The sequence below is a fragment of the Podarcis erhardii genome (assembly GCF_964252035.2).
Source record: "Podarcis erhardii genome assembly, chromosome: 13".
Lineage (NCBI taxonomy): Eukaryota > Metazoa > Chordata > Lepidosauria > Squamata > Lacertidae > Podarcis > Podarcis erhardii.
The window spans coordinates 8,242,596-8,314,684 of NC_138502.1; the positions used below are offsets into that span (position 1 = coordinate 8,242,596).

The following is a 72,089-nucleotide window of genomic DNA, read 5'->3' on the forward strand; positions in this document are numbered from 1 at the left end:
GGAAACTGAAAAAGTCGGAGCTAAATTACAGTATTTATGAAAAGAATTGCTTGCTATTTTTGCAGCTTTTAAACAGTGGAGACACTTCCTGATTGGTGCGAAACATCAGATACAGGTGTGCACGGTTCATAAGAACCTGGAGTACTGGCGGACGGCGCATGTGTTGTGCCAAAGGCAAATATGCTGGGTGGAGTTTTTTGCCAACTTCAACTTTAGGATTCAATACGTTCTAGGAGAGCAGAACGTGAGGGCGGATGCGCTATCATGCAAACCGGAGTACTGGGTGGAAGAGGGACCTCCTGTAGCCAGGCTCATGTTCCCAGAGAACAGTGGGGGGGTCACTGGTGGAGGACAATGAACTGGTGCAACTGATCAGAAATGATGTTTTTGCTCAGCGGTAGCTGAACAAACTTAAGGAAAACGGGGGAGGTGAGGGAGGTTTCGAGGAGAAAGGGGGGCTTTTGTTCTATCGGGGGGCACTGTATGTCCCAGATGAATCCCTAAGGGCCAAGATCCTCAAGCAGCTCTATGACAACCCCACTGCGGGACATTTTGGGCAATACAAGACCATGTTGTTGGTTACAAGGGACTTTTGGTGGCCCAAGGTGAGGGAGGACGTGCAGGAATACGTGAGAGGTTGTAACACCTGTCAGAGGGCCAAAGGGAAGAGGGCTGCTCCGGCAGGGTTACTAGAACCTTTGCCCACACCAGGGAAACCATGGGAAGTGGTGTCTGTAGATTTTATAACTGACCTACCTGTGTCCAGAGGTAAAACATCAGTCATGGTAGTGGTGGATCTACTAACCAAGATGTGTCACTTTGTGGCGTGTTCCCATGCAGTGACGGCGGAGGAGACAGCCAAGCTGTTTGTAGAGCATGTGTTTCGGTTGCATGGGATTCCTTCTAAGGTAATTTCTGACTGGGGGACACAGTTCACCTCACAATTTTGGTGCAAGCTCATGGGTTTGCTGCAAGTAGAAGTGAGCTTCACGACAGCAAGGCGCCCCGAAACCAACGGGCAAGCGGAGAGAGCAAATGCCATTTTGCAACAGTATTTGTGGTGTTATGTCAGTCAGAGACAGAACGACTGGGTGGACAAATTAGCACTAGCAGAATTTGCGTACAACAACTCCGAGAATGTGTCCACAGGAATGACTCCTTTCTTTGCCAATCACGGGTGTCACCCCAGGGCCTTTCCGGGGAGGGGAGAAGAGTCATTGAATGTGTGCTGGCCGCTGAACAATTTGCGGAAGGGATGGAGGCCATTCACCAACAGCTTCAGTTGAACTTGGAGAGGGCCAAAGAGGGAAGCAGGCAGGCATTGAAGCCCAGGGGAGGTCATCCGGGTGGGGGATAGGGTGTGGTTGTCCAGACAGGGGTTGCCCTGGAGGGGTGGGTGCAAAAAGCTCAAGCCCAGGAGAGTGGGTCCCTTTGAGGTCATCCAACAGGTCACTCCCATGGCGTTTAAGTTAATGCTGCCGGACAGTATGAGGATTCATCCTGTCTTCCACAGGTCACTGCTGTCGCCCAATCAGGAAGGGAGCAACCATCAGGGTAGGGGGAAGGAAAGAATAAGGATTACACTTAGAGTTCCTCACTTGAAACTTTATAAATTACCGAAACCAGAGGCCTTTCTTCTGGGCATGATCGGCCAATTGGTGCCAAAGAAGGACAGAACTTTTTTTGTATATGCAACAACAGCAGCAAGAATACTCATCGCAAAGTACTGGAAGACGCAATATTTACCCACCCGGGAAGAATGGCAGACAAAGGTGATGGACTATATGGAGCTGGTGGAAATGACTGGCAGAATCCGAGACCAAGGTGAAGAGTCGGTGGAAGAAGACTGGAAGAAATTTAAAGTTTATTTACAGAAATATTGTAAAATTAAGGAATGTTAGAAGGTTGTAGGAATGAAGTAATGTGGTTTTAGCAGAAATGATATAAAGGATTAGGTAAAAATTGATTTTTTAATGGTGAAAGACGAGAATGTAAAATTACAGTATATTAAGATAAATTATTAGGATAAAAACAAAGCTGGAAAGGATTTGCTGAAATATCTAATTGAACTAGAATACAAAAAAGGGAGGAGTGAGGAGGTCAAGGAAATAAGCAAAGGAAAGAAAGCTATGTAAAGTTTTGATCTGTTTTTTTTTTAATTGTATTTTTTCTGTCTTTTTTATTTTTATTTTTATTTTCTTTTTTCTCTTTGTAATCTTTAAAATTCGAATAAATATTATTTTTTTAAAAAATGAAACTTTATAAATTACCTAATATACCAACACAAATAGAAATCATAAGTCTGTGGTCGTTATATAAGAGATTATTATATGTGCTTGGAATGCAATGGAAATTATTAATATACTGGAACACAGAATTAATGAAGAAGAATGAAGCTATCAAATCTAGCATGCATGGGGGCCAGTTTAATTAGATCATATCGTTTGACATTTGAATAATTGGCATTCATAAATGCATTAATTAGATTGGTATTGTTATAATGAGGTCGCTTTTGGAACAATATAGGAAAATCAATAAAAATATATATTTAAAAAATAATAATAGTAATATTTTGGCATTTCCCCTACTGCTGATGTGCCACAGAATCCAAAAACACTGCACAACTGATTCTCTCCCCTATCATTACTCAAATTACAATAATCAATCCACCTGACTGAACCTCCAAAGGCTGGAGTGGAAAAAAAGAATCAACAAGCAAGCCTGAAATAATTATAAGCTCTTCAGTGCTCCATAAACAACTAGACAGGGCTCTGTTACTTATCACTTATCAGTTTCCCTTTTTCATATCAAACCACAGCATCTTGTTTGGCATCCAAGGCATTCTGTTGTGACAATGTTCAAGCTAACAATAAGGTGGATACATGTCCCTTAAAGTACCAAATTGACAGAGTCAGCTGCCACCCAATTTGTCTTGTTCAGATCAGGTGGAAGAGAGCAATAAGACTGTCGAGAGAAGCAGGGGAGTCCATGCAGACAAGGGTATTTGCCATCAGGATGTTCCTCCTGCTGCTTCTCCTGCTCCCCAATATAGTGTCCCAAGGACAAAGTGCTAAATGCGCAACAAATAATCCTGTTCATGTTCCACACGAGTGGTATGAGCCAGGTGACCTGGTCATAGGTGCAATGGCATCTCATATTTATTACATAGTCCGCAAGGTTTCCTTCAAGAAACACCCTTCCCAGGACTTCATTGATGCCCCACTGTAAGTAACTGGTAATTAATATTATTTTAATTATCCCTTATATGCTAAATCGGACAGAAAATAACTTTGATTGATTTGAAGGGGGGATTGCTTTAGAACTGTGGAGAGGTTTTATTAGAAATCTCTGTACATATAGACTATCTGCATATTGTCAATGAACAAAAAGTTGTTGTTTTTTTGAGTCTAATTGTTTAAAGAGAAATAGAAAAGGGATGGCATAAAAAATAGGAAAGCATATAGCCAAGTAGCATGGTACTTAACTTTTTTGATGATACCCAAATTTTCAAGGTGGCAAAAACAAACATGGGTTGCTGAAGATATGAAGAAATATGCAACAGCTTTTTTAATTACACAGTATTCTTAGATTGCCCAAATAAGTAAATAAACTTTGCTGGCTTCATCCTCTCTTTATAGAGAGGTAGGTGAATCTCTCTTATCTAGATTCTGTGCACTGTTTAATTTTCCCATCAAACAAAACCTCACTTCATTTGCAGGGTGTTGACAAAGTTCTACCAGCAAATCCTGGCCTTGGTCTTTGCTGTCGATGAGATCAACAAGAATCCCAGGATGTTGCCCAATGTCTCTCTCGGGTTCCACATCTATGATAGCTATTATGATTCAAAGATGACCTACAGAAACACTCTAGACCTGCTCTTTAAATCACGCCACTTTGTTCCCAACTACAGGTGTGGCATCCAGAAAGATGTCATAGGAGTCATTGGGGGACTCAGCTCTGATACCTCCTGGTGCATGGCAAACGTCTTAGGTCTTTTCAAGATTCCACAGGTAGAATATGGATTTTGAAAAACAGAGATGTCATGCTTTCCTTGCATTAGGAATCTACTGATTCATATATCTGGAGTGGAAAAATGGACAAAGTAAAAGGGCCATAATATGCATATCCAACAATGTGTGTAAGAAGGGCAATTTGTGTTGAATAGATGTAATAGAAGATTTCTGTAAAGTTGCCAGGTTTGTAAAGGAGGCACCTAGACTGGTTCATATACATCAATCCTGAATGCACTGCCCTGGCTGCCTGTGAGCTACTGAATATATGATATTGACATTGGCTTCATAGGCAAAAATAGCTGAGAACACATTAACTAAAAATGTTCCTCCCCTTAAAAATCAAGATAGTGCTTTCCCAAAGTATGATGTTACTCAACATTGTTCACTTTCAGAGGCTAATTGAAAACACTGTTTTCTTCTTATTGTTCTGGCATTTCTCACTTCAGAGCGTTATAGAGTGGTGTCAGCATTGTGCTATTCTGCCTCCAGAATGAATTAAGTACTTAACCTGAGGTACCACTGTACAATCTAATGGAGCTCTTCAGGATTTCCCAGGAAAACTTCCTGAGAGAGTACTTAGTATACAGAGAATCAACGGCTCCCTACAAATATCACAAAGGTTACAGAGCAAAAGTACATAATAAACAATTTCTATCCCTCCACTTTCACCTTGGAATTTTGCTTAACCATCCACTTAATAAATAAACATGAGCCATGATAAATGCTCCCCTACTCTTGGTTACAGTCAAAATGTACAAGAATGAAGCTGTGATGATGCCATAATATTAATAATAAATATCAATAGATAGAGAATCAACCTCTCTCTTAAACCGTTATAAAGGTTACAGAGCAAAAGTACATGATCCACCTCCACTTTGGACTTTTGTTGAGTCTTCCATTTAGTATATTAACATAAGCGATGATAATGCTCCTCTGTACTTGGAGACAATCAGTGTGTAACAGTATAAAGCTGGAATGATGCCATAATAATAACAATAAATATCTGTAGAAACCATGAGCAAGATTATATCTGTTTTTCTATGTAATTTGGTACATTTGGGATATATATTCAGTGTGTGTGTGTGTGTGTGTGTGTGTTTATATACAAATATTTTGGAATATCATGATTTCTTGTTTCCACTTGGAAACGTTCGGCTTTTGCTTTTTCCAGATTTCATATGGTTCATTTGAACCACCCATAAATTATGGAACCAAGTTCCCTTCCTTTTACCGCGTGGTCCCCAATGAAGACCTTCAGTATCAGGGAATTATCCAGTTACTTCTGCATTTCAGATGGAAATGGGTTGGGCTCATCACTCCAGCTAATGAAGCTGGAGAACGTTTCTTGCAGAACATTGAGCCAATGCTTTTCAAGAATGGAATCTGTTCAGCATTCACAGAAAGCGTTAAAACCAGTATACATTATAATGGTAACTTACTAGAATTGGTGGACATAAAGATTTTATTACCAGCATTCACAACCAGCAAAGCTAATGCAATTCTTCTATATGGAGAAAGTAGATTTAGTATATGGTTGTCAACTGCTTTAAGCACAATGGAGTTTACTCAGCTACTATTTCCTCAAAAGAAGTCACGTGAAGGAAAAGTATGGATTACAACTACCCAAATTGATTTCATATTATATAGCCTTCAAAAATTTACTGTTAATATACAAATGCTCCATGGTGCTATATCCTTTGCAATTCACTCCAAGGAGATTCACAACTTTAAAGACTTTCTTCGGAGTGTATATCCTCATTGGACAGACACAGATGGTTTTATCCAAGATTTCTGGGAAGATGCATTCAGTTGTTCACTTTCAAATTCCACTCTCTCAAAAACTGTGTGTACTGGAGAGGAGATGCTGGAGAGCCTCCCTGCACCATTTTTTGAAATGAGCATGACTGGCCACAGCTACAGTGTTTATAATGCTGTCTATGCTTTGGCACATGCCTTAAATAGCATGCACTTGGCTGGAGCCATCCGCAACAGAAGAGATGCTAAGGGAAAACTCTCTCCTTGGTATTCAGATCCTTGGCAGGTATTGTTCTCTCTTATAAAGCATTCACTGCATTGGTACATTTTGTGAGTAGGTATTCACTTATCAGTAAAGAAATAAAAGAATAAAACTTAAATTAAAAAATAAACCTTTAGTATTTATATCAAAGATGGGAATTAGAATATTTCCTATAATGATACTAAAAAGATTTTAGATGACACAGGCTTTCAGAATCAACAGACTACCAAAAACTACATGTAACTGAAGCTGTGCCATCCACCTTCTCCATATTATAAAACCCCTCCATTTTCCATCCACATCCCTCCCCAGTTCTCTCTGTCTCTCTTACCTGTCCATTTCCCCAGTGGTGTAATGTTGGGGGCCTGGGGCCCATGGCCCTGGGAGCATTATTCTGAGGGAGCACAACCAGGACCCCAACACCAGGCACTGGCTTTTGCAGGTGTTATGTACTGAGTTGAATAGGATCCAAACTGCAGCAGTCTGATTGGTCCTAGAACAATAGGCTCCAAAAGGCAGCAGTCTGATTGGGCCTAGAACAATGCAGCAGTATGATTGGTTAGCAGGAACCACCCAATCATGCTCCAGATAGAAGTGAATCCACAACCTGATTGGCCTACAGTAGAATCCTGGAATTAGCCAATCATGTGCAGCCCATTGTGTAAATAATGTATATAAAGCAGATACTTTGAGGGGACATTCATTCATTCCTCCTCACCACTATGAGCTGAATAAAGAGCATGAAATCACTTTGCGACTCTGAGTATATTTCACTGGCGACGAGGATGGGATCCCGCTGAGCTGACTGCCACACACAGCACCGCAGCACCGCCACCTGCCGCACCGCTGCCTCGCACCGTGTATCCAGGCTTCAGCTCCGGGACACAAGGAACTCAGAATGGCAACTGACAGCAGCTTCTCGCCATTCAACCCAGCATCTGGAGACTGGGAAGCGTACGCCTCCCGTTTCACCTTCCTCCTAGAAGCCAAAGGGGTCACCGATGAAGAAGACGCCAAGAAGAGGGCAATATTCTTCAGCGTCTGCGGAGAGGAGACATTTGAAATCGCCCGGGCTCTCCTTGCGCCTGAAGACGTCGCTACTGTTCCATACAAAACAATAATGGAACAGCTGAAGGGGCACTTTTCGCCACAGCCCTCAGTGGTGGCTCGTCGAAATGCCTTCTACGCAAAGCGGCAAGCCCCTGGGGAAACCATAACTGGGTTTGTGACCTCTCTCCGCCAAGCTGCCCGGTTCTGCAACTTCTCAGAGCTGGAGAACATGCTTCGTGACCGCCTCGTCGGTGGCCTGAAGGATGAGAAGCTGCAACGACGCCTCTACGCTAAGAAGAACCTAACGTTCCAGGTCGCTCTGGAGGAGGCCCTGGCAACGGAAGCTGCTGAGAGGTCGACGCAAGAGGCACGGCTGAGCCAGCCGTCCCAACCGAGGGTCCACCACGAAGACCTCACCATCGACTCGGGATCCGACAGGGAGGAGGTGCACCGAGTACAGCAGCGCACTCAAGCAGCCCACATACCACAGCTGCCTCGACGAGAAGGAGGGAACTGCGCAAGCTGTGGAGAAAGTCACGAGAGGAGGACCTGCCGTTTCCGCAACGCAGAGTGCAGGCAGTGCAGAAAATTGGGACACATCGCCCGGGTGTGTCGGGCTCGGCCCACCCGAAGCCAGGCATCAGATGACCAATCCAAGAGCCCCAGGTCCCGGGGCCCAACGCACCAAGGCAACTCGACGGAGCTCACAGACTTCCAGGTATACCAGTTGCCCCACCCCAACGTAGAGAAAATTTATGTAGAGGTACAGATAGAGGGGGCCCCATGCCGCATGGAGCTTGACACGGGTTCAACTCTATCCATAATCTCGGCAAGGACCTTAAGGAAACTGTGTCCTACTGGGGGTCCCAAACTCAGGCCGGCCCCATTCACCCTCCGGGACTTCCAGAAACGTAAGGTTCCCACAATGGGGGTGGGGACCTTCAGGGTGCAATACCGAGGGCGGACGCGGCAACTGGACTTGCTTGTGGTCAAGGGCCCCTACATTAGCTTACTGGGGTTGGCATGGTTTGGACCACTGGGACTAGCCATCACCGGGGTGAACCACATGAGCTTACAAGTGGACGTGGACGCCATATGCAAGGAGTTTCCGGGGGTTTTCGATGGGAAATTGGGACAGTATACGGGCCCCCCCCATTGCTCTACAGCTTGACCCCGCAGTACGACCAGTCAGGCTCAAGGCCCGCCGGGTCCCATTCGCCCTGAAACCCCGTATAGACGAGGAATTGGACCGACTCGTGGAGCAAGGAGTGCTGGAGCCGGTGCCTAATGCCCCCTGGGAAACCCCAATCGTCACACCCGTCAAGCCTAATGGTTCGGTCCGCATCTGCGCAGACTACAAATGTACCATAAACAAGGCCCTCATGGCCCATGCATACCCAGTGCCAGTGGTCAGCCATGTCCTTGCCACCCTGGCTGGGTCGAAAATTTTTGGCAAGCTGGACTTGGCCCAAGCATATCAACAGCTGCCAGTAGATGAGGCCACAGCAGAGGCACAGACGATTGTGACGCACAGAGGAGCGTTCAGGGTAAAGCGGCTGCAATTCGGGGTCAGCGTGGCACCAGGCATATTCCAGAATCTAATGGACTCTCTCCTTAAAGGGATTCCTGGTGTCACCCCCTTCTTTGATGATGTGTTGATTGCCGGGCCCACACCAGAGGAGTTTGAGGACCGCCTCCGCACTGTTCTGCACCGTTTCCAGATGGCGGGTCTCAAGGTGAAGCGGGAAAAATGTCTACTAGGAGTGCCTCAAGTGGACTTTCTGGGATTTATGGTAGATGCAGAAGGGGTTCACCCGACTGGGGACAAGGTACGGGCCATTTGTGATGCCCCAGCGCCCAAGAACAAGACTGAACTTCAGGCCTTCTTGGGATTATTGAACTTTTACCATTCCTTCCTTCCCCACAAGGCGGCGGTAGCGGAGCCCCTACACAGACTCCTGGACAAGCGGGCCCCTTGGGTGTGGGGCCAGCGCCAGGAGGCCGCATTCCAGGGAGTCAAGGACTTGCTTGTCTCAAACTCGGTCTTGGCACACTTCGACGAGAGGCTGCCGGTGGTGCTAGCATGCGACGCCTCGCCCTATGGCATCGGCGCTGTCCTGGGACACCAACTCCCGGATGGAAGAGAGGTACCGGTAGCATACTTTTCCCAGACACTCAACGAAACCGAGCGGAACTACTCGCAAATCGACAAGGAGGGTCTGGCAATCGTGAAGGGAGTAAAAAAATTCCATGATTTCTTGTACGGGCGGCCCTTCACCGTGGTGACTGACCACAAGCCGTTGCTTGGCTTGTTTGCCCCCGAAAAGCAGACCCCCCAAGTGCTGTCTCCTCGCGTCCTCAGGTGGTCAATTTTCCTTGCCAGCTACCAGTATGCACTGATTCACCGCCCTGGAAAGGCGATGGGCCATGCAGACGCCCTCAGCAGGCTACCACTACCGGAAACAGGCCCCGACCCAGCACCTGCACAAGAGGTTATGAGCCTGGAGCTGCTTCCTGACCGCCCCATTCAGGCACAAGAAGTTGCACACCATTCCAAGAAAGATAGGGTCATCTCCCGGGTCCTGGACTGGGTGTGGAGGGGATGGCCCAGCCGCAGCCCCGGGCCAGAATTCGCCGGCTACACAACCCGCAAACATGAACTGTCAGCCCACAAGGGGTGCCTGTTATGGGGAAGCAGGGTCGTTGTTCCCCAGCCCCTCCGCAAAAGGGTCCTCACAGCCCTACACGAGACACACCCAGGGGTAGTAAGAATGAAGGCCCTTGCCAGGAGTTATGTGTGGTGGCCGGGGATCGACGGAGAGATAGAGGCCTGGGTCAAACACTGCCAGGCCTGCCAGGAATCCCGCCCAGATCCCCCAAGGGCCCCAGTCCAGTCCTGGGAGTCCGCCCGAGCACCATGGTCACGCCTGCATGTGGACTTCGCTGGCCCCTTTCAGGGGAAAACATTCTTCATAGTGGTGGACTCCTACACCAAATGGCTGGAAGTCGCACTGGTACCGTCCACTTCTACGTCCGCAGCCATCCGGGTACTACGCAGGCTGTTTGCAACCCACGGGCTCCCTGACACTCTCGTCTCAGACAACGGGACTGCATTTACATCAGGAGAATTTCAAACCTTCACAGTGCAGAACGCCATCCGCCACATCCGTTCGGCGCCATTCCACCCTGCCACCAATGGCCAAGCAGAACGCATGGTGCGGACCACCAAGGACACCCTTCGCCGCATGACGCAAGGGGATTGGGAGTACCGCCTTGCCACATTCCTTCTAGCACAGCACAGCACCCCCAGCTCAACGACTGGCCGGAGCCCCGCTGAACTACTAATGGGTCGGCGCCTTGCAATCAGATTGGACCGCCTTCACCCCGATAGAGCTCAGGATGAGGTAGTGGTGGGGGAAGGCAGGAACCCCCGGACCTTCGAGGCCCAGGACCCAGTGTACGCAAAGAATTTTGGGGCAGGCCCTGCATGGGTACCTGCCACAGTCACCAGGGTCACGGGCCCCGTGTCGTACGAGGTGCTAACAGATGGGGGGCAATGCTGGCGCCGCCACTGCGACCAGATACGGCGACGATTCCCGGGAGAAAACCAGGAGGAGGAGGACAGGTCAGAGGAGTCCCAAGGGAACAGTGGGGCAGTGAGGCCCATAGAGCAGCAGGGGCAAGCAGGAGAGGCAGAATCAGTAAATACAGAGAGGACCCGCGAGGCCGAAAGGACACCGGAACCAGAACCACGACTGAGCGAGCCGGTTGCGCCAGACCAAACAGCCCCATCCTTGGAACACGAGCCAGAACCTGAACCCCGGACCAGGGAACACCCCAGGCCGCAACGCACACGTAGGCCACCGGCGTACCTTGAGGACTATGAATGCGACCTTCCGGGCAGGACTGGAACTTAGAGGGGAGGGGTGTTATGTACTGAGTTGAATAGGATCCAAACTGCAGCAGTCTGATTGGTCCTAGAACAATAGGCTCCAAAAGGCAGCAGTCTGATTGGGCCTAGAACAATGCAGCAGTATGATTGGTTAGCAGGAACCACCCAATCATGCTCCAGATAGAAGTGAATCCACAACCTGATTGGCCTACAGTAGAATCCTGGAATTAGCCAATCATGTGCAGCCCATTGTGTAAATAATGTATATAAAGCAGATACTTTGAGGGGACATTCATTCATTCAACTCAGTACATAACAGCAGGGATCCTCATATCCAAGAGAAAAAAGAAGAGCAGCCCATCAGGGAGCTGCCTCTACCTGGGCACCTCCTGGAAGGCCTTCTCCCCAACTCCTCATCTTCCCCTGTATGCCCACCACCAGGGAGGTTCTGCAGCCTCACTGGTAGGTCCCTAGAAGAGGCTAGCAACTGTGTGATCACTGTCTCTAGACACTTTTCTGACTTTAAGTCTAGATTTCAGTCTGACGCATCCTTTTCCTGCTCTGTTAACCCTGTTGCCTCTTCTATTTCTGACACCTCTTTCTTCCAGTCTGCTCCCTCTTCTCCCACTGACCACTCCTTGTCATCCCACCACCAATCCCCTGGCTCTGAGCCTCCTTTCCTTGGGGTGTCCCTTGGGGGTTCTCCAGCTGCTTCTTCCTTCCACTCCTCTGCATCCAACATCCAACCATGGTCAAATCCACTCTATAAACTATGGAAAGGTCCAGTCCGAGCTTCTCATGTTGCATTCCTATCGTTTGAGGACATAAGCTCCCATCTCTTCTCTTACATGACTTCTCAATTTCCTTCCCTTTCTTGGATACAGACAAAGGCTGGTGTCAAGCAAGCAGGTCTCTGGTCTCTTCTCTCCATAATATCTTTATGCAAGTATGTTGAATGTTGAATTGGCACTGGTTCATGATTTCCTACTCCTCCTGTATGGGCAACTAAAATATGGATGCTCTTTCTTGTGAACTGAAGTGTTTAACTTCAATGCTCTTTCCACTTAGCTCCACTCATTCCTGCAGAGAATCTCATTCAACAACAGTGCTGGAGATGAAATTACATTAAATGAATATGGAGAGTTAGCAGCTGGCTTTGATATTACCAACTTGGTCACTTTCCCAAATCATTCCTATGTCAGGGTCAGAGTGGGAAGTTTGGATCCTCGCGCCCCTGCGGGCAAAGAGCTCACCATTAATGAAGACAGAATCAAATGGAACAGACGCTTCACTAAGGTACGGAAATAATGGCAAAGTCCCTGAAAACCCAGAATTTGCGGTTATCCACAAAATGGGATGTAACAAAAGCACTTCATACATTATTCATTTTGAAAGTCACTAGCACCTCAAACCACTTCAGACTAGTGATGAGTTAGAATAGAGGAGTGCTCCCAGACCTCTTGCTTCAAACGGAATGCAACTCCTCCCAGAACAGGTCAGGCATAGGAACCCAAAGCATTTCTCTCTGAGACAGGATGTGGCCTAACAGGAAAGCGCAACCCAAAAGTCATGGAATGATTTCCTAGTCCTAGTTGTTTGTAATGAACCAGCAGGTAGGAGCAGAACCACTATAATGGCTTACCTTTTAATTCCGTGTGCCACCACAAAGGAACAGCATGTGAACTACTTGAAGCAAATGCCGTTAGGTGGTGACTCCATCAAAAGGCGAAGCCAGGGGTGAAATCACACCGAATTCTAACACAGCTGTAAGGTTGGATGGTCCAGGCATCTTCTTAAGTTTGTGCCACTTGTGTAGCTACGGATCATTTCACACTATTAGTACTCCTATTTACTATTAAATCACCTAATATTGGATATTGGATAAATTCCCCAAAACAATATAATAATTGTCAGGGAACTGCCATCGGAGCCAAGGGTGGCGCTGAGGCTCCCTAATGATGATGCTGGAGAGGGAACCAGCAAAGGGAGAGAAGACGCTTCCGCTGGGGAAGGAAATAGAGGTGACACCAGGGAGAAAGGGGAGTCTGAGGGAGCTGCGGCGAGAAGGCTCCAGGACTCTTCCAGTGGAACCAGCGGGGAGAGCACAGGACCTCCTCTGGGGACGCCCACTCTGCACAGACAGCTTTCGCACAGAGAAGGGAGACGACGATTGGGTGTGAAAGAACTCTTATGTTGGAAGAAATTCAGGAAGCGCTCACTGACGGATTCTTCCAGTGATTGAGACAGTCACGGTGTACTGACTGTCCACCCTGGGGGGAAAAGTTTTGTCCAAACTACTCAGCCTGGAGCAGTTTGCGCTTTACGCACAAGCAACCCCACACCCCATTACAATAATATTAAACTCTTCCTATCTATTTGGATAGGTGCCACCGCTTTCTGTATGTAATGCCAACTGCCATCCTGGTTACGGGAAGAAAAAGAAGGAGGGGGAGACGTTTTGCTGCTATGATTGTGATCCATGTCCAGAAGGAATGATTTCAAATGAAAAAGGTTAGAGATGACATCTTAAGATAATGCAGAACCTCTGGGCTCCTTGCAATTTTGTTGACATTAAACTGCTACAGGAGAAAAGGCTTACATTAACAGATGTGTTCTTCTCATTGTTTATAGATAACATCAACATATTTTAATCTTTAAAACATCTTGAAGATTTCTTTTTTAAGTGGAAGCTAATATATTTTACCTCCAACTTCTACAAAATTGGGGTGGAATAGAAGTGGTGTTTTCTCCCCTAAGAATCAGGTTGTTTGACAATAGGGTGAAACTATTATCAAACTCGCTTTTCTGAGATCCAAAGATTTCAGCTGTAATGCATTTCTCATTTTGTTGTACTGTGTATGTGGCTCTAAGAAAAAGCAGGGAGACAATAAAGAAAAAAAAGATGTTACCCATGTAGAAAATTCCAGAATTGATACACAAGTTTTATTTTTGATACACCTAGTACAAGCGCTTATACATTGAAGCTCTTATACATTCTGATGTAGAAAACACTATGCTAAATGGACTAGTAATGTGGAATTCTTAAGAATATTTTTGGTTACTTCAAATTGTCACAAATTGTTTTTGTATTTTCAGACATGGAAACATGTATCAGTTGCCCAGCAGATCAGTATCCAAACAGCGGCCAGGATCTCTGCATTCCTAAGATTCCAAACTTCCTAGCCTTTGATGAAACCTTGGCCATTATTTCAACTTCCTCTAGCCAGGAAGTTGCCTGACACTTTCAACGAAGCCAAGTTCATCACCTTCAGCATGCTGGTCTTCTGCAGTGTTTGGCTCTCCTTCATTCCAACTACCTGAGCACCAGAGGAAAATACATGGTGGCTGTGGAGATCTTCTCCATCTTTGCTTCTGGTGCTGGGTTACTAGCTTGCATTTTTTCCCCTAAAAGCTACATAATTGTGGTGAGGCCAGACCTGAACAACAAAGAGCAGCTAACACAAAGAAAGGTATAAATGACAGTGGAATTTGTGGTTCTGTTGGGTCTTAGAATACATGGACTTCCTGGCTGGTATCACTTTCCAGGTCCCTACTCTGGATATGTGTAGAGTTTGCTTCTTAACTTGCCAAAGATGTTCCAAAGGCAATGGGTACAGATTTTTCCTCAGGTTCTACTCCCTAAACCTTTTTCACAAATGGCTAATGCTGTAAAGCCCTTAAGACTATTGCTGAAAGTACCTCAAAAGCTGCATTTGTTAAAGGGGTGAGTAACTGAAGGAAAGTACCACCTTAGAACTATAAAGCCGAAACCTCTGAAAGCGAATTGAGGTGAACTAGCGTAAAGCAGTGGAGGCTTAGGTTCAAAATTTCCATCTCCTAGGTGGGCTCCCTTCCTAGGTTTACGAGACCCATCTGCCCCTCATTTCCCTCTACAGCACCTGCTGTAGCCACCTTTTTGAGCACTGGGCCCACCTTTGCTCTCATCTGCTATATCCCGTCTTTGCATGCAGATAAATTCCCCAATTCACTGAAGATTTGAGGCCCTTTGGCTGCCCTCACCTGGTATGTCCCACAGGGTAACTTACGACCTTCAAACAAAAAACATCTTGGAGGTCCCAGGCCACAGAGAGGTTAGGCTGGCCTCAACCAGAGCCAGGGCTTTTTTGGCTGTGGCTCCAGTCTGCCACAAGAGATTAGGGCCCTGAGGGACACGACATCTTTCCGCAGGGCCTGCAAGACAGAGCTGTTCCGCCAAGCCTTTGGCCAGAGCACAGCCTCACTCCCTCCTTTCGCAATCTTCACAGAACTCTGGCCCAATGGTTGCCATCCATCTGATTTTTTAATGAAATGATTTTAGAATGTTAGCCGCCCTGATCTCACACACAAGGCAGCTGAGGAAAGAAGAAGGAGACATTTAAAACAGCCATTTCCCTTGTTTTTAAATAGTTTTAACAAAGAAAAGTAGCAGAGATATGCAACAATATCAGGAGGAAAACACTATTTCCATTATAATAATTTTTATTAATTTACAATTATCATCCAATAATAGCCTCATTAAAACAATACCAAATTATAATACTAATAATAATCACTCACATACCGAATCACATAATTTAGGTGCCCGCCCCCCACATGCTAGATGATTTCTTTTATTTCTGCATTCCAAAACCTTATTAATTTCTATTATATTCCGGTCAAAATAGTAATCCCTTATAAAACAACTGCAATATTAATAACTTCTATTTGTGTTGACACATTAAAATGATTCATAGAACTACAAATAAGGCAATCAAACTATATCCTTGTTCTTCCTGAGTGTGGCAATTATTCTGTCCGTGGTGTTTCTCCTAGTCCTTGTAAAATGTTTTGTCTATTGCGATGGAAAAGTTGGTTCCACAAGTATTTCTTTTTACGTTTTTCTCCTGCCAGCAAATGCTTAAAGAACGGCAGCCTCTGATTGGCTGTGGTTCCAGGAGGGAGAGTTTAAAAGGGGAGGCTTTGGAGGGAGATGGAGTTGGAGTGTGGTTAAGAGGGGGGTGGAGAAGGGAGTCTGGGAGTTAGGTAGGGAGATAGGATAGGAGTCAGGCTGAAATATAAAGAATGTTGAGGAGGGAGAGTTGGTTCTGGAATAAAACATCCACTCCGAGTGTACAGTGAAGGACTGAGTGTATTGACCTGCAGGAGTAAAAGGACCAAATCTTGCTGGGAGACTGAGGGTGAGACAAAAGAAGGAGGAGCTGAAAGAGATGAGTCTACTTAGGTCTCAAACTAATCTGGAGGGGAGAGACTCTTCTGACGAAAGAAGAGACTTCCAAATCCCAGTGAAGGCAGATGGGGGGGTGAGCCCTTAAGACTATTGCTGAAAGTACCTCAAAAGCTGCATTTGTTAAAGGGGTGGGTAACTGAAGGAAAGTACCACCTTAGAACTATAAAGCCGAAACCTCTGAAAGCGAATTGAAGTGAACTAGCGTATTCTTATTGAAGTAACCTAAGTTTCTCCACTTGTATTATACTACCTTGTTCTAAAAATAAATATTTATTATTTATCTAAAGAACAGCTGCTTGAGACTCCAACTTCTTGGTTATCCCCCTCACAAAGAGTTTTTGTTTTTAAGCCTTCAGGTCAAAGGTTGTTCGGTGTGGTGGGGGCAATATATTAAAGTGAGAGTGGGCACATGGGCGTGAGCAGTAACTGAGGTGCCAAGTTTGTCGCATCTCTCTTTTCCAAGTTGTTGCTGTTCTCCAGCATGCCTTGTGTGGATCCGATATCCCATTGGTGTATTGATGCTATAATCCAGTGTCCCCACTTCTTGATAAGGCAAGGATGCTATCCAGAACTGCTGCCACCATTCAGTTAATGTGATGGCAAACTATGTCTGATCGGTGTTACATAGGTGGGAGAGACATGGATACCGCAGTACTAACAAATTAGGAAGCGGGGAAAGGATGGGGCCAGCTCATCTTTATACATCCTGATGACCTTGTAGGTTCATTCCTTGCCTATGTTTTTGTGATGTTACAAATATAATTACATTGGCAGATCCGACTAGCTGCAGTAATAGATGCTTTTGGATTCACTATCTGCAGTCTGGATTCAGACCATTCCTCATAGGCTGGAAAAAATGGTGAACCCAGCTTTTTTACTGGAAGCCGAATCACAGGACAAAGCGATGCAGTGACTTTTGGAAATTGTGGGATAACCGCTTCACCCAGGGCGTGATGGGAAGCATCAACAGTTGCACAAATGAAGGATACAGCACCATATATGGATGGGAAAACATCATGAGGAGAAATTGTCACACGCAGGAAAGAATAAAGATCACACTTAGAGTTCTTCACTTGAAACTTTATAAATTACCTAATATACCAACACAAATAGAAATCACGACTGTAGCTGTTATATAAGAGATTATTATATGTGCATGGAATGCAATGGAAATTATTAACATAGTGGAACACAGAAATCATGAAGAATGAAGCCATCAAATCTAGCATGCAAGGGGAAACATTTATTTAAATCATATAATTTGACATTTTAATAATTGGCATTCATAGCTGCATTAATTAGATAAAATTGGTATTGTTAAAATGAGGTCGCTTTTGGAACAATATAGGAAAATCAATAAAAATATATATTTAGAAAATAATAGTAGTAATATTTTGGCAGTTCCCCTACTGCTGATGCATCATAGAATCCAAAAACACTGCACAAGTGATTCTCTCCCCTATCATTACTAAAATTACAATAATCAATCCACCTGAGTGAAACTTCAGTTGTCACAGTGGAAAAAAAGAATCAACAAGCAAGCCTGAAATAATTATAAGCTCCTCTGTGCTCCATAGACAACTAGGCTGGGCTCTGTTACTTATCAGTTATCAGTTTCCCTTTTTCATATCAAACCACTGCATCTTGTTTGGCATCCAAGGCATTCTGTTGTGACCGTGTTCAAACTAACAAGAAGGTGGATACATGTCCCTTAAAGTGTCAAATTGACAGAGTCAGCTGCCACCCAATTTTTCTTATTCATATCAGGTGGAAGAGAGTAATAATACTGTCGAGAGAAGCAGGGGAGTCCATACACACAAGGGAATTGGCCATCAGGATGTTGCTCCTGCTGCTTCTCCTGCTCCCCAATATAGTGTCCCAAGGACAAAGAGCTCAATGTGCAACAAATAATCCTGTTCATGTTCCACACGAGTGGTATGAGCCAGGTGACCTGGTCATTGGTGCAATGGCATCTCATATTTATTACATAGTCCGCAAGGTTTCCTTCAAGAATCACCCTTCCCAGGACTTCATTGATGCCCCATTGTAAGTAACCGTTAATTAATATTATTTTAATTATTCCTTATATGCTTAATTGGACAGAAAATAACTTTGATTGATTTGAAGGGGGAATTGCTTTAGAACTTTATTTTTTAAATGCGTGGAGAGGTTTTATTAGAAATCTCTGTGCATATAGGCTATCCGCATATTCTCAATGAACAATAAGCTTTTTTAAGTCTAATTGTTTAAAGAGAAAGAGAAAAGTGATGGCATAAAAAATAGGAAAGCATATAGCAAAGTAGTATGGTACTCAACTTTTTTGATGATACCCAAATTTTCAAGGTGGTGAAAACAAACACGGGTTGCTGAAGATATGAAGAAATATGCAACAGCTTTTAAAATTACACAGTATTCTTAGATTGCCAAATAAGTAAATAAACTTTGCTCGCTTCATCCTCTCTTTATAGGCAGGCAGGTGAATCTCTCCTATGTAGATTCTGTGCACTGTCTAATTTCCCTATCAAACAAAATCTCACTTCATTTGCAGGGTGTTGACAAAGTTCTACCAGCAAATCCTGGCCTTGGTCTTTGCTGTTGATGAGATCAATGAGAATCCCAGGATGTTGCCCAGTGTCTCTCTCGGCTTCCACATCTATGATAGCTATTATGATTCAAAGATGACCTACCGAAACACTCTGGACCTGCTCTTTAAATCACATCACTTTGTTCCCAACTACAGGTGTGGCATCCAGAAAAATGTCCTAGGAGTCATTGGGGGACTCAGCTCTGATACCTCCTGGTGCATGGCAAACATCTTAGGTCTTTTCAAGATTCCACAGGTAGAATATGGATTTTGAAAAATAGATATCATGCTTTCCTTGCAGTAGGAATCTACTAAATATGGAGTGGGAAAATAGACAAAGTAAAAGGGCCATAATATGCATATGCAACAATGTGTGTAAGAAGATCAATTTGTGTTTAATAGATGTAATAGCCGATTTCTCTAAAGCTGCGAGGTTTGTAAAGGAGGCACCTAGACGGGTTCATATACATCAATCCTGAATGAACTGCACTGGCTTCCTGTGAGCTACTGAATATATGACATTGGCATTGGATTCATAGGCAAAAATAACTGAGAACATATTAACTAAAAATTTTCCTCCCCTTAAAAGTCAAGATAGTCCTTTCCCAAAGTATGATGTTAATCAACATTGTTCACTTTCAGAGGCTAATTGAAATTTTTTTTCTTGCTTTGTTCTGGCATTTGTCATGTGTCACTTCAGAGCCTTATATAGTGGTGTCAGCATTGTGCTATTCTGCTACACTGCAGTATTTCATTTTAGTTGTTATAAATAGTGCTGGTACAGTATTTTATATATTACTGATATTTTATATGATTTAGTTTATAGTGTTCAGAGAACAATAGAATGTACAATCTAATGGAGATCTTCAGGATTTCCCAGGAAATCTTCCTGAGAAAGTTCTTAATACGTAGAGAATCAACCGCTCCCTACAATCATTACAAAGCTTACAGATCAAAAGTACATGGTCAACAATTTCTATCACTCCACTTCCACCTTGGAGTTTTGCTTAATCATCCACTTAGTCTATTAACATGAGCCATTATAAATGCTCCCCTATTCTTCTTTTTTTAAAAAAATAATATTTATTCAATTTTCCACTTTAACAATCCAATAAAATCATATTAAATATTCCAAATTATACATATTATTCAACAATCAAACAGTCCAAACATTATGCCAAATTATAAAAAAAAAAATTTGGAGGTATCTTCCCATGTTCTGAGGTCGAGGTGGTTCTGATCATCTCATACTTCTGCTGCTTTCATAGTTTTCACGATAGTTCCCATAAATCATTCCGATGTTAATCCTCATTACTTTTCACAGCCTCTGAGTTTATCAAACAAGCGAGATAAAACAAAACAATATATTCTGTGTGGAATTTACGTTATCTCTGTATGTTCACGATGTCTCTTCACAAAATGATGTTTCCGCCAAGCCAGTCCAAAAATCTTCTCACCTCGGGCAGTAGCCAAGTCAGTCCAGATAAAATCAGAGCAAGGCATCTGCCCAATGCTTTAAGACCAGCTGTCCTTCAAATGGTTAACCTGTCCAGGGAAGGTTTTGCCATATAAAACTGGGAATGCAAATATTAAGTAAGATATTAAAAGGCACCTATCCCCCTAAGGCACCGCATTTAATCTGACAAGCTGATCTACTTTCGGTCATGGCCACTCAGTTAATTGGAGCTGCATCATTCCAATTCTAATTCTAGGCAAACTTCCTAAGTGTTTTTGGCGTCTCTCCAGTCATTCTCCAAATCAAATTTGGGAAACTCTTTATCTTCTTCCAAATATATCTGCAGCCGAATACTTTGAACTTGATTTTCCACTTTTGAATAATTGTTATTTCCACACAGTTAATGACTATTAGAATCATATTATATCACCAAATACACCACCTCTCCAGTCTTGCTTGCTATAAATAATCAGGCAGTTGGTTCTTTCAGAGGAGGATTTTGCCATATAAGAAAGCAAAATGAAATATAATAATAAAGAAGGCTGAACCCCCCCTTTCAGTTCCAACATACCAAGTCAACATAGATGTTTATCCTTTTTCCGTTCAAATCCTTTTTAGCACCTCAGCAGCTGAATTAATTAGCAGAGTAGTTTCTCCCCCTTCACTCAGATCATGTCCAAAACCTAAATCCAATTTTTCATCTTAATAATTGGAAGTTTGCTTGTCAGGAAAGCAGTATTCAACGTCTGGACAAAATACAAAGACTTATTGGAAAACAAAACTCCGAGGTGGCTTTCCCCTCTGGAAGCTAAGGCCCGAAAAAGACCCAATATGGAGGCCAAATGGCCAAAATATTGGGAAATATTAGAAAAAGATGGAGACAATTGGAAATTGCAGACTTTGGAGAAAATGAAGGATAAAGTGCGAGACTGGTTACATTACGCTCAGCTTAAAGAAGTCTTTAAAAATGATAAAAAGTTAGGGTTCCAGGCGGAGAAAACCAAGTTGGAAACAGAATTGTTAGAACCAAAGACTAAGGTATTATCAAGAATGTATAACTTGCTGTTAAAATGGAACACACAAGACGAAATGGTTAAATCGGCTATGATAAAGTGGGCACAGGACATTGGGCATAACATTATGTTTGAGGACTGGGAAAGGTTATGGACCACTGGGCTGAACTTCACCGCATGTAATGCTCTGAAGGAAAATGTAATGAAAATGATATACAGATGGTACATGACCCCAGTTAAACTTGCCAAAATATACCATTTGTCTGATAATAAATGTTGGAAATGTAAAGAAAATGAAGGAACATTCTTTCACCTCTGGTGGACTTGCCCTAAAGTGAAGGCCTTCTGGGAAATGATATATAATGAGTTGAAAAAGGTATTTAAGTATACCTTCACTAAGAAACCAGAAGCCTTCCTCCTGGGTATTGTCGGCCAGAAGGTGTTAAAGAAGGACCGAACATTTTTTATGTATGCAACAACGGCAGCAAGGATACTCATCGCTAAGAACTGGAAAACTCAAGATCTACCCACACTGGAAGAGTGGCAGATGCAGCTGATGGACTATATGCAATTGGCGGAGATGACTGGCAGAATCCGAGACCTGGGAGAAGAAAGGATTGAAGAAGATTGGAAGAAATTTAAGATTTATTTACAAAAATATTGTAATTTGGTTGAATGTCAAGAAGGATGCTTGATCATAAAATAATTGACCACCACTAAATTAGACTGGAATTTGATGATAAGTGAGATTAAGGAAAACATAAACCTTTTGGAGAATTGTTAGATTATATTTAAATGAGTGGAAATAAGATTGTAAACAAGATGATAATTTGCTTGAAAAAAAATTTCAACGATGTAAGTGGGAGCAGGAGACGTGAGGAAGTCCAAAGAAGTTATGAGATTTTGTTATGATATAACTAATGTTGTTTATTATTTGTGCATTTCTTTTATAAAAAAAAACCCTTAATAAATATTTAATAATTGGAAGTTTGCTGCTAAATGGAGGCGACTTTGGAGAGTTGCCAAGAAACGTTACAGGCTTTCCATCCACCCATCCCCAGCCCCTCCTTCTGAATTTGGGACCAGGTTTTGGGCAATCTGCAGATGAGCTGCCACTCCCCAGCCTGAGGAGTGTAGGGTGGCTGATTACTCCCATCTCAGACTCTGATTCCAGAACGTACGGCAGTGATGGAATTCAGCAATCCTCCATCGCAGCTAGCCAAAAGCTCCTCTCCCAAATGCTCCCCTATTCTTGGATACAATCAATATGTACAAGAATGAAGCTGTAATGATGCCATAATAATAATAAATATCAACAGAAAACATTGAGCAAGCATATCTGTGTTTTCCAGTATAATCTGGGGTTGGTGCTGTCTCTAAACTTGGTAAACTTGGGATATAGATTCAATATATATTCAATATTTTAGTGAGTGTGCGTGCACGTGTTTATATTTGAATAAACTGGAATATCATGAGTTCTTGTTTCCACTTAGATACGTTTGGCTTTTACTTTTTCCAGATTTCATATGGTTCATTTGAACCACCCATAAATTATGGAACCAAGTTCCCTTCCTTTTACCGCATGGTCCCCAATGAAGACCTTCAGAATCAGGGAATTATCCAGTTACTTCTGCATTTCAGATGGAAATGGGTTGGGCTCATCACTTCAGCTAATGAAGCTGGAGAACGTTTCTTACAGACAATTGAGCCAATGCTTTTCAAGAATGGAATCTGTTCGGCATTTACAGAAAGACTTAAATTCAATATGAATTATAACAGTAACAAACTAGAAATGGCAGAGGACTCAAGGATTTTGCTTACAACTTTCACAACCAGCAAAGCTAATGCAATTCTTCTATATGGAGAAAGTAGATTTAGTATATGGTTGTCAGCTTTTTTATTCACAATGGAGTTAACTCAGCAACTATTTCCTCAAAAGAAGTCACGTGAAGGAAAAGTATGGATTACAACTATCCAAATCGACTTCATATTATATAGCCTTCAAAAAAAAATTAATGTTAATATACGAATGTTCCATGGTGCTATCTCCTTTGCAATTCACTTCAAGGAGATTCACAACTTTAATGACTTTCTTCAGAGTATACATCCTCATTGGACAGACACAGATGGTTTTATCCAAGATTTCTGGGAAGATGCATTCAGTTGTTCACTTTCAAATTCCACTCTCTCAACATCCAACGATCAAATGTGTACTGGAGAGGAGATGCTGGAGAGCCTCCCTGCACCATATTTTGAAATGAGCATGAATGGCCACAGCTACACTATTTATAATGCTGCCTATGCTTTGGCACATGCCTTAAATAGCATGCACTTGGCTGGAACCATCCGTAACAGAAGAGATACTAAGGGAAAACTCTCTCCTCAATATGTAGATCCTTGGCAGGTATTGTTCCCTGTTACAAAGCATTAACTGCATTGGTACATTTTGTGAGTAGGCATTTACTTTTCCATAAAGAAATAAAAGAATAAAACTTAAGAAATTAAAAAATAAACCTTTAGTAATTTTATCAAAGATGGGAATTAGAATATTTCCTATAATTATACTAAAACAGACTTTAGGTGACACAGGCTTTCAGAATCAACAGACTACCAACAACTAAACGTGACTGAAGCTGTGCCAACCACCTTCTCCATACTACAAAACCCCTCCATTTTCTATAAACATCCCTCCGCAATTCTCTCTGTCTCTCTTACCTGTCCAGTTACCCAGTGGTGTAAGGTTGGGGGCCTGGGACCCATGGCCCTGGGAGCATAATTCAGAGGGAGCACAACCAGGACCCCAACCCCAGGAAGTGGCTTTTGCAGGGATCCTCATATCCAAGAGAAAAGAGAAGAGAAAAGAGAGAGCAGCCCATCAAGGAGCTGCCACTACCTGGGCATGTCCTGGAAAGCCCCATCCCCAACTCCTCATCTTTCCCTGTCCGTCAACCACCAGGGGTTTCTGGGGCCTGAAGCCTCACTGGTAGATCCCCAGAAGAGGCTAGCAACTGTGTGATCACTGTCTCTAGACCCTGCTTTTCTCCCTTCCCCTCTTCTGCCTCTGAGTCTGGATTTCAGTCTGGCACAGCCTCTTCCTGCTCTGTTAACCCTGTTGCCTCTTCTGTTTCTGACACCTCTTCCTCTCAATTTGCTCCCTCTTCTCCCACTGACCATTCCTTGTCATTCCACCACCAATCCCCTGGCTCAGAGCCTCCTTTCCTTGGGGTGTCCCTTGGGGGTTCCCCAGCAGCTGCTCCCTACCACTCCACTACATCCAACATCAAACCGTGCTCAAATCCACCCTATTAACTATGGAAAGGTCCAGTCTGATATTCTCATGTTGCATTCCTATCCTTTGAGAACATAAGCTCCCATTTCTTCTCATACATGACTTCTCAAATCCCTTCCCTTTCTTGGATCTTGACAAAGGCTGGTCTCAAGCAAGCAGGTGTATGGTCTTATCTCTCCATAATATCTTGATGCAAGTCTGTTGAAAGTTGAATTGGCACAGATTCATGATTTCCTACTCCTCCTGTATGTGCAACTAAAATATGGGTGTTCTCTATTGTGAACTGAAGTGTTTAACTTTGATTCTCTTTCCACTTAGCTCCACTCATTCCTGCAGAGAATCTCATTCAACAACAGTGCTGGGGATGAAATTGCATTAAATGAATATGGAGAGTTAGCAGCTGGCTTTGATATTACCAACTTGGTCACTTTCCCAAATAATTCCTATGTCAGAGTCAAAGTGGGAAGTTTGGATCCTCAGGCCCCTCCGGGCAAAGAGTTCACCATTAATGAAGACAGAATCAAATGGCACAGACGTTTCACTACGGTATGGAAATAATGGCACAGTCCCTGAAAACCCAGAATTAGTGGCTATCCACAAAATGGGATGTAACAAAAGCACTTCACACATTATTCATTTTGAAATTCACTAGCACTTGAAACCACTTCAGACTAGTGATGAGTTAGAATAGAGGAGTGCTCCCAGACCTCTTGCTTCAAATGGAATGCAACTCCTCCCAGAACAGGTCAGGTATAGGACCCGAAAGCATTTCTCTCTGAGACAGGATGTGGCCTAACAGGAAACCACAAAAGTCATGGAATGATTTCCTATTGCTAGTTTCTTGTAATGACCCTGCAGGTAGGAGCAGAACCACTATAATGGTTTACCTTTAATTCCTTGTGCCACACAAAGGAACACCATGTGGACTCCTTGAAGCAAATGCCGTTAGGTGGTGACTCCATCAAAAGGCCAAGCCAGGGGTGAAATCACACAGAATTTGGTGTGATTTCACCCCTGGCTTGGCCTTTTGATGGAGTTAAACACAGCTATAAGGTTGGATGGTCCAGGCATGAATACTGACATCTTCTTAAGCTTGTATGACGCTTAGAACAGCAGCTTTCTACCCTACTGTATGTGCCACTTGTGTCTTGTTGTTGTTGTTTAGTCGTTTAGTCGTGTCCAACTCTTCATGACCCCATAGACCAGAGCACGCCAGGCACTTCTGTCTTCCACTGCCTCCCGCAGTTAGTCAAACCCATGCTGGTAGCTTCGAGAACACTGTTCAACCATCTCGTCCTCTGTTGTCCCCTTCTCCTTGTGCCCTCCATCTTTCCCAACATTAGGGTCTCTTCCAGGGAGTCTTCTCTTCTCATGAGGTGGCCAAAGTATTGGAGCCTCAGCTTCAGGACCTGTCCTTCCAGTGAGCACTCAGGGCTGGTTTCCTTAAGAATAAGGATAATTTCACATTATCAATTCTCCCATTTACTATTAAATCACCTGATAGTGGATATTTGGTCAATTCCCCAAAACAATATCATAATATTAAACTCTTCCTATCTCTTTGGATAGGTGCCACCGCTTTCTGTATGTAATGCCAACTGCCATCCTGGTTACGGTAAGAAAAAGAAGGAGGGGGAGAAGTTTTGCTGCTATGATTGTGATCCGTGTGCAGAAGGAATGATTTCAAATGAGAAAGGTTAGAGATGACATCTTAAGATACTGCAGAACCTCTGGGCTCCTGGCAATTTAGTTGACATTAAACTGCTGCAGGAGAGAAGGCTTAAATTAACAGATGTGTTCTTCTCATTGTTTATAGATAACATCAATATATTTTACCTTTAAAATCTTGAAGTTTTCTTTTTTAAGTGGAAACTAATATATTCTGGAGACACGGGTGGCGCTGTGGGTTAAACCACAGCGCCTAGGACTTGCAGATCAGAAGGTCGACAGTTCAAATCCCTGCGACAGGGTGCTCTGCCACTGCTTGGTCCCTGCTCCTGCCAACCTAGCAGTTCGAAAGCACATCAAAGTGCAACCTAGCAGTTTGAAAGTGCAAGTAGATAAATAGGTACCACTCCAGCAGGAAGGTAAATGGCGTTTCTGTGCGCTGCTCCGGTTCGCCAGAAGTGGCTTAGTCATGCTGGCAGCATAACCCGGAAACTGTATGCCGGCTCCCTCGGCCAATAAAGCGAGAGGAGCGCCGCAACTCCTAATGGTCCCTTTACCTTTACCTTTAATATATTTTACCTCCATCTTCTACAAAATTAGGGTGGAATAGAAGTGGTGTTTTCTCCTCGAATAATTAGGTTTTTGACAATAGGGTGAAAGTCTTATCAAACTCGCTTTCCCGAGATCCAAAAATTTCAGATGTAATGTATTTATTTTGTTGTACTTTTTATGTGGCTCTAAGAAAAAGCAGGGAGACAGTAAAAAAAGATGTCACCCATGTAGAAAATTCCAGAATTGATACACAAGTTTTATTTTTGATACACCTAGTACAAAAGCATTTGGGCTTATACATTCTGACGTAGAAAACACTATGCTAAATGGACTAGTGATGTGAAATTCTTAAGAATACTTTTGGTTACTTCAAATTGTCACACATTACTTGTGTATTTTCAGACATGGAAACATGTATCAGTTGCCCAGCAGATCAGTATCCAAACAGTGGCCAGGATCTCTGCATTCCTAAGATTCCAAACTTCCTAGCCTTTGATGAATCCTTGGCCATTGTTTCAACTTCCTCTGCGCTTCTATTCTCTCTGATCACAATTTTAGTGCTAGGCATCTTCATTAAGCATCGCAATACAGCCATAGTCAAAGCCAACAACCGAAGCCTCACCTATGGTCTCCTTATCTCCCTCCTCTTGTGTTTCCTCTCTTCTTTGTTGTTTATCGGAAAACCTAATATGGTGACTTGCCTTCTCCGACAAACTGCTTTTGGCATTGTCTTCTCTGTGGCCCTCTCCAGCATCTTAGCCAAAACCATATTGGTGGTTTTGGCATTCATGGCTACCAAACCAGGATCCAATATGAGGAAATGGGTAGGCAAAGAACTGGCTTATTCCATTGTCTTTTCCTGTTCCATTGTTCAAGTAGGAATCTGTGTCCTCTGGCTGGCAACCTCTCCCCCATTCCCAGATGTGGACATGCACTCAATCCCTGAAGAAATCATATTTCTTTGTAATGAAGGGTCAGTCTCCATGTTCTATTGTGTTTTGGGCTACATGGGCTTCCTGGCCACTATCAGCTTCACGGTGGCCTTTCTAGTCAGGAAGTTGCCTGACACTTTCAACGAAGCCAAGTTCATCACCTTCAGCATGCTGGTCTTCTGCAGTGTTTGGCTCTCCTTCATTCCAACCTACCTGAGCACCAGAGGAAAATACATGGTGGCTGTGGAGATCTTCTCCATCTTTGCTTCTGGTGCTGGGTTACTGGTTTGCATTTTTTCCCCTAAATGCTACATTATTGTGGTGAGGCCTGACCTGAACAACAAAGAGCAGCTAACACAAAGAAAGGTATAAATGACAGTGGAATTTGTGGTTCTGTTGGGACTTGCTGGCTGCTATCACTTTACACGTCCTAACTCTGGATATGTGTAGAATTTGCTTCTAAACTTTTTTGTCTGCCAAAGTTTCCCAAAGGCAATGGGTGCAGATTTTTCCTCAGGTTCTACTCCCAAAGCCTTTTTCACAAATGAGTAATGCTGCAAGGCAGTGGAGGTTTAGGTTGAAAGTTTCCTTCTCCTAGGTGGGCTCCCTTCCAAGGTTTACGAGACCCATCTGCCCCTCATTTCCCTCTACAGCTCCTGCAGTAGCCACCTTTTTGAGCACTGGGCCCACTTTTGCTCTCATCTTCTACATCCTGTCTTTGCATGCAGAGAAATTCCCCAACTCACTGAGAATTTGAGGCCCATTGGCTGCCCTCACCTGGTTTAGGGAGCCAGCCAGTTGTATCTGATTCATGGGATGTGGCTGCTGTTGCAAGCTGACAATTTCTAGGAGCCACAGGTGAGAACTGAGTGAAGGGGTGGGGATCAGAGGTAGACAAACTACCCCAGAAGGAGCACGACTTGTTCCCCGGTAGAGTTACCACCCCTCCCTAACACTCCATACACCCCTGTCATGTCTTACTGTATATTTAAAGCAAATGGAATCTTAATAGCAAAACTCTCAGCCTTTTCATTTAGAAATGGTTAAGTTCAGTTGTTCAGTGTTGTACATGCACTGTATGAATGACTGTTAATAAAAAGTCTCTTATCAATTACTTCATGGAATCTGCAAATTCATCTTGAAGACAAAAAAGGGTACCAGAAACAAAAAACATTTGTGAAATAGTTAAGGGCTCTACATTCTTTATCTCTCTGACACAAGGCAGCTGAGGAATAGAAGGAGAAGTTTAAAACAGCCACTTCCCTTGTTTTTTAAATAGTTTTAAGAAAGAAAAGTAGCAGAGATATGCAACAATATCTGGAGGAAAACATTATTTCTGTTATAATAATTTTTATTAATTTACAATTACCATCCAATAATAGCGTCATTAAAACAATACCAAATTATAATACTAATACTAATCACTCAAATACCGAATCATATACCGTATTTTTCGCTCTATAACACGCACCTGACCATAACACGCACATAGTTTTTAGAGGAGGAAAACAAGAAAAAAATATTCTAAATGAAACAGTGGATATATGATTTTTGTGGTTCATGCTGTGGCCACAGACATGTGATCTGACGGTGAGTTTGGGGTAGCCCAATGCAAAAATCCTGAGGATCCATGTGGATCCATGCTTTGTAACCACGTTTTTGCGCCATTGCGACCCCATGAAACAGTGGGTGCGTGTGTGTTTTGGTGCAGGCTGTAGCCATGGATATGCTATGTGATCTGATGGTGAATTTGGGGTGACCTAGTGCAAAAATCCTGAGGATCCATGTGGATCCATGCTTTGTAACCACGTTTTAAGTGGGGAGGGAAGGAAAAGAACTCAAGGGACAAGGAGCTCGCGTGGGGGGTGTGGAGAAGGATGCTGCTGATAATGCAGGAGAGGCTCCTCTCCAGCTTTGCTCCTTTAGAACAAGCAGGCTCTGCGTCTCTCCCTCCTCCCCGGCAAGGAAACCATGATAGTAACCACTCTGAGACAAATCAAGAAAAATTGCGACCAACACTCTCCCCCAACAAGCGCAGTGAGGTCAACACACACACACACGCAGAGAGGGAACTGGTCGTAAAGTCGCAGGGCGCTGGGGGAGTGAACGGGAAGCAAGAGAAGGAGAAGGAGCCCTCACACACACAGAGAGACACACAGAGTGTCAATTCTAAAGTCGGAGGGACAGCGCAGGGAGAGTGAAGGGAAGCAGGAGGAGGAGAAGGAGCCCTCTCTCTCTCTCTCTCACACACACACACACACACACACAGAGTGTCAATTCTAAAGTCGGAGGGACAGCGCAGGGAGAGTGAAGGGAAGCAGGAGGAGGAGAAGGAGCCCTCTCTCTCTCACACACACACACACAGTCAATTCTAAAGTCGGAGGGAGAGCCAGGGAGAGCGAAGGGGAAGCAGGAGGAGGAGAACTATAGCTCAAGCACACACACACACAGCCCCTACAGTGGCTAATCCAAAATCGGACAGCAAAAAACTGCAGGCAGGGACAGAGAGTACGGGGTTGTTTTAAAGCAGCCAACCCCGCTCTGCTTCTCTCCCTCCTCCCGGCTAGGCTGGCTGAAAAGCTTCGCTGCTACTTAGCAGATCAGTGGGGAGGAGAGAGGAACATAGAGGACGGTTTTTTTAAAGCAGCCAAGCCCGCTCTGCTTCTCTCCCTCCTCCCCAGCTCGGCTCGCTGACAGGAGCCGCTTACACCTGCTTTGCTGTTTCAAAGCAAGCCACAGACTGCTCACAACTGCAGCAGTTTCCCCCCATCTGTAGGCATTCGCTCCATAACACGCACAGACATTTCCCCTTACTTTCTAGGAGGAAAAATCTGCGTGTTATGGAGCGAAATTTACGGTAATTTAGGTCCCGTCCCCTCACATGCTAGATGATTTCCTTTATTTCTACATTCAAAAATCTTATTATTCTATTATATTCCGGTCAGAATAATAATCCTTTATGCAACAACTGCAATATTAATAACTTCTATTCGTGTTGACACATGAAATGATTCATAGAACTAAAAATGAGGCACTCAAACTATATCCTTGTTCTTCCTGTGTGTGGCAGTTATTCTGTCTGTGGTGTTTCTTCCAGTCCCGGTAAAATGTTGTGTCTGTTGTGATGGAAACGTTGGTTCCACAAGTATTTCTTTTTACTTTTTTCTCCTGCCAGTAAATGGTTAAAGAACGGCAGCCTCTGAATGGCTGTGGTTCCAAGAGGGAGAGTTTAAAAGGAACACATTTCGAGGGAGATGGAGTTAGAGTGTGGTTAAGAGGGGAGTTGAGTTGAGGTGGTTGAGGAGGGAGGCTGGAGAGGTTGGGAGTTAGGGAGATAGGATAGGAGTGTGGAGGAGGGAGAGTTGGTTCTGGAATAAAACATGCACTCTGAGTGTACAGTGAAGGACTGAGTGTAATGTCCTACAGGAGTAATAGGACCGGATCTTGCTGGGAGACTGAGGGTGAGACAGGACAAGAGGTAGCTGAAAGAGATGAGTCTACTTAGGTCTCCAACTAATCTGCAGGGGAGAGACTCTTCTGAGGAAAGAAGATATTCCCAAATCCCAGTGAAGGCAATAAATCTTTATTGTTTATTTAAAGAACACCTGCTTGAGACTCTAAATTCTTGGTTATCCCCCTCACAAAGATCCCCCTGGGATAGTGAGGTTTTGTTTTTAAGCCTTCAGGTCAAAGGTTGTTCGGTGAGGTGGGGGCAATATATTTAAGAGAGAGCGGACACATGGGCTTGAGCGGTAACTGAGGTGCCAAGTTTGTCGCATCCATCTTTTCCAAGTTGCTGATGTTCTCCATCATGCCTTGTGGGGATCTGATATCCCATTGGTCTATTGATGCTATAATCCAGTGTCCCCACTTCTTGATAAGGCAAGGATGCTATCCAGAACTTCTGCCACCATTCAGTTAATGTGATGGCAAACCATGTCTGATCAGTGTTACATAGGTGGGAGACTGAAGGATCCCACAATACTAACGAAATAGGAAGCGGGGAAAGGATGGGATCAGCTCAACTCTAGATATCCTGCTGACCTTGTAGGTTCATTCCTTGCCTATGTTTTTGTGATGTTACAAAAATAATTACATTGGAATGTCCAGCTTCCTGTCTACCAGCTGCAGTAATAGATGCTTTTGGATTAACTATCAGGATCACATTCACCCGGAGCTATACCAGCTGCACTGGCTCCCGGTGGAGTACAGGATCAGGTTTAAGGTGCTGGTTTAAATATTTATAACCCTGTACAGCCTTGGACCCTCGTACCTACGGGACCGCCTCTCCTGGTATATCCCATGAATGGCCTTAAGGTCTTCAAACGGAAACATCTTGGAGGTCCCGGACTGCAGGGAAGTTAGGCTGGCCTCAAGCAGAGCCAGGGCTTTTTCGGCTGTGGCCTCGATGTGGTGGAAGGCTCTGTCACAAGAGACTAGGGCCATGCGGGATTGACGTCTTTCCGCAGGGCCTGCAAGACAGAGCTATTCCACCAGGCCTTTGGCCAAGGCACAGTCTGACCCCCTCCTTTGGTAATCCTCATAGAACTCTAGTCCAATGGTTGCCATTAATTAGATTATGAATTGATTTTAGAATGTATTTCAATTAATAGCTTGTGATTTTATGTAAACTGTCTTACATTTACTGTTATTAGCCGCTCTGAGCCCAGCTTTGGCGGGATATAAATAAAATTTTATATTATAATTATTATCTGCAGTCTAGATTCAGACCGTTCCTCCTAGGCTGGAAAAAATGGTGAACACTGCTTCTTTACTGGAAGCCAAATCACAGGACAAAGTGATGCAGTGACTTTTGGAACCTGTGTAATAACTGCTTATAACAGGCCATGATAGGAACCATCAACAGTTGCAGGAATGAAGGATACAGCACCATATATGGATGGGAAAACATCATAGGGGGATATTGTTACACGCAGGAAAGAATAAGGATTACATTTAGAGTTCCTCACTTCAAACTTTATAAATTACCTAATATACCAACACAAATAGAAATCACAAAACTGTAGCTGTTATATAAGAGATTACTATATGTGCATGGAATGCAATGGAAATTCCTAACATAGTGGAGCACAGAATTAATGAAGAAGAATGAAGCCATCAAATCTAGCATACAAGGGGGCCAGTTTAATTAAATCATATAATTTGACATTTGAATAATTGGCATTCATAATTGCATTAATTAGATAAAATTGGTATTGTTATATTGAGGTCGCTATTGGAACAATATTGAGAAATAAACAAAAATATATATTTAAAAATAATAATAGTAATATTTTGGCAGTTCCCCTACTGCTGATGCGCCATAGAATCCAAAAACACTGCACAACTGGTTCTCTCCCCTATCATTACAAAAATTACAACAATCAATCCACCTGACTGAACCTCCAGGTGTCACAGTGGGGGAAAAGAATCAACAAGCAATCCTGAAATGATTATAAGCTCCTCTGTGCTCCATAGACAAGAAGGCTGGACTCTGTTACTTATCAGTTATCAGTTTCCCTCTTTCATATCAAACCACTGCATCTTATTTGGTATCCAAGGCATTCTGTTGTGACAGTGTTCAAGCTAAAGCTAAAGTTCAAGCTAAAGCTTTAAAGTGCCAGATTGACAGAGTCAGCTGCCACCCAATTTGCCTTGTTCAGATCAGGTGGAGGAGAGGAATAATACTGTCGAGAGAAGCAGGGGAGTCTATGCACACAAGGGTATTTGCCATCAGGATGTTGCTCCTGCTGCTTCTGCTGCTCCCCAATATAGTGTCCCAAGGACAAAGCACTCAATGCGCAACAAATAATCCTGTTCATGTGCCACACGAGTGGTATGAGCCAGGTGACCTGGTCATAGGTGCAATGGCATCTCATATTTATTACATAGTCCGCAAAGTTTCCTTCAAGAATCACCCTTCCCAGGACTTCATTGATGCCCCATTGTAAGTAACCGTTAATTGGTATTATTTTAATTATTTCATATATGCTATATCTGATTGAAAATAACTTTGATTGATATAAAGGGGGATTGCTTTAGAACTTTAATTTTTAAATGTGTGGAGAGATTTTATTAGAAATCTCTGTACGTATAGGCTATGTGCATGCTGTCAATGAACAATAAGCTCTTTTGAGTCTAATTGTTTAAAGAGAAAGATAAAAGAGATGGCCTAAAAAATAGGAAAAGCATATAGCCAAGTAGTATGGTACTGAACTTTTTTGATGATCCCCCAAATTTTCAAGGTGGCGAAAACAAATATGGGTTGCTGAACATATAAAGAAATATGCAACAGCTTTTTGAATTACACAGTATTCTTAGATTGCACAAATGAGTTTTTCTCCCATCTCCTCTTCTGCTTCTGAGTCTGGATTTCAGTCTGCTGAAATTTTCCTGCTCCCTTAACCCTGTTGCCTCTTCTGTTTCTGACACCTCTTCCTCCCTGTCGGCTCCCTCTTCACCCACTGACAACTCCTTGTCATCCCACAACCAATCCCCTACTCTGAGCCTCCTTTCTTCGGGGTGTCCCTTGGGGGTTCTCCAGCTGCTGCTCCCTATCACTTCTCTGCATCCAACATCCAACCATGGTCAAATCCACTCTATAAACTATGGAAAGGTCCAGTCCGATGTTCTCATGTTGCATTGCTCTCCTTTGAGAGCATCAGCTCTCATCTCTTCTCGTACGTGACTTCTGAAATTACTTCCCTTTCTTGGATTTTGACAAACGTCTCAAGCAAGCAGGTCTATGGTCTCAGCTCTCCATAATATCTTTATTCAAGTCTGTTGAATGTTGAATTGGCACTGATTCAAGATTTCCTACTCCTCCTGTATGTGCAACTAAAATATGGATGCTCTCCATTGTGAACTGAAGCATTTAACTTCAATGCTCTTTCCACTTAGCTCCACTCATTCCTGCAGAGAATCTCATTCAACAACAGTGCTGGGGATGAAATTACATTAAATGAATATGGAGAGTTAGCAGCTGGTTTTGATATTACCAACTTGGTCACTTTCCCAAATAATTCCTATGTCAGGGTCAAAGTGGGAAGTTTGGATCCTCACGCCCCTGCGGGCAAAGAGCTCACCATTAATGAAGACAGAATCAAATGGCACAAACGCTTCACTAAGGTATGGAAATAATGGCACAGTTCCTGAAAACCCAGAATCTGTGGTTATCCACAAAATGCGATGTAACAAAAGCACTTCACACATTATTAATTTTGAAATTCACTAGCACCTGAAAGCACTTCAGGCTAGTGATGAGTGAGAATTGAGGAGCGCTCCTAGACCTCTTGCTTCAAACGGAATGCAACTCCTCCCAGAACAGGTCAGGAACCCAAAGCATTTCTCTCTGAGACAGGATGTGGCCTAACAGGAAACCACTACCCAAAAGTCATGGAATGATTTCCTATTGCTAGTTTCTTGTACTGACCCTGCAGGTAGGAGCGGAACCACTATAATGGTTTACCTTTAATTCTTTGTGCCACACAAAGGACCACCATGTGAACTTTTTGAAGCAAATGCCATTAGGTGGTGACTCCATCAGAAGGCCAAGCCAGGGGTGAAATCACCCTGAATCACACTGAATTCTAACACAGCTGTAAGGCTGGATGGTCCAGGAATCTTCTTAGGTTTGTATGATTCTTAGAACAGCAGCTTTTTACCCCACTGTATGTGCCACTTGTGTACCTACGGATCATGTCACACTGTTAGTTCTCCTATTTACTATTAAATCACCTGATATTTGATACTTGATAAATTCCCCAAAACAATATCATAATATTAAACTCTTCCTATCTCTTTGAATAGGTGCCACCGCTTTCTGTATGTAATGCCAACTGCCATCCTGGTTACGGGAAGAAAAAGAAGGAGGGGGAGAAGTTTTGCTGCTATGATTGTGATCCATGTCCAGAAGGAATGATTTCAAATGAGAAAGGTTAGAAATGACATCTTAAGATACTGCAGAACCTCTGGGCTCCTGGCAATTTTGTTGACATCAAACTGCTGCAGGAGAGAAGGCTTAAATTAACAGATGTGTTCTTCTCATTGTTTATAGATAACATCAATATATTTTAATCTTTAAAACATCTTGAAGATTTCTTTTTTAAGTGGAAGCGAATATATTTTACTTCCAACTTCGACAAAATTCGGGTGGAATAAAAGTGGTTTTTCTCCTCTAAGAATTAGGTTGTTTGACAATGGGGTGAAAGTATTATCAAACTCACTTTTCTGAGATCCAAAAATTTCAGCTGAAATGCATTTCTCATTTTGTTGTACTGTTTATGTGGCTCTAAGAAAAAGCAGGGGGACAATAAAGAAAAAAAAAAGATGTCACCCATGTAGAAATTTCCAGAATAGATACACGTTTTATACACCTAGTACAAAAGCATTTGGGCTTGAAGCTCGTATACATTCTGACGTAGAAAACACTATGCTAAATGGACTAGTGATGTGAAATTCTTAAGAATACTTTTGGTTACTTCAAATTGTCACACATTGTTTTTGTATTTTCAGACATGGAAACATGTGTCAGTTGACCAGCAGATCAGTATCCAAACAGCGGCCAGGATCTTTGCATTCCTAAGATTCCAAATTTCCTAGCCTTTGATGAAACCTTGGCCATTGTTTCAACTTCCTCTGCGCTTCTATTCTCTCTGATTACGATTCTAGTGCTAGGCATCTTCATTAAGCATCGCAATACAGCCATAGTCAAAGCCAACAACCAAAACCTCACCTATGGTCTCCTTATCTCCCTCCTCTTGTGTTTCCTCTCTTCTTTGTTGTTTCTCCGAAAACCTAATATGGTGACTTGCCTTCTCCGACAAACTGCTTTTGGCATTGTCTTCTCTGTGGCCCTCTCCAGCATCTTAGTCAAAACCATATTGGTGGTTTTGGCATTCATGGCTACCAAACCAGGATCCAATATGAGGAAATGGGTAGGCAAAGAACTGGCTTATTCCATTGTCTTTTCCTGCTCCATTGTTCAAGTAGGAATCTGTGTCCTCTGGCTGGCAACCTCTCCCCCATTCCCAGATGTGGACATGCACTCAATGCCTGAAGAAATGATATTTCTTTGTAATGAAGGGTCAGTCTCCATGTTCTATTGTGTTTTGGGCTACATGGGCTTCCTGGCCACTATCAGCTTCATGGTGGCCTTCCTAGCCAGGAAGTTGCCTGACACTTTCAACGAAGCCAAGTTCATCACCTTCAGCATGCTGGTCTTCTGCAGTGTTTGGCTCTCCTTCATTCCAAACTACCTGAGCACCAGAGGAAAATACATGGTGGCTGTGGAGATCTTCTCCATCTTTGCTTCTGGTGCTCGGTTACTGGTTTGCATTTTTTCCCCTAAATGCTACATTATTGTGGTGAGGCCTGACCTGAACAACAAAGAGCAGCTAACACGAAGAAAGGTATAAATGGCAGTGGAATTTGTGGTTCTGTTGGGACTTGCTGGCTGGTATCACTTTACACGTCCTAACTCTGGATCTTTGTAGAGTTTTCCTCTTAACTGTTTTGTCTGTCAAAGATGTCCCAAAGGCAATGGGTTCAGATTTTTCCTCAGGTTCTACTCCCAAAGCCTTTTTCACAAATGAGTAATGCTGTAAAGCAATGGAGCTTTATGTTCAAAGTTTCCTTCTCCTAGGTGGGCTCCCTTCCTAGGTTTACAAGATCCATCTGCCCCTCATTTCCCTCTACAGCACCTGCAGTAGCCACCTTTTTGAGCACTGTGCCCACTTTTGCTCTCATCTTCTACATCCTGTCTTTGCATGCAGAGAAATTCCCTAACTCACTGAGGATTTGAGGCCCATTGCCTGCCCTCACCTGATTTAGGTACTTCATGGAAGCTGCAAATTCATCTTGGGTGATGAACATAAAACAGTGTGAAATAGTTAAGGGCTCTACATTCTTTATCTCTCACCCACAAGGCAGCTGAGGAATAGAAGAAGGAGAAGTTTAAAACAGCCATTTCCCTTGTTTTTTAAATAGTTTTAAGAAAGAAAAGTATCAGAGATATGCAACAATATGTGGATGAAAACACACTGGATATTACTAACACTAATAGGACAAACATCTTAAAAGCATCTTAAAAAGCAGAGACATCACCTTGTCAACAAAGGTCCGTATAGTAAAAGCTATGGTTTTCCCAGTAGTGATGTATGGAAGTGAGAGCTGGACCATAAAGATGGCTGATCGCCAAAGAATTGATGCTTTTCTGAATTATGGTGCTGGAGGAGACTCTTGAGAGTCCCATGGACTGCAAGAAGATCAAACCTATCCATTCTGAAGGAAATAAGCCCTGAGTGCTCACTGGAAGGACAGATCGTGAAGCTGAAGCTCCAATACTTTGGCCACCTCATGAGAAGAGAAGACTCCCTGGAAAAGACCCTAATTTTTGGAAAGATGGAGGGCACAAGGAGAAGGCGGCGACAGAGGATGAGATTGTTGGGCAGTGTTCTCGAAGCTACCAGCATGAGTTTGACCAAACTGCGGGAGGCAGTAGAAGACAGGAGTGCCTGGCATGCTTTGGTCCATGGGGTCACGAAGTGTCGGACACGACTAAACGAATAAACAACAACAATAGGACAAACCTTTTTTTTTTTTTTTGAATTATACTTCTAACCAGTTTGAAAGAGTGGTGGCAGAGAATATCTCAAGTAAGCCCATCTTTAAGAATACAGATGTTTTGTTTCTAAAGATGATTCTAAAGTCTATTTATTCTATTTCTGTTATAATAATTTTTATTTATTTTCAATTACCATCCAATAATAGCGTCATTTAAACAATACCAAATTGTAATACTAATACTAATCAGTCAAATACCGAATCATATAATTTAAGTGCCCCCGCACATGCTAGATGATTTCCTTTATTTCTACATTCCAAAATCTTATTAATTTCTATTATATTTCAGTCAAAATAATAATCCCTTATACAACAACTGCAATATTAATAACTTCTTTTTGTGTTGACACATTAAATGATTCATAGAACTAAAAATGAGGCACTCAAACTATATCCTTGTTCTTCCTGTGTGTGGCAATTATTCTGTCCGTGGTGTCTCTTCCAATCCTTGTAAAATGTTGTGTCTATTGTGACGTAAAAGTTGGTTCCACAAGTATTTCTTCTTACTTTTTTCTCCTGCCAGCAAATGGTTAAAGAGTGGCAGCCTCTGATTGGCTGTGGTTCCAGGAGGGTTCCAGGAGAGTTTAAAAGGAGCGGATTTTGAGGGAGATTGAGTTAGAGTGTGGTTAAGAGGGGAGCTGAGTTGAGGTGGTTGAGAAGGGAGGCTGGAGAGGTGAGGAATTAGGGAGATAGGAGGGTGGAGGAGGGAGAGTTGGTTCTGGAATAAAACATCCACTCTGAGTGTACAGTGAAGGACTGAGTGTATTGTCGTGCAGGAGTAATAGGACCAAATCTTGCTGGGAGACTGAGGGTGAGACAAGAGAAGGAGGAGCTGAAAGAGATGAGTCTACTTAGGTCTCAAACCAATCTGGAGGGGAGAGACTCTTCTGAGGAAAGGAGACTCCCAAAACCCAGTGAAGGAAGGGGGTGTGTGGTGAGCCCTTAAGACTATTACTGAAAGTACATTAGGATTTGTGAAAGGGGTGGGTAACTGAAGGAAAGTACCGTCTTAGAAAGGAACTGAACTATAAAGCCGAAACCTCTGAAAGTGAATTAAAGTGAACTAGTGTAATTATTAAATAAGTAACCTAAGCATAGCTGTCAACTTACAGATTTGAAAATAAGGGACCAGCAGCCAAAATAAGGGACCTGCAGCCTCACCTGTTCCAGGCACTCCAGTCTTCCTGTCCTTCTGCAGTCTGGTCAAACTCATGCTGGTAGCTTCGAGAACACTGTCCAACCAACTTTGTAACCAGAGGTTCAACTGAATAGAATCTGAATCACATGCACCACAAGGCCTATGCAGCCTCAACTTAAGATGGCTACCTGGCCTGGCTTTGCACTGCAAAGTTTGCAGCAGCACGTGTAACAAAATGGCATCCAGCATTCAAAAAACCCCTCAGCTTGCATTAACTAGCCACACACACACAGCCTCCCCCCACCACCACGAGATCTCCTTTCCTTTTCCCCCACCATGTGCCCCCACTCCAGACAGACCTTTTCGCCGGCAAGGATGAGTGGGCCGTCGATTACGTATCCATCCAATTCCAATCCGAGCATTCAGCACAGGTATGTTCAACTTCTGAGCCCCTCTGAGCCAAAGGCAGAAAGCCCAGCCAGCAGCCAAACGAAGCCTCAAGGAAAACCACCGTCACCTCTCCGCTGCGAAGCGCTGAGCAAAGGCGAGTCCCCAGGGAACACAGCCGATTTGATCAGCACAAGGCATGCAAGCTCCACCCCCCAGTCGTTCTTAGACTTCTTATTGGGTGAGCAACGCAGCCAAGCAACACAGTTGGAGCCTTTCTCCTCCCTGGCCGGCAGGGAGGGAGGGAGAGGAGCTGCTTCCTTTAAATTTTAAGGGACATCATTTAAGGGACATTTAAGGGATATCCATCAATAAGGGACAGCAGCAGGACATGGCGCTGGAATAAGGGACACTTGACAGATATGCCTAAGTTTCTCCACTTGTATTATACTACCTTTTTTAAAAAATGAGTCTTCATTGTTTATTTCAAGAACACCTGCTAGATACTCTAACTTACTGGTTATCCCCCTCACAAAGATCCCCCACAGGATATTTGAGGATAGTTAGGTTTTGTTTTTACACCTTTGGGTAAAAGGTTGTATGGTGAAGTGGCGGAAATATATTTAAGTGAGAGCGGGCACATGGGGCGTGAGCAGTAACTGAGGTGCCAAGTTTGTCGCATCTCTCTTTTCCAAGTTGTTGCTGTTCTCCATCATGCCTTGTGGGGATCTGATATCCCAATGGTCTATTGATGCTATAATCCAGTGTCCCCACTTTTTGATAAGGCAAGGATGCTATCCAGAACTTCTGCCACCATTCAGTTAATGTGATGGCAAACCATGTCTGATCAGTGTTACATAGGTGGGAGAGTGAAGGATATCCCAGTACTAACACTTTTGCCAACCGGCTCCTTTAGATGGAAGATGAATGATAGCTTGTTTAGAGATCAGGAGATTGTTAAGAAGGCCCAAAAAACTCTGAAGGATTATTTTGAAATAAATATGAACACTACGGTGGAAAAAAGAACTATCTGGGACGCAAGCAAAGCTGTGATGAGGGGGTTCTTGATACAACAGAACACTGTAAAGAAAAGAACACAAAATGAAAGGAAAGATAAGATTTTGCAGAAAATCAAAGAATTGGAGAAGAAATTAAGATCAAATCCGAAGTCACAGCCGATTCTGAGAGAAATTAAATTATATCAAGCTCAATATTCCAAATTGATAAACCAAGAAATAGAATGGAAGATTAAATTAATGAAACAAAAAACTTTTGAATCGGCAAATAAATGTGGGAAACTGCTAGCTTGGCAGTTGAAGAAGAGACAGAAACTAAATACAGTTACAAACCTAGAAATTGAAGGAAGAAATATCCAGAACCCCATGGAAATTAGAAAGTGCTTCCAGAGATACTTTAAAAAATTATACACTCAAGGGCCGCAAGATGAGGTTGAGATTAAACAATTTTTGGAAAGAAATGGACTAACAAAGTTGTCACAAAAAAACAGATTAATCCTGAACAACAAAATAACACAGCAAGAGATTGAACAAGCTATCCAGAACTTGCAATTGGGCAAATCTCCAGGGCCAGACGGTCTGACCTCCAAGTATTATAAGACATTAAAAGACTATCTGATCCAACCATTGATGGAGGTCTGTAATGAAATTATGGAAGGGAAGAAGGCGCCGGAATCGTGGAAGGAAGCTTTTATCACATTGATACCAAAATCTGAAGCTGAAAAGACACAACTTAAAAACTATCGTCCCATCTCCCTTCTGAATGTGGATTACAAAATATTTGCAGACATTTTGGCAAGTAGATTTAAAAGAGTTCTTAATGAAGTAATTCATAAAGACCAGGCAGGCTTTCTCCCAGGCAGACATATGTTTGCAAATACTAGGAACATTATTGACGTTTTGGAACTTTTGCAAACAGATATAAATACAAAAGCAGTGTTAATTTTTATAGACGCGGAGAAGGCCTTTGACAATATTTCTTGGAAATTTATGAAGGGAAATTTGAATGAAATGGGAGTGGGACGGGGGTTTGAGAATGGGATTGACGCAATATATTCAGAACAAAAGGCTAAACTGATAGTTAACAATGTGGTTACAGAAGAGTTCAAAATTGAAAAAGGAACACGACAAGGCTGCCCGATTTCCCCTTTGTTATTTATTTCGGTTCTGGAGGTGCTCTTGAACTTGATCAGAGGGGACCGGTTGGTGGAAGGGATTCAGGTCGGAGCGAAACAATACAAATTGAAAGCTTTTGCAGATGACCTAGTTTTGACTTTGCAGGAGCCAGAATCTAGTACGAAAAGAGTATTACAATTGATACAGGATTTTGGTCGGGTGGCAGGATTTAAATTAAATAAACAGAAAACTAAAGTGTTGGGAAAAAATTTGACAGATATAGAGTCGGAACGGTTTCAGAGAGAAACAGAACTAACTATGGTTAAAAAAGTAAAATACCTAGGGGTAAACATAACAGCAAAAAACCTGAGTCTATTTAAGGATAATTATGAAAAATGTTGGTCTGAAATTAAGAGAGACTTGGATAGTTGGACAAAATTGAAGCTTTCTTTGTTAGGCCGAATTGCTGCTATCAAGATGAATGTATTGCCAAAAATGTTGTTTTTGTTTCAAACATTACAGATTGTGGACAAAACGGAGTGCTTCCGGAAGTGGCAGAAAGATATATCCAGATTTGTCTGGCAGGGCAAAAAGCCCAGAATTAAGTTTAAGATATTAACAGATGCGAAAGAAAGAGGGGGCTTTGCCCTGCCAGACTTAAAGTTGTACTATGAAGCCGCAGCTTTTTGCTGGCTAAAAGATTGGCTACTTCTCGAAGACACTGACGTGTTGGACTTGGAAGGTTTTAACAATGCTTTTGGTTGGCATGCATACTTATGGTATGATAAAGTTAAGATCAATAAGGCCTTTAAGAACCATATTGTCAGGAAAGCAGTGTTTAATGTCTGGACAAAATACAAAGACTTACTGGAAAATAAAACTCCAAGGTGGCTCTCACCTCTGGAGGCTAAGGCCCTAAAAAGACCCAATATGGAGGCCAAATGGCCAAAATATTGGGAAATATTAGAAAAAGATGGAGACAATTGGAAATTGCAGAGTTTGGAGAAAATGAAGGATAAGGTGCGAGACTGGTTACATTATGCTCAGATTAAAGAAGTCTTTAAAAATTATAAAAAGTTAGGGTTCCAGGTGGAGAAATCGAAGTTAGAAACTGAATTGTTAGAACCAAAGACTAAGGTACTATCTAGAATGTATAACTTGCTGTTAAAATGGAATACACAAGACGAAATGGTTAAATCGGTTATGATAAAATGGGCACAGGACATTGGGCATAACATTATGTTTGAGGACTGGGAAAGGTTGTGGACCACTGGGCTGAACTTCACCGCATGTAATGCTCTGAAGGAAAATGTAATGAAAATGATATATAGATGGTACATGACCCCAGTTAAACTTGCCAAAATATACCATTCGTCTGATAATAAATGTTGGAAATGCAGAGAAAATGAAGGAACATTCTTTCACCTCTGGTGGACATGCCCTAAGGTGAAGGTCTTCTGGGAAATGATATATAATGAACTGAAAAAGGTATTTAAGTATACCTTCACAAAGAAACCAGAGGCCTTCCTCCTGGGTATTGTCGGCCAGAAGGTGTTAAAGAAGGATCGAACATTTTTCATGTATGCAACAACGGCAGCAAGGATTCTTATCGCAAAAAACTGGAAAACTCAAGATCTACCCACACTGGAAGAGTGGCAGATGCAGCTGATGGACTATATGCAACTGGCCGAGATGACTGGCAGAATCCGTGATCTGGGAGAAGAGAAGATGGAGGAAGACTGGGAGAAATTCAAAATGTATTTACAAAAACATTGTAATTTGGTTGAATCTTAAGAAGGATGCTGGATTATAAAAAACTGCTTACCACTAAATTAGATTTAAATTTGATGATAAGTGAGACTAAAGAAAATATAAAAAAAAATTTTTTTTTTTTCTTTGGAAGAAGTGTTAGATTATATTTGAATGAATGGACATGAGACAAGTTGATAATTTGTGTGGAAAAACTCTTAACGATGTAAATGGGAGCGGGAGACGTGAGGGAGTCCAAAGAAGTGATGAAATTGTTATGACAGAAATAAGATTGTTTATTATGTGTGCACTTATATTTAAAAAACCTTAATAAATATTTATAAAAAAAAAAAAACAAATTTGGAAGTAGGGAAAGAGTGGGGCCATCTCAACTCAATCCTGCTGACCTTGTAGGTTCATTCCTTGCTTATGATTTTGTGATGTTACAAATATAATTACAATGGCAGATCCGGCTTCCTGTCTGCCAGCTGCAGCAATAGATTCTTTAGGATAAGCTAGTGGGAGTCTGGATTCAGAGCGTTCCTCCTAGGCTGGAAAAAAAACGGTGAACACTGCTTTTTTACTGGAAGCCAAATCACAGGACAAAGTGATGCAGTGACTTTTGGAAACTGTGGGATAACCGCTTCTCCCAGGGCGTGATGGGAAGCATCAACAGTTGCAGGAATGAAGGATACAGCACCATATATGGACGGGAAAACATCATGGGGGGAAATTGTCACACGCAGGAAAGAATAAAGATCACACTTAGAGTTCCTCACTTCAAACTTTATAAATTACCTAATATACCAACACAAATAGAAATCACAAGACTGTAGCTGTTATCTAAGAGATTGTTATATGTGCATGGAATGCAATGGAAATTATTAACATAGTGGAACACAGAATTAATGAAGAAGAATGAAGCCATCAAATCTAGCACCAAGGGGAAAAGTTTAATTAAATCATATAATTTGACAATTGAATAATTGGCATTCATAATTGCATTAATTAGATAAAATTGGTATTGTTATATTGAGGTCATTATTGGAACAATATTGGTAAATCAATAAAAATATATATTTTAAAAATAATAATAGTAATATCTTGGCAGTTCCCCTACTGCTGATGGGCCATAGAATCCAAAAACACATTGCAAGTGATTCTATCCCCTATCATTACTAAAATTACAATAATCAATCTACCTGACTGAACCGCCAAATGCCACAGTGGGGGAAAAAATCAACAGTCAAGCCTGAAATGATTATAAGCTCCTCTGTGCTCCATAGACGACTAGGCTGGGCTCTGTTACTTATCAGTTATCAGTTTCCCTTTTTCATATCAAATCACTTCATCTTATTTGGTATCCAAGGCATTCTGTTGTGACAGTGTTCAAGCTAACAATAAGGTGGATACATGTCCCTTAAAGTACCAAATTGACAGAGTCAGCTGCCACCCAATTTGTCTTATTCAGATCAGGTGGAGGAGAGGAATAATACTGTCGAGAGAAGCAGGGGAGTCCATACACACAAGGGAATTGGCCATCAGGATGTTGCTCCTGCCCCTTCTGCTGCTCCCCAATATAGTGTCCCAAGGACAAAGTGCTCAATGCACAACTAATAATCCTGTTCATGTTCCACACGAGTGGTATGAGCCAGGTGACCTGGTCATTGGTGCAATGGCATCTCATATTTATTACATAGTCCGCAAGGTTTCCTTCAAGAAACACCCTTCCCAGGACTTCTATGATGCCCCACTGTAAGTAACCACTAATTAATATTATTTTAATTATTCCTTATATGCTTTATTGGACAGAAAATAACTTTGATTGATTTGAAGGGGGAATTGCTTTAGAACTTTATTTTTTAAATTCGTGGAGAGGTTTTATTAGGCTATCTGCATATTCTCAATGAACAATAAGCTTTTTTAAGTCTAATTGTTTAAAGAGAAAGAGAAAAGTGATGGCATAAAAAATAGGAAAGCATATAGCAAAGTAGTATGGTACTCAACTTTTTTGATGATACCCAAATTTTCAAGGTGGTGAAAACAAACACGGATTGCTAAAGATATGAAGAAATATGCAACAGCTTTTTTAATTACACAGTATTCTTAGATTGCCCAAATAAGTAAATAAACTTTGCTGACTTTATCCTCTATATGCAGGCAGGTGAATCTCTCCTATCTAGATTCTGTGCACTGTCTAATTTTCCCATCAAACAAAACCTCACTTCATTTGCAGGGTGTTGACAAAGTTCTACCAGCAAATCCTGGCCTTGGTCTTTGCTGTTGATGAGATCAACCAGAATCCCAGGATGTTGCCCAATGTCTCTCTCGGCTTCCACATCTATGATAGCTATTATGATTCAAAGATGACCTACCGAAACACTCTGGACCTGATCTTTAAATCACGTCACTTTGTTCCCAACTACAGGTGTGGCATCCAGAAAAATGTCATAGGAGTCATTGGGGGACTCAGCTCTGATACCTCCTGGTGCATGGCAAACGTCTTAGGTCTTTTCAAGATTCCACAGGTAGAATATGGGTTTTGGAAAACAGAGTTTTCATGCTTTCCTTGCAGTAGGAATCTACTAAATATGGAGTGGGAAAATAGACAAAGTAAAAGGGCCATAATATGCACAACCAACAATGTGTGTAAGAAGATCAATTTGTGTTTAATAGATGTAATAGCCGATTTCTCTAAAGCTGCGAGGTTTGTAAAGGAGGCACCTAGACGGGTTCATATACATCAATCCTGAATGAACTGCACTGGCTTCCTGTGAGCTACTGAATATATGACATTGGAATTGGATTCATAGGCAAAAATAACTGAGAACATATTAACTAAAAATATTCCTCCCCTTAAAAGTCAAGATAGTCCTTTCCCAAAGTATGATGTTAATCAACATTGTTCACTTTCAGAGGCTAGTTGAAAAAGTGTTTTCTTGCTTTGTTCTGGCATTTGTCATCTGTCACTTCAGAGCCTTATATAGTGGTGTCAGCATTGTGCTATTCTGCTACATTGTTGTATTTCATTTTAGTTGTTTTAAATAGTGCTGGTACAGTATTTTACTGATATTTTATATGATTTGGTTTATTGTGCTCAGAGATGAATAGTATACACAATCTAATGGAGATCTTCAGGATTTCCCAGGAAATCTTCCTGAGAGAGTTCTTAGTAGATAGAGAATCTACCGCTCCCTACAATTATTACAAAGGTTACAGATCAAAAGTACATGATCAACAATTTCTATCACTCCACTTCCACCTTGGAGTTTTGCTTAATCATCCACTTAGTATATTAACATGAGCCATGATAAATGCTATTCTTCTTTTTAAAAAAAATAATATTTATTAAATTTTCCACTTTGACAATCCAATCCAATCATATTAAATATTCCAAATTATACATATTATTCAACAATCAAACAGTCCAAACATTATGCCAAATTATTAAAAAAATTGGAGGTATCTTCCCATGTTCTGAGGTCGAGGTGGTTCTGATCATCTCATACTTCTGCTGCTTTCATAATTTTCACGATAGTTCCGATAAATCATTCCGATGTTAATCCTCATTACTTTTCACAGCCCCTGAGTTTATCAAACAAGCGAGATAAAACAAAACAATATATTCTGTGTGGAATTTACTTTCTCTCTGTATGTTCACGATGTCTCTTCACAAAATGATGTTTCCGCCAGGCCAGTCCAAAAATCATCTCACCTAGGGCAGCAGCCAAGCCAGTCCAGATAAAATCAGAGCAAGGCATCTGCCCAATGCTTTAACACCAGCTGTCCTTCAAATGGTTAACCTGTCCAGGGAAGGTTTTGCCATATAAAACTGAGAATGCAAATATTAAGTAAGATATTAAAAGGCACCTATCTCCCTAAGGCTCTGCATTTGATTTGACAAGCTGATCTACTTTCGGTCATGGCCACTTGTTTAATTGGAGCTGCGTCATTCCGATTCCAATTCTAGGCAAACTTCCTAAGTTTTTTTGGCGTCTCTCCAGTCATTCTCCAAATCAAAGTTGGGAAACTCTTTATCCTCTTCCAAATATATCTGCAGCTGAATACTTTGAACTTGGTTTTCTACTTTTGAATAATTGTTATTTCCCCACAGTTAATGACTATTAGAATCATATTATATCACCAAATAAACCACCTCTTCATTCTCGCTTGCTATAAATAATCAGGCAGTTGGTTCTTTCAGAGGAGGATTTTGCCATATAACAAAGCAAACCGAAATATAATAACAAAGGAGGCTCAAGCCCCCCCCCCTTTCAGTTCCAACATACGAAGTCTACATAGATGTTTATCCTTTTTCCGTTCAAATCCTTTTTATTTATTTATTTTTCGGGCCTTAGCTTCCAGAGGGGAAAGCCACCTCGGAGGGGAAAGCCACCTCCAGAGGGGAAAGCCACCTCCTTTTTAGCACCTCAGCAGCTGAATTCATTAGCAGAGTAGTTTCTCCCCCTTCGCTCAGATCATGTCCAGAACTTAAATCCAATTTTTCATCTTAATAATTGGATGCTTGCTGCTAAATGGAGGTGACTTAGGAGAGTTACCAAGAAAGGTTCCAGGCTTTCCATCCAGCCACCCCCAGCGCCCCCCTTCCTTCTGAATTTGGGGCCAGGTGTTGGGCGATCTGCAGATGACCTGCCACTCCCCAGCCTCAGTGAAGGTAGGCTGATTACTCCCATCTCAGCCTCTGATTCCGGAAGGTACGGTGGTGATGGAATTCAGCAATCCTCCATCGCAGCTCGCTGGAAGCTCCTCCCCCAAATGCTCCCCTATTCTTGGATACAATCAATATGTACAAGAATGAAGCTGTAATGATGCCATAATAATAATAAATATCAACAGAAAACATTGAGCAAGCATATCTGTGTTTTCCAATATAAGCTGGGGTTGGTGCTGACTCTAAACTTGGTAAACTTGGGATATAGATACAATATATATTCAATATTTAAGTGTGTGTGCGTGCACATGTTTATATTTGAATAAACTAGAATATCATGAGTTCTTGTTTCCACTTGGAAACATTTGGCTTTTGCTTTTCCAGATTTCATATGGTTCATTTGAACCACCCATAAATTATGGAACCAAGTTCCCTTCCTTTTACCGCATGGTCCCCAATGAAGACCTTCAGTATCAGGGAATTATCCAGTTACTTCTGCATTTCAGATGGAAATGGGTTGGGCTCATCACTCCAGCTAATGAAGCTGGGGAACGTTTCTTACAGACAATTGAGCCAATGCTTTTCAAGAATGGAATCTGTTCAGCATTTACAGAAAGACTTAAATTCAATATGAATTATAACAAACTAGAAATGGCAGAGGACTCAAGGATTTTGTTTACAACTTTCACAACCAGCAAAGCTAATGCAATTCTTCTATATGGAGAAAGTAGATTTAGTATATGGTTGTCAGCTGTTTTAAGCACAATGGAGTTATATCAGCTACTATTTCCTCAAAAGAAGTCACGTGAAGAAAAAGTATGGATTACAACTACCCAAATTGACTTCATATTATATAGTCTTCAAAAATTGACTGTTAATATACGAATGTTCCATGGTGCTATCTCCTTTGCAATTCACTCCAAGGAGATTCAGAACTTTAAAGACTTTCTTCAGATTATACATCCTCACTGGACAGACACAGATGGTTTTATCCAAGATTTCTGGGAAGATGCATTCAGTTGTTCACTTTCAAATTCCACTCACTCAGCATTCAGTGATAACATTTGTACTGGAGAGGAGATGCTGGAGAGCCTCCCTGCACCATATTTTGAAATGACCATGACCGGCCACAGCTACACTATTTATAATGCTGTCTATGCTTTGGCACATGCCTTAAATAGCATCCACTTGGCTGGAGCCATCCGCAACAGAAGAGATGCTAAGGGAAATCTCTCTCCTCAGTATGCAGATCCTTGGCAGGTATTGTTCCCTCTTACAAAGCATTCACTGCATTGGTACATTTTGTGAGTAGGCATTTACTTATCAGTAAAGAAATAAAAGAATAAAACTCAAGAAATTAAAAAATAAAACTTTAGTAATTTTATCAAAGATGGGAATTAGAATATTTCCTATAATGATACTAAACAGACTTTACGTGACACAGACTTTCAGAAGCAACAGACTACAAAAAACTAAACGTAACTGAAGCTGTGCCAACCACCTTCTCCACACTGCAGACCTCTCCGTTTTGTCCAAATATCCCTCCCCAGTTCTCTCTGCCTCTCTTACCTCTCCAGTTCCCCAGTGGTGTAAGGTTGGGGGACTGGGGCCCATGGCCCTGGAAGCATTATTCTGAGGGAGCACAACCAGGACCCCAACACCAGGCACTGGCTTTTGCAGGGATCCTCATATCCAAGAGAAAACAGAAGAGCAGCCCATCAGGGAACAGCCACTACCTGGGCAACTCCTGGAAGGCCCTGACACCAATTCCTCATCTTTCCCTGTCTGTCAACCACCAGGGAGTTTCTGGGGCCTGAAGCCTCACTGGAAGGTCCCCAGAAGAGGCTATCAATTGTGTGATCACTGTCTCTAGACCCTGCTTTTCTCTCTTCTCCTCTTCTGCCTCTGAGTCTGAATTTCAGTCTGCCACAGCCTCTTCCTGCTCCCTCAACCATATTGCCTCTTCTGTTTCTGACACCTCCTCCTCCCAGTTTGCTTCCTCTTCTCCCACTGACCACTCCTTGTCATCCCACCACCAATCCCCTGGCTCTAAACCTCCTTTCCTTGGGGTGTCCCTTGGGGGTTCCCCAGCTGCTTCTTCCTGTCACTCCTCTGCATCCAACATCCAACCATGCTCAAATCCACTCTATAAACTATGGAAACGTCCAATCCGATGTTCTCATGTTGCATTCCTATCCTTTGAGAATGTAAGCTCCCATCTCTTCTCTTACATGACTTCTCAAATCCCTTCCCTTTCTTGGATACAGACAAAGGCTGGTCTCAAGCAAGCAGTCTATGGTCTCATCTCTCCATAATATCTTTATGCAAGTCTGTTGAATGCTGAATTGGCACTGATTCATGATTTCCTACTCCTCCTGTATGTGCAACTAAAATATGGATGCTCTCCATTGTGAACTGAAGCATTTAACTTTGATTCTCTTTCCACTTAGCTCCACTCCTTCCTGCAGAGAATCTCATTCAACAACAGTGCTGGAGATGAAATTACATTAAATGAATATGGAGAGTTAGCAGCTGGCTTTGATATTACCAACTTGGTAACTTTCCCAAATAATTCCTATGTCAGGGACAAAGTGGGAAGTTTGGATCCTCAGGCCCCTCCGGGCAAAGAGCTCACCATTAATGAAGACAGAATCAAATGGAACAGACACTTCACTAAGGTATGGAAATAATGGCACAGTTCCTGAAAACCCAGAATCTGTGGCTATATACAAAATGGGATGTAACAAAAGCACTTCACACATTATTAATTTTGAAATTCACTAGCACGTGAAACGACTTCAGACTAGTGATGACTTAGAATAGAGGAGTGCTCCCAGACCTCTTGCTTCAAACAGAATGCAACTCCTCCCAGAACAGGTCAGGCGTAGGAACCCAAAGCATTTCTCTCTGAGACAGGGTGTGGCCTAACAGGAACCCCAAAAGTCATGGAATGATTTCCTAGTCCTAGTTGCCTGTAATGAACCTGCAGGTAGGAGCAGAACCAGTTAGGTGGTGACTCCATTAAAAGGCCAAGCCAGGGGTGAAATCACACCGAATCACACTGAATTCTAACACAGCTGTAAGGTTGGATGGTCCAGGCATCTTCTTAAGGTTGTATGATGCTTAGAACAGCAGCTTTTTACCCCACTGTATGTGCCACTTGTGTACATATGGATCATTTGCCGCCATTAGTCCTCCTATTTACTATTAAATCACCTGATAGTGGATATTTGATAAATTCTACAAAACAATATCATAATGTTATACTCTTCCTATCTCTTTGGATAGGTGCCACCGCTTTCTATATGTAATGCCAACTGCCATCCTGGTTACGGGAAGAAAAAGAAGGAGGGGGAGAAGTTTTGCTGCTATGATTGTGATCCATGTCCAGAAGGAATGATTTCAAATGAGAAAGGTTAGAGATGACATCTTAAGATACTGCAGAACCTCTGGGCTCCTGGCAATTTTATTGACATTAAATTGTTGCAGGAGAGAAGGCTTAAATTAACAGATGTGTTCTTATTGTTTATGGATAACATCAATATGTTTTAATTTTTAAAACATGTTGAAGATTTCTTTTTTAAGTGGAAGCTAATATATTTAACCTCCAACTTCGACAAAATTGGGGTGGAATAGAAGTGGTGTTTTCTTCTCTAAGAATTAGGTTGTTTGACAATAGGGTGAAAGTCTTATCAAACTCACTTTTCTGAGATCCAAAGATTTCAGCTGAAATGCATTTCTCATTTTGTTGTACTGTTTATATGGCTCTAAGAAAAAGCAGGGAGACAATAAAGAAAAAAAAGATGTTACCCATGTAGAAAATTCCAGTATTGATACACAAGTTTTATTTTTGATACACCTAGTACAAAAGGATTTGGGCTTGAAGCTCGTATACATTCTGACGTAGAAAACACTATGCTAAATGGACTAGTGATCTGAAATTCTTAATAATACTTTTGGTTACTTCAAATTGTCACACATTGTTTTTGTATTTTCAGACATGGAAACATGTATCAGTTGCCCAGCAGATCAGTATCCAAACAACGGCCAGGATCTCTGCAGTCCTAAGATTCCAAACTTCCTAGCCTTTGATGAATCCTTGGCCATTGTTTCAACTTCCTCTGTGCTTCTATTCTCTCTGATCACAATCTTAGTGCTAGGCATCTTCATTAAGCATCGCGATACAGCCATAGTCAAAGCCAACAACCGAAGCCTCACCTATGGTCTCCTTATCTCCCTCCTCTTGTGTTTCCTCTCTTCTTTGTTGTTTCTCGGAAAACCTAATATGGTGACTTGCCTTCTCCGACAAACTGCTTTTGGCATCGTCTTCTCTGTGGCCCTCTCCAGCGTCTTAGCCAAAACCATATTGGTGGTTTTGGCATTCATGGCTACCAAACCAGGATCCAATATGAGGAAATGGGTAGGCAAAGAACTGGCTTATTCCATTGTCTTTTCCTGCTCCATTGTTCAAGTAGGAATCTGTGTCCTCTGGCTGGCAACCTCTCCCCCATTCCCAGATGTGGACATGCACTCAATCCCTGAAGAAATCATATTTCTTTGTAATGAAGGGTCAGTCTCCATGTTCTATTGTGTTTTGGGCTACATGGGCTTCCTGGCCACTATCAGCTTCACAGTGGCCTTCCTAGCCAGGAAGTTGCCTGACACTTTCAACGAAGCCAAGTTCATCACCTTCAGCATGCTGGTCTTCTGCAGTGTTTGGCTCTCCTTCATTCCAACCTACCTGAGCACCAGAGGAAAATACATGGTGGCTGTGGAGATCTTCTCCATCTTTGCTTCTGGTGCTGGGTTACTGGCTTGCATTTTCACCCCTAAATGCTACATTATTGTGGTGAGGCCTGACCTGAACAACAAAGAGCAGCTAATACAAAGAAAGGTATAAAGGACAGTGGAATTTGTGGTTCTGTTGTGTCTTAAAATAAATGGACTTGCCAGCTGGTATCACTTTCCGCGTCCTGACTCTGGATGTGGGTAGAGTTTGCTTCTTAACTTTTTTGTCTGCAAAAGATGTCCCAAAGTCAATGGGTACAGATTTTTCCTCAGGTTCTACTCCCAAAGCCTTTTTCACAAATGAGTAATGCTGCAAAGCAGTGGAGGTTTAAGTTCAAAGTTTCCTTCTCATAGGTGGGCTCCCTTCTTAGGTTTACGAGACCCATCTGGCCCTCATTTCCCTCTACAGCACCTGCACTAGCCATCTTTCTGAGCACTGGGCCCACTTTTGCTCTCATCTTCTACATCCTGTCTTTGCATGCAGAGAAATTCCCTAACTCACTGAGAATTTGAGGCCCATTGGCTGCCCTCACCTGGTTTAGGGAGCCAGCCAGTTGTATCTGATTCATGGGATGTGGCTGCTGTTGCAAGCTGACAACTTCTAGGAGCCACAGGTGAGAACTGAGTGAAGGGGTGGGGATCAGAGGTAGACAAACTACCCCAGAAGGAGCACGACTTGTTCCCCGGTAGAGTTACCACCCCTCCCTAACACTCCATACACCCCTGTCATGTCTTACTGTATATTTAAAGCAAATGGAATCTTAATAGCAAAACTCTCAGCCTTTTCATGTAGAAATGGTTAAGTTCAGTTGATCAACGTTGTGCATGTACTGTATGAATGATTGTTAATAAAAAGTTTATTATCAATTACTTCATGGAATCTGCAAATTCACCTTGAAGACAAAAAAAGAGTACCAGAAACAAAAAAACATTGTGAAATGGTTGAGGGCTCTACATTCTTTATCTCTAACACACAAGGCAGCTGAGGAATAGAAGAAAGAGGTGTTTAAAACAGTCATTTCCCTTGTTTTTTTAAATAGTTTTAAGAAAGAAAAGTAGCAGGGATATTACCAACACTAATAGGACAAACCTTTTTTTCCTGAATTATACTTCTAAGCAGTTTGAAAGAGTGGTGGCAGAGAATATCTCAAGTAAGCCAAATGGCTTCAGAGAATACAGAAGTGTTGTTTGTAAAGATGATTCTATAGTCTATTTCTGTTATAATATTTGTTATTAATTTTCAATTACCATCCAAGAATAGCATCATTAAAACAATATCAAATTGTAATACTAATACAAACACTCAAATACTGACTCATATAATTTAGGTGACTCCCCACATGCTAGATGATTTCCTTTATTTCGGCACTCCAAAATCTTATTAATTTCTATTATATTCCGGTCAAAATAATAATCCCTTATACAACAAGTGCAATATAAATAACTTCTATTCCTGTTGACACATTAAATGATTCATAAAACTACAAATGTGGCATTCAAACTACATCCTTGTTCTTCCTGTCTGTGGCAGTTATTCTGTCCGTGGTGTTTCTTCCAATCCTTGTAAAATGTTGTGTCTGTTGTGACGGAAAAGTTGGTTCCACAAGTATTTCTTTTTACTATTTTTCTCCTGCCAGCAAATGGTTAAAGAGCGGCAGCCTTTGATTGGCTGTGGTTCCAGGAGGGAGAGTTTAAAAGGAGAGGCTTAGGAGGGAGATGGAGTTAGAGTGTGGTTAAGAGGGGGGTTGAGTTGAGGTGGTTGAGGAGGGAGGCTGGAGAGGTTGGGAGTCAGGTTGAAATATAAAGAGTGTGGAGGAGGGAGGGTTGGTTCTGGAATAAAACATCCACTCTGAGTGTACAGTGAAGGACTGAGTATATTGTCCTGCAGGAGTAATAGGACCAAAACTTGCTAGGAAACTGAGGGTGAGACAGGACAAGGAGGAGCTGAAAGAGATGAGTCTACTTAGGTCTCAAACTAATCTGGAGGGGAGTGACTCTTCTGAGGAAAGGAAAGAGACACCCAAAACCCAGTGAAGGCAGTGAGCCCTTAAGACTTTTACTGAAAGTACCTCAGGAGCTGCATTTGTTAAAGGGGTGGATAACTGAAGGAAAGTACCACCATAGAAAGGAAACAAACTATAAAGCGAATTGAAGTGAACTAGTGTATTCTTATTGAAGTAACCTAAGTTTCTCCACTTGTATTATACTACCTTGTTCTAAAAATAAATCTTTATTGTTTATTTAAAGAACACCTGCTTGAGACTCCAACTTCTTGGTTATCCCCCTCACAAAGATCCCCCTGGGATAGTGAGGTTTTGTTTTTAAGCCTTCATGTCAAAGGTTGTTCATTGAGGTGGGGGCAATATATTTAAATGAGAGTGGGCACATGGGCATGAGCAGTAACTGAGGTGCCAAGTTTGTCGCATCTCTCTTTTCCAAGTTGTTGCTGTTCTCCATCATGCCTTGTGGGGATCTGATATCCCATTGGTCTATTGATGCTATAATCCAGTGTCCCCACTTTTTGATAAGGCAAGGATGCTATCCAGAACTGCTGCCACCATTCAGTTAATATGATGGCAAACTATGTCTGATCAGTGTTACATAGGTGGGAGAGTGATGGATACCACAGTACTAACAAATTTGGAAGTAGGGAAAGGATGGGACCAGCTCAACTCAATCCTGCTGACCTTGTAGGTTCATTCCTTGCTTATGATTTTGTGATGTTACAAATATAATTACATTGGCAGATCCGGCTTCCTGTCTGCCAGCTGCAGCAATAGATTCTTTAGGATAAGCTAGTGGGAGTCTGGATTCAGACCGTTCCTCCTAGGCTGGAAAAAAAACGGTGAACACTGCTTTTTTACTGGAAGCCAAATCACAGGACAAAGCGATGCAGTGACTTTTGGAAACTGTGGGATAACCGCTTCTCCCAGGGCGTGATGGGAAGCATCAACAGTTGCAGGAATGAAGGATACAGCACCATATATGGACGGGAAAACACCATGGGGGGAAATTGTCACACGCAGGAAAGAATAAGGACTACACTTAAAGTTCCTCACTTGAAAGTTTATAAATTACCTAATACAAAAAGAAAACAGAAGACTGTAGCTGTTATCTAACAGATTGCTATATGTGCATGGAATGCAATAGAACTTATTAACATAGTGGAACACAGAAATAATGAAGAAGAATGAAGCCATCAAATCTAGCATACAAGTGGAAACATTTAATTAAATCATATAATTGACGTTTGAATAATTGGCATTCATAATTGCATTAATTAGATAAAATTGGTATTGTTATAATGAGGTCGCTATTAGAACAATATTGAGAAATAAATAAAAATATCTATTTAAAAAATAATAATAGTAATATTTTGACAGTTCCCCTACTGCTGATGCGCCATAGAATCCAAAAACACTGCACAGCTGATTCTTTCCCCTATCATTACTAAAATAACAATAATCAATCCACCTGACTGAACCTCCAGATGTCACAGAATCAACAAGCAAGCATGAAATGATTATAAGCTCCTCAGTGCTCCATAGACAACAAGGCTGGATTCTGTTATCAGTTTCCCATTTTCATATCAAGCCACTGCATCTTATTTGGCATCCAAGGCATTCTGTTGTGACCGTGTTCAAACTAACAAGAAGGTGGATACATGTCCCTTAAAGTGTCAAATTGACAGAGTCAGCTGCCACCCAATTTTTCTTATTCATATCAGGTGGAAGAGAGTAATAATACTGTCGAGAGAAGCAGGGGAGTCCATGCACACAAGGGCATTGGCCATCAGGATGTTGCTCCTGCTGCTTCTGCTGCTCCCCAATATAGTGTCCCAAGGACAAAGAGCTCAATGTGCAACAAATAATCCTGTTCATGTTCCACACGAGTGGTATGAGCCAGGTGACCTGGTCATAGGTGCAATGGCATCTCATATTTATTACATAGTCCGCAAGGTTTCCTTCAAGATACACCCTTCCCAGGACTTCATTGATGCCCCACTGTAAGTAACAGTTAACTAATATTATTAATTATTCCTTATATGCTATATCTGACTAAAAATAACTTTGATTGATTAGGGAAGAAGATAGCTTTAGAACTTTATTTTTTAAATGTGTGGAGAGATTTTATTAGAAATCTCTGTGCATGTAGGCTATCTGCATACTGTCAATGAACAATAAGCTTTTTTGAGTCTAATTGTTTAAAGAGAAATAAAAAAGAGAGTGGGAGAAAGAGAAAAGAGATGGCATAAAAAATAGGGAAGCATATAGCCAAGTAGTATGGTACTGAACCTTTTTTGATGATACCCAAATTTTCAAGGTGGTGAAAACAAACACAGGTTGCTAAAGATATGAAGAAATGTGCAACAGCTTTTTTAATTACACAGTATTCTTAGATTGCCCAAATAAGTAAATAAACTTTGCTGGCTTCATCCTCTCTTTAGGGAGGTAGGTGAATCTCTCCTATCTAGATTCTGTGCACTGTTTAATTTTCCCATCAAACAAAACCTCACTTCATTTGCAGGGTGTTGACAAAGTTCTACCAGCAAATCCTGGCCTTGGTGTTTGCTGTTGATGAGATCAACGAGAATCCCAGGTTGCTGCCCAATGTCTCTCTCGGCTTCCACATCTATGATAGCTATTATGATTCAAAGATGACCTACCGAAACACTCTGGACCTGCTCTTTAAATCACGTCACTTTGTTCCCAACTACAGGTGTGGCATCCAGAAAAATGTCATAGGAGTCATTGGGGGACTCAGCTCTGATACCTCCTGGTGCATGGCAAACGTCTTAGGTCTTTTCAAGATTCCACAGGTAGAATATGGATTTGAAAAACAGAGATGTCATGCTTTCCTTGCAGTAGGAATCTACTGATTCACAAATATGGAGTTGTAAAATGGACAAAGTAAAAGGGCCATAATATGCATATCCAACAATGTGTGTAAGAAGGGACCGTTTCTGTTTAATAGATGTAATAGAAGGTTTCACTAAAGCTGCCAGGTTTGTAAATGAGACACCAAGATGGGTTCATATACATCAGTCCTGAGAGCACTGCACTGGCTTCCTGTTGAGCTACCGAATATATGACATTGGCATTGGATTCATAGGCAAAAATAGCAGAGAACACATTAACTAAAAATATTCCTTCCCTTAAAAATCAAGATAGTCCTTTCCCAAAGTATGATGTTACTCAACATTGTTCACTTTCAGAGGCTAATTGAAAACACTGTTTTCTTGCTATTGTTCTGGCATTTGTCACTTCAGAGCGTTATATAGTGGTGTCAGCATTGTGCTTCATTGTTGTATTTCATTTTAGTCGCTTTAAATAGTGTTGGTACAGTATTTTATATTTTACTGATATTTTATATGATTTGGTTTATAGTGCTCAGAGAAGAATAGCATATACAATGGTACCTCGGGTTACATACGTGTCAGGTTACAGACTCCGCTAACCCAAAAATAGTGCTTCAGATTAAGAACTTTGCTTCAGGATGAGAACAGAAATTGTGCTCCGGCGGCACGGCAGCAGCAGGAGACCCCATTAGCCAAAGTGGTACTTCAGGTTAAGAAATGTTTCAGGTTAAGAACGGACATCCAGAACGAATTAAGTACTTAACCCGAGGTACCACTGTACAATCTAATGGAGCTCTTCAGGATTTCCCAGGAAAACTTCCTGAGAGAGTACTTAGTAGATAGAGAATCAACGGCACCCTACAAACATTACAAAGGTTACAAAGCAAAAGTACATGATCAACAATTTCTTTCACTCCACTTCCACCTTCATAGAATCATAGAATCATAGAGTTGGAAGAGACCACAAGGGCCATCGAGTCCAACCCCCTGCCAAGCAGGAAACACCATCAGAGCACTCCTGACATATGGTTGTCAAGCCTCTCCTTAAAGACCTCCAAAGAAGGAGACTCCACCACACTCCTTGGCAGCAAATTCCACTGTCGAACAGCTCTTACTGTCAGGAAGTTCTTCCTAATGTTTAGGTGGAAGTTTTTCTTAATCATCCACTTAGTATATAAACATGAGCCATGATAAATGCTCCCCTATTCTTGGTTACAATCAAAATGTAAAAGAATGAAGCTGTGATGATGCCATTAATAATAAATAATAATAAATAATAAATAAATAATAAATATCAATAGATAATCAGCCGCTCCCTACAATCACTATAAAGGTTACAGAGCAAAAGTCCACTTTGGACTTTTGTTGAGTCTTCCATTTAGTATATTAACATGAACGATGATCAATGCTCCTCTCTACTTGTAGACTATCAGTGTGTACAAGTATAAAGCTGGGATGATGCCATAATAATAACAATAAATATCTACAGAAACCAACAGCAAGATTATATCTTTTCTAATAGGTAATTTGGAACATTAAGGCTATATATTCAGTGTGTATGTGTGTTTATATACAAATATTTTGGGATATCATGATTTCTTGTTTCCACTTGGAAACGTTTGGCTTTTGCTTTTCCAGATTTCATATGGTTCATTTGAACCACCCCTAAATTATGGAACCAAGTTCCCTTCCTTTTACCGCATGGTCCCCAATGAAGACCTTCAGTATCAGGGAATTATCCAGTTACTTCTGCATTTCAGATGGAAATGGGTTGGGCTCATCACTCCAGCTAATGAAGCTGGGGAACGTTTCTTACAGACAATTGAGCCAATGCTTTTCAAGAAGGGAATCTGTTCAGCATTCACAGAAAGAGTGGAACTCAATATAATTTATAACAGTAACAACCTAGAAATGCTGCAGGACGCAAGGATTTGGTTACCAACTTTCACAACCAGCAGAGCCAATGCAGTTCTTGTATATGGAGAAAGTAGATTTATTATATGGTTATCAGGTGCTTTAATCACAATGGAATTAACTCAGCTACTATTTCCTCAGAAGAAGTCACGTGAAGGAAAAGTATGGATTACAACTACGCAAATTGACTTCATATTATATAGCCTTCAAAAATTTACTGTTAATATACGAATGTTCCATGGTGCTATCTCCATTGCAATTCACTCCAAGGAGATTCACAACTTTAAATACTTTCTTCAGAGTATACGTCCTCATTGGACAGACACAGGTGGTTTTATCCAAGATTTCTGGGAAGATGCATTCAGTTGTTCACTTTCAAATTCCACTCTCTCAACATCCAACGATCAAATGTGTACTGGAGAGGAGATGCTGGAGAGCCTCCCTGCACCATATTTTGAAATGAGCATGACTGGCCACAGCTACAGTATCTATAATGCTGTCTATGCTTTGGCACATGCCTTAAATAGCATGCACTTGGCTGGAGCCATCCGCAACAGAAGAGATGCTAAGGGAAAACTCTCTCCTCGGTATGCAGATCCTTGGCAGGTATTGTTCCCTCTTACAAAGCATTCACTGCATTGGTACATTTTGTGAGTAGGCATTTACTTATCAGTAAAGAAATAAAAGAATAAAACTTAAGAAATTAAAAAATAAACCTTTAGTAATTATATCAAAGATAGGAATTAGAATACTTCCAATAATGATACTAAACAGACTTTAGATGACACAGGCTTTCACAAGCAACAGACTACCAAAAACTACATGTAACTGAAGCTGTGCCAACCACCTTCTCCACACTGCAAAACCCCTCCATTTTTTTTCCACATCCCTCTGCAATTCTCTCTGTCTCTCTTACCTGTCCAGTTACCCAGTGGTGTAATGATGGATGCCAGGGGCCCGTGCCCCAGTTTACACAATTCTGAGGGAGCACAAACAGAACCCCCACACCAGGCACTGGCTTCCCCCACACCAGGCACTGGATCCTCATTTGGGGGGCTGCCACTGCTTGGGCATGTCCTGGAAGACCCCATCTTTCCCTGTCTACCCACTGCCAGGGGTTTCTGGCCCCTGAAGCCAAACCTGTACTCACTGGTAGGTCCCCAGAAGAGGCTAGCAACTGTGTAATCACTGTCTCTAGACCCTGCTTTTCTCCCTCCTCCTCTCCATTGCGAACCGAAGTGTTCAACTACTAGAGGAAAAGGAATTAATTCCATCTAGGAAAGCTATTCAACAATCTTAATCAAATGATTTCAGTGCTTTACAGACCTTTTTATTCTCTTCCTCTTAGCTCCACTCATTCCTGCAGATAATCTCATTCAACAACAGTGCTGGGGATCAAATTGCATTAAATGAATATGGAGAGTTAGCAGCTGGCCTTGATATTACCAACTTGGTCACTTTCCCGAATAGATCATACATCAGAGTCCAAGTGGGAAGGCTGGATCCTCAGGCCCCTTCTGGCAAAGAGCTCACCATTAAGGAGGACCAAATCAAATGGCACAGAGCCTTCACTCAGGTATGGAAAAAATGGCACAGTCCCTGGTTTTCCACAGAATGGGATGTAACAAAGCATTTCATACATTAATAATTTTGAAATTTATTATTTAATATAGCTTATTTTTCATATATAGTTTTCATATCTAGATGGATAGTGCTTTAATGATGGAGAGATTCTCTTTTTGAAAGAGTGACTTTTCCTGTATGTTTGCACCTTCAGCCTCTGAGGCTGTGCTTGTTGGCCTTCAATTTTGCTATTGGCACTTTTCTTTGTACATAGTATTACATTACATGTGATACTGACATTCCCTTTTTGTTTATTGCATGTCAGTAAGCCATCCAGGAGAAAATATTGTCCTTTAAGAAACGCTGTAAGGTCTATCAGTACAAAAACAAATGAGCCACAATATCAAAATGAGCAACATGCGCAGAAGACATCTCCCACTAAGAAGGAGCAAGGGCTATCAGGGAGTCCAGCATCATCCAGCATTCTTCTTTATGAAATCCATGAAGCAGTTCTCCAGTTAATGGAATTAGATTAAATACTAAGCTGGCTGTATCAGTATTTGAATTGAGAATGTTACAGATAGGTAGCCGTGTTGGTCTGCCATAGTCAAAACAAAACAAATTCCTTCCAGTAGCACCTTAAAGACCAACTAAGTCAGTTCTTGGTATGAGCTTTCGTGTGCATCTGAAGAAGTGTGCATGCACACGAAAGCTCATACCAAGAACTGACTTAGTTGGTCTTTAAGGTGCTACTGGAAGGAATTTGTTTTGTTTTGAATTGAGAATGAACATCATAATTTTCTTGATTTTGTATGAAGCAAGTTCAGGATATATACACCTAGGAGTGGTTGTAGCTGGTGAATAGGTCTAAGGTTGGTAGAGGACTCCTAGCTAGCACCAAAAAATACTTCAGACTCTAGTGATGAGTTAGAATCAAGGAGTGCTCCCAGATCTCTTGCTTCAAAGGGAATGCAACCCCTCACAGAACAAAGCAGGCGTAGGAACCACCTACCCAAAGCATTTCTCTGTGATAAGGATTCAGCCCCCATCCCATCGATGACTCACTCCAGACACCTGTCAAACAACTTCATCACTTCCTTTCATTCTAATGAAATGGAAATATAGAACTGCATATCACCAGCATACAGGTGATGCCATGTCCCAGATCTTAGCATATTATTCCTAAGAGTATCATATAGATGATAAATACCATAGGAGGCAGAATGGGGCCTAACAGGACACCACAACCCAAACGTCATGGGATAATTTGCTTGTAGTGACCCTGCAGGTGGGAGCAGAACTACTATAATGGGTTACCTTAAATTCCTTGAGCCACTACAAAAGGAACACCATGTGAACTCCTGTTAAATCACCTGATATTGGATATTTGAAAAAAATCCTCAAAACAATATCTTAATATTAAACTTTCCCTATCTCTTTGCATAGGTGCCACCACTTTCTATATGTAATGCAAACTGCCTTCCTGGTTACGGGAAGAAAAAGAAGGAGGGAGAGAAGTTTTGCTGCTATGATTGTGATCCATGTCCAGAAGGAATGATTTCAAATGAGAAAGGTTAGAGATGACATCTTAAGATAATGCAGAACCTCTGGGCTCCTGGCACTTTTGTTGACATTAAATTGTTAGAGGAGAGAAGGCTTAAATTAACAGATGTGTTCATCTCATTGTTTATAGATAACACCAATATATTTTAATCTTTAAAACATGTTAAAGATTTCTTTTTTAAGTGGCAGCTAATATATTTTACCTACCGTTTCTAGAAAATTTGGGTGGACTAGGTGTTTTCTCCTCTAAGGTTGTTTGACAAAAGCATTTGGGCTTGAAGCTCTTATACATTCCGATGCAGAAAACACTATGCTAAATGGGCTAGTGATGTAAAATTCTTAATACTTTTGGTTACTTCAAATTGTCACACATTGTTTGTGTATTTGCAGATACGGAAACATGTGTCAGTTGCCCAGCAGATCAGTATCCAAACAGCGGCCAGTATCTATGCATTCCTAAGATTCCAAACTTCCTAGCCTTTGATGAAACCTTGGCCATTTTTTCATCTTCCTCTGCACTTCTATTCTCTCTAATAACAATTCTGGTGCTCAGCATCTTCATTAAGCATCGCAATACAGCCATAGTCAAAGCCAACAACCGAAGCCTCACCTATGGTCTTCTTATCTCCCTCCTCTTGTGTTTCCTCTCTTCTTTGTTGTTTCTCGGAAAACCTAATATGGTGACTTGCCTTCTCCGACAAACTGCTTTTGGCATTGTCTTCTCTGTGGCCCTCTCCAGCATCTTAGCCAAAACCATATTGGTGGTTTTGGCATTCATGGCTACCAAACCAGGATCCAATATGAGAAAATGGGTAGGCAAAGAACTGGCTTATTCCATTGTCTTTTCCTGCTCCATTGTTCAAATAGGAATCTGTGTCCTCTGGCTGGCAACCTCTCCCCCATTCCCAGATGTGGACATGCACTCAATGCCTGAAGAAATCATATTTCTATGTAATGAAGGGTCAGTCTCCATGTTCTATTGTGTTTTGGGCTACATGGGCTTCCTGGCCATTATCAGCTTCACGGTAGCCTTCCTAGCCAGGAAGTTGCCTGACACTTTCAACGAAGCCAGGTTCATCACCTTCAGCATGCTGGTCTTCTGCAGTGTTTGGCTCTCCTTCATTCCAACCTACCTGAGCACCAGAGGAAAATACATGGTGGCTGTGGAGATCTTCTCCATCTTTGCTTCTGGTGCTGGGTTACTGGCTTGCATTTTCACCCCTAAATGCTACATTATTGTGGTGAGGCCTGACCTGAACAACAAAGAGCAGCTAACACAAAGAAAGTTATAAATGACAGTGGAATCTGTGGTTCTGTTGGGTCTGAGAATACATGGACTTGCTGGCTGGTATCACTTTCTGAGTCCCTGCTCTGGATATGTGTAGAGTTTGCTTCTTAAATTTTGTTTGCCAAAAATGTCCAAAAGGCAATAGGTACAGATTTTTCCTCAGGTTCTACTGCCTAAGCCTTTTTCACAAATGACTAATGCTATAAAGCAGTGGAGGTTTAGGTTCAAAATTTCCATCTCCTAGGTGGGCTCCCATCCTAGGTTTATGAGAACCATCTGCCCCTCATTTGTTGGTTTCTATTTCCCTCACTGAGCAGCAACTGCAGTCACAGGACATTGTTTTGCATTCCACAGTCAAAGTTACTGTTGGATTCCCACAGGAATGGGAGACTGGATGCGACATTCACTGGTTTCCTGTTTTTCAGTGTTCTCTCGGTTTCTTTGTTAGAGAGACGGTTGCATCCTGCTCCCGGCAGAGGCAGGATGGATGTTTGTATTCTCTCAGCATAGAGTGTAAATAAATAATATTAGCAATGCAGCACATTTACCTGCTTATTCTTCTGCTGTGTGGACTACTCTGCTTGGGCTCAAGATAAGATGAGCTTGTATCTGCTTCAGATGGGCCGAAGCTGGTCAAAAATCTCACATCATTTCCCTCTACAACACCTGCAGTAGCCACCTCTTTAAGCATTGAGCCCACTTTTGCTCTCGTCTGCTATATCCTGCCTTTGCATGCAGAGAATTTCCCTAACACACTAAGGATTTGAGGCCCATTGGCTGCCCTCACCTGATTTAGGCAGTCAGTTGAATCTGTTTCGTGGGATGTGGCTGCTGTTGCATGCTGACGATGTCTAGGAGCCACAGGTGAGAACTGAGTGCAGGGTGGGGATCAGAGGAAGGCAAACTACCCCAGAAGGAGCAGGACTTGTTTCCCACTAGAGTTACTACCCCTCCCTAACACTCCATACACCCCTGTCATGTATTACTGTATATTTAAAGCAAATGGAATCTTAATAGCAAAACTCTCAACCTTTTCTTTTAGAAATGGTTAGGTTCAGTTGTTCAGTGTTGTACATGTACTGTATGAATGATTGTTAATAAAAAGTCTCTTATCAATTACTTGATGGAATCTGCAAATTCATCTTGAAGACAAAGAAAGAGTACCAGAAACAAAAAAACATTGTGAAATAGTTGAGGGCTCTACATTCTTTATCTCTCACCCACAAGGCAGCTGAGGAATAGAAGTTGGAGAAGTTTAAAACAGCCATTTCCCTTGTTTTTTTAAATAGTTTTAAGAAAGAAAAGTAACACTGATATGCAACAATATCTGAAGGAAAACGCACTGGATATTACTAACACTAATAGGACAAACCTTTTTTTCTGAATTATACTTCTAACCAGTTTGAAAGAGTGGTGGCAGAGAATATCTCAAGTAAGCCCATCTTTTCCCTTGTTTTTTTAAATAGTTTTAAGAAAGAAAAGTAGCAGAGATATGCAACAATATCTGGAGGAATACACTCTTTCTGTTATAATAATTTTTATTAATTTACAATTACCATCCAATAATAGCCTCATTAAAACAATACCAAATTATAATACTAATACTAATCACTCACATACCGATTCATATAATTTAGATGCCCCCCCCCACATGCTAGATGATTTCCTTTATTTCTGCATTCCAAAACCTTATTAATTTCTATTATATTCCGGTCAAAATAATAATCCCTTATAAAACAATTGCAATATTAATAACTTCTATTCTATTGATGCTATAATCCAGTGCCCCCACTTTTTGAGAAGGCAAGGATGCTATCCCGAATTGCTGCCACCATTTAGTTAATGTGATGGCAAACTATGTCTGATCAGTGTTACATAGGTGGGAGAGTGATGGATACCCCAGTACTAACAAATTTGGAAGCGGGGAAAGGATGGGGCCAGCTCAACTCTAGATATCCTGCTGACCTTGTAGGTTCATTCCTTGCCTATGATTTTGTGATGTTACAAATGTAATTACATTGGCAGTTCCGGCTTCTTGTCTACCAGCTGCAGTAATAGATGCTTTTGGATTCAGTATCTGCAGTCCGGATTCAGACGGTTCCTCCTAGGCTGCAAAAAATGGTGAACACTGCTTTTTTACTGGAAGCCAAATCACAGGACAAAGCGATGCAGTGATTTTTGGAAACTGTGGGATAACTGCTTCTCCCAGGGCATGATGGGAAGCATCAACAGGAATGAAAGATACAGCACCATATATGGACAGGAAAATATCATGGGAGGAATTGTAGGACACAGGAAAGAATAAGGATTACACTTAGAGTTCCTCACTTGGAACTTTATAAATTATCTAATATACCAACACAAATAGAAATCACAGGACTGTAGCTGTTATATAAGAAATTATTATATGTGCATGGAATGCAATGGAAATTATTAACACAGTGGAACACAGAAATAATGAAGAAGAATGAAGTCATCAAATCTAGCATGTAAGGGGGCCAGTTTAATTAAATCATATAATTTGACAATTGAATAATTGGCATTCATAATTGTATTAATTAAATAAAATTGGTATTGTTATAATGAGGTCACTATTGGAACAATATTTTTAAATCAATAAAAAAAAGTATTTAAAAAATAAAAATAGTAATATTTTGGCAGTTTACCCTACTGCTGATGCGCCATAGAATCCAAAAACACTGCACAAGTGATTTTCTCCCCTATCATTACTAAAATTACAGTAATCAATCCACCTGACTGAACCTTCAGTTGTCACAGTGTAAAAAAAGAATCAACAAGCAAGCCTGAAATGATTATAAGCTCCTCTGTGCTCCATAGACAACTAGGCTGGGCTCTGTTACTTATCAGTTATCAGTTTCCCTCTTTCATATCAAACCACTGCATCTTATTTGGCATTCAAGGCATTCTGTTGTGACAGTGTTCAAGTTGACAAGAAGGTGGATACGTGTCCCTTAAAGTGCCAAATTGACAGAGTCAGCTGCCACCCAATTTGTCTTATTCAGATCAGGTGGAGGAGAGTAATAAGACTGTCGAGAGAAGCCGGGGAGTCCATGCACACAAGGGAATTAGCCATCAGGATGTTGCTCCTGCCCCTTCTGCTGCTCCCCAATATAGTGTCCCAAGGACAAAGTGCTAAATGCGCAACAAATCATCCTGTTCATGTTCCACACGAGTGGCATGAGCCAGGGGACCTGGTCATTGGTGCAATGGCATCTCATGTCTATTACATAGTCCGCAAGGTTTCCTTCAAGAAACACCCTTCCCAGGACTTCATTGACACCCCAATGTAAGTAACCATTAATTAATATAATTTTAATTATTCCATATATGCTATATCTTAAAATAACTTTGATTGATTTGAAGGGGGGATTGCTTTAGAACTTTATTTTTTAAACGTGTGGAGAGATTTTATTAGAAATCTCTGTGCATATAGGCTATGTGCATATTGTAAATGAACAATAAGCTTTTTAAAAACACCAAATCTATAAAGAAAGACAGAAAAGAGAGTAGGAGAAAGAGAAAAGAGATGGCATTAAAAATAGGAAAAGCATATAGCCAAGTAGTATGGTACTCAACTTTTTTTATGATCCCCCAAATTTTCAAGGTGGCGAAAACAAATATGGGTTGCTGAAGATATAAAGAAATATGCAACAGCTTTTTGAATTACACAGTATTCTTAGATTGCCCAAATATGTAAATAAACTTTGCTGGCTTCATCCTCTCCTTACAGGGAGGCAGGTGAATCTCTCCTATCTAGATTCTGTGCACTGTTTAATTTTCCCATCAAACAAAACCTCACTTCATTTGCAGGGTGTTGACAAAGTTCTACCAGCAAATCCTGGCCTTGGTCTTTGCTGTTGATGAGATCAACGAGAATCCCAGGATGTTGCCCAATATCTCTCTCGGCTTCCACATCTATGATAGCTATTATGATTCAAAGATGACCTACCGAAACACTCTGGACCTGCTCTTTAAATCACGTCACTTTGTTCCCAACTACAGGTGTGGCATCCAGAAAAATGTCATAGGAGTCATTGGGGGACTCAGCTCTGATACCTCCTGGTGCATGGCAAACATCTTAGGTCTTTTCAAGATGCCACAGGTAGAATATGGGTTTTGGAAAACAGAGTTTTCATGCTTTCCTTGCATTAGGAATCTACTGATTCATAAATATGGAGTGGGGAAATAGACAAAGTAAAAGAGCCATAATAAGCATATCCAACAATGTTTATAAGAAAGGCTATTTGTGTTTAATAGATAAAACAGGAGATTTCTGTATAGCTGCCAGATATGTGCATGAGGCACCTAGACTGGTCAATATACATCAATCTTGAAAGCACTGCACTGGCTTCCTTTGAGCTACTCAGTATAAGACATTGACATTTTTTCATAAGCAAAAACTACTCAGAAGACATTAACTAAAAATGTTCCTCCCCTTAAGAATCAAGATATTCCTTTCCCAAAGTATGATGTTAATCAACATTGTTCACTTTCAGAGGCTAATTGGAAACACTGTTTTCTTGCTATTGTTCTGGCATTTGTCATCTGTCATTTCAGAGTGTCATTTATATAGTGCTGTCAGCATTGTGCTATTCTGCTTCATTATTGTATTTCACTTTAGTTGTTTTAATTAGTGCTGGTACATTATTTTGAATTTTGGTGATATTTTTTATGATGTGGTTTATTGTGCTTAGAAAACAATAACATATATAATCTTTTGGAGCTCCTCAGGATTTCCTGGAAATCTTCCTGAGAGGGTTCTTAGAGGATAGAGAATCAACCTCTCTCTTCAACCGCTATAAAGGTTACAGAGCAAAAGTACATGAATCACCTCCATTTAGTATATTAACATGAGCGATGATAAATGCTCCTCTCTACTTGGAGACAATCAGTGTATACAAGTATAAAGCTGGGATGGTGCCATAATAATAACAATAAATATCTACAGAAACCATGAGCAAAATTACCTCTGTTTTTCTATGTAATTTGGTACATTTGGGATATATATTCAGAGTGTGTGTGTGTGTTTATATACAAATATTTTGGGATATCATGATTTCTTGTTTCCACTTGGAAACGTTTGGCTTTTGCTTTTTCCAGATTTCATATGGTTCATTTGAACCAGCCATAAATTATGGAATCAAGTTCCCTTCCTTTTACCGCATGGTCCCCAATGAAGACCTTCAGTATCAGGGAATTATCCAGTTACTTCTGCATTTCAGATGGAAATGGGTTGGGCTCATCACTCCAGCTAATGAAGCTGGAGAACGTTTCTTACAGACAATTGAGCCAATGCTTTTCAAGAAGGGAATCTGTTCAGCATTCACAGAAAAACTTAAATTTAATATGAATTATAACAGTAACTTAATAGAAATGATGGACATAAAGATTTTGTTACCAAGTTTCACAACCAGCAGCGCCAATGTCGTTCTTGTATATGGAGAAAGTAGATTTATTATATGGTTGTCAGTTGCTTTAAGCGCAATGGAGTTTTCTCAGCTACTATTTCCTCAAAAGAAGTCACGTGAAGGAAAAGTATGGATTATAACTACCCAAATTGAATTCATATTATATAGCCTTCAAAAATTTGTTAATATAAGAAATTTCCATGGTGCTATCTCCTTTGCAATTCACTTCAAGGAGATTCACAACTTTAAAGAATTTCTTCGGAGTATACGTCCTCATTGGACAGACACAGATGGTTTTATCCAAGATTTCTGGGAAGATGCATTCAGTTGTTCACTTTCAAACTCCACTCTCTCAACATTCAGTGATAACATGTGTACTGGAGAGGAGATGCTGGAGAGTCTCCCGGCACCATTTTTTGAAATGAGCATGACTGGGCACAGCTACAGTATCTATAATGCTGTTTATGCTTTGGCACATGCCTTAAATACCAAGCAATTGGCTGGAACCATCCGCAAAAGGAGAGATGCTGGTGGACGACTCACTCCTCAATATGCAGAACCTTGGCAGGTATATTTTCCTACTACCTCATTGTATTCACTGCATTGCTTTATTATGTGAGTTGGCATTTAATGATCAGTAAAGAAATAAAGCAAAAATTTACCAACAATTATATGTCAATGAAGCTGTGACAACCACCTCCTCACACTGCAAACCCCTCCGTTTTCTCTCCAAATCCCTCCGCAATTGTCCCTGTCTCTCTCTTACCTGTCCAGTTACCAGTGGTTTAAGGTTGGGGGCCAGGAACGCATGGCCCCAGGCACATAATTCTGAGGCAATGCCAGGACCCCACCCCCAGGCATTGCCTTCTGTGGGGATCCTCATCCCATCCAAGAGAAAACAGAAGAGCAGTCCATCAGGGAGCAGCCACTACCTGAGTACATCTGGGAAGGCCCCATCGCCAACTCCTCATCTTTCCCTGTCTGCCAATCACCAGGGGTTACTGGCCTCACTGGTAGGTCCCCAGAAGACACTGGCAACTGTTTGATCACTAGACCCTGCATTTCTCCCTTCTCCTCTTCTGCCTCTGAGTCTGGATTTCAGTCTGCTGAAATTTTCCTGCTCCCTTAACCCTGTTGCCTCTTCTGTTTCTGACACCTCTTCCTCCCAGTCCGCTCCCTCTTCTCCCACTGACCACTCCTTGTCATCCCACCACCAAACCCCTGGCTCTGAGCCTCCTTTCCTTGGGGTGTCCCTTGGGGGTTCTCCAGCTGTGGCTCCCTATCACTTCTCTGCATCCAACATCCAACCATGGTCAAATCCACTCTATAAATTATGGAAAGGTCCAGTCCGATGTGCTTGGGCACATCCTGGAAGGCCCTTCCCCAACTCCTCATCCTTCGCTGTCTGCCCACCGCCAGGGGTATCAGGGCCCTAAAGCCAAACCAGGCCCCACCACGTGCTCCCCAGAACACGCTGGCAACTGTTTGATCACTGTCCCTAGACCCTCCTTCTCTCCATCCTCCTCTGCGGCCTTTGAGCCTGGATTGCTATCTGCCTCTTCCTGCTCCCTTAACCCCATTGCCAGTTCAGTTTCTGACACCTCCTCCTCCTCCTCCTATTCTGCTCCCTCTTCTGCCACTGACCACTCCTTGCCATCCTACCACCAATCCCCTGGCTCTAAACCTTCTTTTGCCTGGGGGTCCCTTGGGGGTCCCCAGCTGGTGCCTCTAACCAATCCTCTGCATCCCGCCAGTCCCTAACACTAATGCTCAAATCCACTCTATAAACTAAGGAAAGGTCCAGTCAGACATTCTCATATTATGTTTCTATGTTTTGAGAACATGAGCTCCCATCTCATCTCTTGCTTGACTTCTCAAATTCCTTCCATTTCTTGGGTCTTGACAAAGGCTGATCCCAAGCAGACAGGCTCCTTCATATATCTTTATGGAAGGCTCTTTACTGTTGAATTAAGAATGATTCATGGTTTCCCACGCCTCCTGTATGTGCAACTGAAATATTGCTCCCCATTGTGCAACTGAAATATTGCTCTCCATTGTGAACTGAAGTGTTTAACTCCTAGAGGAAAAGGATTTGATTCCATCTAGGGATGCTATCCAACTATCTTAATCAAACTATTAGAATGCTTTATAGACTTTTTGATTTTCCTTCCACTTAGCTCCATTCATTCCTGCAGAGAATCTCATTCAACAACAGTGCTGGCGATGAAATTACACTAAATGAATATGGAGAGTTAGCAGCAGGCTTTGATATTACAAACATGGTCACTTTCC

At 41.8% G+C, this 72,089-nt stretch overlaps 2 protein-coding genes across 2 annotated transcripts; both read left to right on the forward strand.

Moving 5' to 3' along the window:
• Window positions 1–18,165: 18,165 nt before the first annotated feature.
• LOC309328542 (vomeronasal type-2 receptor 26-like) lies at window positions 18,166–40,408 on the forward strand (the record flags this gene model as incomplete). The annotated part of the gene is made up of 8 exons (XM_081838539.1): window positions 18,166–18,245; window positions 18,748–19,039; window positions 24,860–25,087; window positions 26,111–26,237; window positions 27,164–28,059; window positions 34,594–34,821; window positions 39,808–39,885; window positions 40,379–40,408. 8 exons carry the CDS (start codon window positions 18,166–18,168, stop codon window positions 40,406–40,408), a joined length of 1,959 nt encoding a protein of 652 aa, XP_081694665.1.
• A 21,100-nt stretch (window positions 40,409–61,508) lies between these two features.
• On the forward strand, window positions 61,509–64,372 carry LOC309328543 (vomeronasal type-2 receptor 26-like; the record flags this gene model as incomplete). The annotated part of the gene is made up of 2 exons (XM_081838540.1): window positions 61,509–61,530; window positions 63,471–64,372. 2 exons carry the CDS (start codon window positions 61,509–61,511, stop codon window positions 64,370–64,372), a joined length of 924 nt encoding a protein of 307 aa, XP_081694666.1.
• Between the last annotated feature and the right edge of the window lie 7,717 nt (window positions 64,373–72,089).